This window comes from Oncorhynchus keta, chromosome 2 (assembly GCF_023373465.1).
Source record: "Oncorhynchus keta strain PuntledgeMale-10-30-2019 chromosome 2, Oket_V2, whole genome shotgun sequence".
NCBI lineage: Eukaryota > Metazoa > Chordata > Actinopteri > Salmoniformes > Salmonidae > Oncorhynchus > Oncorhynchus keta.
The window spans coordinates 66,349,827-66,421,915 of NC_068422.1; the positions used below are offsets into that span (position 1 = coordinate 66,349,827).

Here is a 72,089-nt window from a genome sequence, read left to right on the forward strand (position 1 = left end):
ATCAAATAAAAACAGTATGGGGATGAGGTAGGTAGATTGGGTGGGCTATTTACAGATGGACTATGTACAGCTGCAGCGATCGGTTAGCTGCTCAGATAGTTGATGTTTAAAGTTGGCGAGGGAAATAAAAGTCTCCAAATTCAGCGATCTTTGCAATTCGTTCCAGTCACTGGCAGCAGAGAACTGGAAGGAAAGGCGGCCAAATGAGGTGTTGGCTTTGGGGATGATCAGTGAGATATACCTGCTGGAGCACGTGCTACGGGTGGGTGTTGTTATTGTGACCAGTGAACTGAGATAAGGTGGAGCATTACCTAGCATAGATTTATAGATGACCTGGAGCCAGTGGGTCTGGCGACGTATATGTAGCGAGGGCCAGCCGACTAGAGCATACAGGTCGCAGTGGTGGGTGGTATAAGGTGATTTGGTAACAAAACTGATGGCACTGTGATAGACTGCATCCAGTTTGCTGAGTAGAGTGTTGGAAGCTATTTTGTAGATGACATCGCCGAAGTCGAGGATCGGTAGGATAGTCAGTTTTACTAGGGTAAGTTTAGCGGCGTGAGTGAAGGAGGTTTTGTTGTGAAATAGAAAGCCGATTTTGGATTGGAGATGTTTAATATGAGTCTGGAAGGAAAGTTTACAGTCTAGCCAGACACCTAGGTATTTATAGTTGTCCACATATTCTAGGTCGGAACCGTCCAGGGTGGTGATGCTAATCGGGCGGGCGGGTGCGGGCAGCGAATGGTTGAAAAGCATGTATTTGGTTTTACTAGCGTTTAAGTGCAGTTGGAGGCCACGGAAGGAGTGTTGTATGGCATTGAAGCTCATTTGGAGGTTAGTTTGCGCAGTGTCCAAGGAAGGGCCAGAAGTATACAGAATGGTGTCGTCTGCATAGTGGTGGATCAGGGAATCACCCGCAGCAAGAGCAACATCATTGATATATACAGAGAGAAGGTACGGTGGAGTTCGAAATGATCAGTGATCTGTTTATTAACTTGGCTTTCGAAGACTTTAGATAGGCAGGGCAGGATGAATGTAGGTCTATAACAGTTTGGGTCTAGGGTGACACCCCCTTGAAGAGGGGGATGACCGTGGCAGCTTCCCAATCTTTAAGGATCTCGGATGATACGAAAGAGAGGTTTAACAGGCTGGTAATAGGGTTTGCAACAATGGTGGCGGATAGTTTTAGAAAGAGAGGGTCCAGATTGTCTAGCCCAGCTGATTTGTAAGGGTCCAGGTTTTGCAGCTCTTTCAGAACATCTGCTGTCTGGATTTGGGTGAAGGAGAAGCCGGGGAGACTTGGGCGAGTAGCTGCGGGGAGGCGGAGCTGTTGGCCGGGGTTGGAAGTAGCCAGGAGGAAGGCATGGCCAGCCATTGAGAAATGCTTTTTGAAATTTTCGATCATCATGGATTTATCAGTGGTGACCGTGTTACCTAGCCTCAGAGCAGTGGGCAGCTGGGAGGAGGTGCTCTTGTTCTCCATGGACTTTACAGTGTCCCAAACTTTTTTGAGTTAGAGCTACAGGATGCGAATTTCTGCTTGAAAAAGCTAGCCTTTGCTTTCCTGACTGACTGTGTATATTGGTTCCTGACTTCCCTGAACAGTTGCATATCGTGGGGACTATTCGATGCTATTGCAGTCCGCCACAGGATGTTTTTGTGCTGGTCAAGGGCAGTTAGGTCTGGAGTGAACCAAGGACTATATCTGTTCTTAGTTCTGCATTTTCTGAACAGGGCATGCTTATCTAAGATGGTGAGGAAACTACTTTCAAAAAATGACCAGGCATCCTCGATCGACGGGATGAAGTCAATATCCTTCCAGGATATCCGGGCCAGGTCGATTAGAAAGGCCTGCTCGCAGAAGTGTTTTAAGGAGCGTTTGACAGTGATGAGGGTTGGTCGTTTGACCCCGGACCCATAGCGGATACAGGCAATGAGGCAGTGTTCGCTGAGATCCTGATTGAAAACAGCGGAGGTGTATTTGGAGGGCAAATCGGTCAGGATAATGTCTATGTCTATGCCCATGTTTACGGATTTAGTGTTGTACCTGGTGGGTTCCTTGATGATTTGTGTGAGATTGAGGGCATCTAGCTTAGATTGTAGGACTGTCGGGGTGTTAAGCATATCCCAGTTAAGGTCACATAACATAACAGAACGAACTCTGAAGCACAAATGGTGTCCAGGGCACAGCTGGGAGCGGAGGGGGTCGATAGCAGGCGGCAAGAGTGAGAGACTTATTTCTGGAGAGGTTCATATTTAAAATTAGAAGTTCAAACTGTTTGGGTATAGACCTGGAAAGTATGGCAGAACTTTGCAGGCTATCTCTGCAGTAGATTGCAACTCCTCCCCCTTTGACAGTTCTATCTTGACGGAAGATGTTGTAGCTGTGTATGGAAATCTCAGAATTGTTGGTGGCCTTCGCAAGCCAGGATTCAGACACGGCAAGGACATCTGGGTTGGCGGAGTGTGCTAAAGCAGTGAGTAAAACAAACTTAGGGAGGAGGCTTCTGATGTTGCCATGCATGAAACCAAGGTTTTTTAGATCACAGAAGTCAACAAATGAGGGTGCCTGGGGACACGCAGGGCCTGTGTTTACCTCCACATCACCTGAGGAACAGAGGAGGAGTAGGATGAGGGTACGGCTAAAGACTATCAAAACTGGTCGCCTAGAGCGTTGGGGACAAACAATAAAAGGAGCAGATTTCTGGGCATGGTAGAATAGATTCAGGGCATAATGTGCAGACAGGGGTATGGTGGTGTGCAGGTACAGTGGAGGTAAGCCCAGGCACTGAGGGATGATAAGAGAGGTTGTATCTCTGGATAAGCTGGTTATAATGGGTGAGGTCACTGCATGTGTGGGAGGTGGGACAAAGGAGGTATCAGAGGTATAATGAGTGGAACTAGGGGCTCCGCAGTAAAATAAAACAATGATAACCAACCTAAACAGCAGTATACAAGGCATATTGACATATGAGAGAGACATACAGCGAGGCATAAAGTAATCACAGGTGTTGATTTGGAGAGCTAACTAAGACAACAATGGGTGAGACAACAACAGCTAATCAGCTAAAACAACAACAGGTAAAATGGCAATGACTGGGCAGAGAGGTTCGGTTAACTACACACAGAGCCTGAGTTCGCGGCTGGGGACCCGAAAAATAATAATAATAAAAATAATAAAAAATAAACAGAATGGAGTACCGTGATTAATGGACAGTCCAGCGGGCATCAGCTATGTAGCCAAGTGATCATAGGGTCCAGGGGGCAGCAATAGATGGAAGAGGAAAGCCGCTGAGTAGTCGCTACCACGCTAGCACGAGTGCGACACAGCGTTTAAAGTTAGAAGCCCGGGGCTAGTAGAAGCTTCTGCTTCGACGTCCGACGGAGGCCGGTTGAAGCAACAGTGGATGGAGTATTCGTCGGCAGACCTGCCGTGGTGGTGCGGCGGGGCGGCGTGTCGACTAAGGATCCAAGCCAGATGGCGAAAGAGGTATTGTAGTTGTAGTAATTTAGTTTTCTATCCGGGAGATGCGCCTGGCTCACGGCTAACTGGTGCTAGCTTCGGGGCAGGGGCGTTAGCCACTCGGTAGCAGTGGTGATCCGGTGCCAAGGTCCAGAGCTTATGGGAAGGATCTGGTGGAGTAGTGGGTTCTCGCTGTGTTTGGGTGGAGTCCGGGTGAAAAACTGAGTAGGCCGGGAGGTGGGCCTCAGGGATAGTTTCGGTACTGGGTAACTCGGTGGGTGCTAGCGAGCTGTGAAGATCAGGAGTAATGGTCCAGGGATTACAGCAGGAATCCAGCGTTGTAGTGGAGAGACAGTCCGTTACTGGTAGGCTGGCGAGTATTATCCAAGCTAAAAAAAGGGCTGGTACCTGTGCAGAAGATAAAGGCCACAAGCAGTGGCTAACAATGACTAAATAGCTTGTAGCTAATTAGCTGGTTCTCTTCTGATGGCTAGGTGGTTCTTGCTATAATGTCTAAAAATTTAAAATAATAGCGGTTCCGTATCACATTGGGTGAGGCAGGTTACCGGAAGGTATAATTGAACTAAAATGGAGAAGAAGAGATGAAAATAAAATTGAAATATATACCAAAAAGACGAAAAAATACAAAAGTACACGAGAAGACGAACAAAACACGTCTGTACTGCTATGCCGTCTTGGAATCGGATGACATTTCTTCCTGAACAAACACCACTGGCTGTGGTCACCCAACATATTCAAATCATAAATCTTTACGCAATCGTGATAAAAAATTGCCTTTAAGGTCCAATGCAACATTTCTGGGTAACAATTAAGTACCTTACTGTGACTTTACTGTGATTGTTTTAATTTTAAATGGTAGAAAAATAGCTTCCTAGCAAAGAACAATTTCTCAGGCAAGAATTTTGCTAGGACTGTCTGGGCGTGGTTGAGTGGGGGGCAAATCAAAACTAGCTGTTAATGGCAGAGAAGTTTGGAACTCTCTTTCTTATTGGTCTATTAACTAACTAATTTAAAGCCAAAACTCCCTCCCACCAAAACACGCTGATATTTCAGACGGTCTTTTCAAACAGCTCTCATACTAAAAGGGCATTGATCATTATCACTATTTTCACAATTTCACATTATTATTCCAACCTTATAGTTTGGAAATATATATAAAATACAGGTAAATCTGATTTTGACTGCACCGGGTCTTTCAAGAATTACAGTAAAAGTAAAGTTGAAGTGAGTTTAACAGAGGGCAAATCCCTGTTTTTATAATCTTATCCTGCTGCATTAGTAATACAGGAAAAGTATCGGCCAGACTGTTACACAGGCAAACAGTCCCTCCCTCACAGTATGAATCTAGGCTGCTCCACTCTCCTGGTGAGACAAGCCTGTGAAATATCCTCAAACACTTTCACTCAGCCTCTCTCTGTGTGTGTGTGTGTGTGTGTCTGTGTGTGTGTATGTGGGTGGGTTGTATCTGTTCTCTTCTCCTTTCATTCTCTTCCATTGGGTTTTTCAAAGAAACTAAATCAACTCTTCTTTGTTTAGAGAACCTTCTAATAACCCTTTCTACTGAAGGTGATTGTTCCTTTTAGGAAGTCTTCAAAAGGGTGGATATTGCTTGCTGTGATATGTCCTATACTCCCTACTCGGGCTTTCCTGTTACCTCTTGTTGCTTTAAGTGTGTATCACTAACCCACATATTTGTAGTCTAGTTAGTAGTCTAGTTAGATTGGCCTGTACTGTGGGGTCAGGAATGCTCCGTAAAATAAGCCTTAGCCCTTCAGCTGCTGTTGGAAAAGCATCATTATAGAGAAACACGTCAACAAATGTTACTTTTCAGTTTTGGGGTCATTTGAGAAAGCTTTTGCTTTATATAAAAAAGGCTACACTTATTTTTGTTTCTTTACCAAAGGCACTGTCTGTCCATATCCATGTTCTTATATGGACATTATGGCATTGGATGCCCATAATGATGTTCAAATGTAAAGCCAACCCAATCAAGCTGATCTTACAACATGTCTCCGAACAGGAGATGTGTGCTCCATTTCAGGCGTACTAACATCAAGAGAGTGATGACCAGCAAGCCTGATGGGAGACACAAAGTAATTAGTTGTGCGATATCACATGATGAATGCACGACACAAATGAGACAGCCATGTCTCTTGCTTGGCCATGAACAGCTGTCTATATACAGTGTGGCAAAAAAGTATTTAGTCAGCCACCAATTGTGCAAGTTCTCCCACTTAAAAAGATGAGAGAGGCCTGTCATTTTCATCATAGGTACACTTCAACTATGACAGACAAAATCCAGAGAGAAAAAAAATCCAGAAAATCACATTGTAGGATTTTTTATTATTTGCAAATTATGGTGGAAAATAAGTATTTGGTCACCTACAAACAAGCAAGATTTCTGCCTCTCACAGACATGTAACTTCTTCTTTAAGAGGCTCCTCTGTCCTCCACTCGTGACCTGTATTAATAGCACCTGTTTGAACTTGTTATCAGTATAAAAGACACCTGTCCACAACCTCAAACAGTCACACTCCAAACTCCACTATGGCCAAGACCAAAGAGCTGTCAAAGGACACCAGAAACAAAATTGTAGACCTACACCAGCCTGGGAAGACTGAATCTGCAATAGGTAAGCAGCTTGGTTTGAAGAAATCAACTGTGGGAGCAATTTTTAGGAAATGGAAGACATACAAGACCACTGATAATCTCCCTCGATATGGGGCTCCACGCAAGATCTCACCCCGTGGGGTCAAAATGATCACAAGAACGGTGAGCAAAAATCCCAGAACCACAGTGGACCTAGTGAATGACCTGCAGAGAGCTGGGACCAAAGTAACAAAGCCTACCATCAGTAACACACTTCGCCTCCAGGGACTCAAATCCTGCAGTGCCAGACGTGTCCCCCTGCTTAAGCCAGTACATGTCCAGGCCCGTCTGATGTTTGCTAGAGAGCATTTGGATGATCCAGAAGAAGATTGGGAGAATGTCATATGGTCAGATGAAACCAAAATATAACTTTTTGGTAAAACCTCAACTCGTCGTGTTTGGAGGACAAAGAATGCTGAGTTGCATTCAAAGAACACCATACCTACTGTGAAGCATGGGGGTGGAAACATCATGCTTTGGGGCTGTTTTTCTGCAAAGTGACCAGGACGACTGATCCGTGTAAAGGAAAAAATGAATGGGGCCATGTATCGTGAGATTTTGAGTGAAAACCTCCTTCCATCAGCAAGGGCATTGAAGATGAAACGTAGCCCAGCAACAGCCCCAAAACATCACTGTTCTAGAGGAGATCTGCATGGAGAAATTGGTCAAAATACCAGCAACAGTGTGTGAAAACCTTGTGAAGACTTACAGAAAACATTTGACCTCTGTCATTGCCAACAAAGGGTATATAACAAAGTAGTGAGATATACTTTTGTTATTGACCAAATACTTATTTTCCACCAAAATTTGCAAATTAATTCATAAAAAATCCTACAATGTGATTTTCTGGATTTTTTTCTTCTCATTTTGTCCGTCATCGTTGAAGTGTACCTATGATGTAAATTACAGGCCTCTCTCATCTTTTTAAGTGGGAGAACTTGCACAATTGGTGGCTGACTAAATACTTTTTTGCCCCACTGTATTTGTATTCACTGTATATTTTTGTGAATCAGAAAAGGTCTGTTTTGCATTCCTGCACGGATGCTGCATGATAAATGTACAGGACAACACAGACAGACCTACAGTAAATGCCATAATGCAATAAACATACCTTCACCTGACATTTCAGAGTAGGAAACCATAAATAACTTTTCAATATTCAAATCTCAGGGCACTGTTTGTCCTATTACGTGAACGCTCCGGAGCAGTGTAATCCCAAACTGACCATGCAATTCTTATTTACACATAATAGGGACAATAAAATGAAGTGACATATCAAAATGGATATAGGTCCAAATCCTAACATGAGATACACACATGAAACTGGAAGTTGAAGTCATTTCCAGCATTGAAGTTTGCTCCAATGTTTATGTCTCGTGCTTGAACACTTTTTTTTTTAACACAGTGACAGAAACCACATGGGTAACTACAGCCTGTAAACAACCGTCACATGTCAGTACAAACACCTTATAGAGGTGTAAATGTACGTCTTTATTAGGTATGTCATTTTTGACAGGTGTTCAAGAACAGAAGAACTCAAGCAAATCAACATATACTCTATATATTTAATGATGCCTGCTATAATCCACAAGTCTAATAGTGTCATTCCATTGATTGAATAGAATCTCCTAATTATACTTTCCACCTGTCTTGGTAAACAATATCAAGAGCAACCAGAATACAAAGAAGTGTTGGTCAATGACAGCATTGATAGACTACTATGTACAATCTTAAAATGGTCATGTTAACGTGTAATATGGTATATAAACAGAATACAAGACTAGACCTGTTCTGCATTTGTTCATGTTTCTAAATCCTTTCTCTTAAGTGTTTTACTGTAGGTGTGTGTTGCAATGGAGTGTGTGGGAGGCCATAGTGGGCCATCATCACAGGGATGTCTGATAGAAACCGTACACTCAACTGGAAACAATAGCTCACTCTTTGAGAGGTAGGTATAGAGGCGGCATTTCGGCACTCTGTCTGTCTGTAATGCCAAGCTAAACCTACTAGTGTAATGCATCACAATGATATGTTTTTACAACAGTAGTTTCTTCTTTACAGTCACTCTCTGCCGCAACACACTCAATTTGAACAAATACAAAGTATGTTCTGGATTCGTATAAAAATCGATATATGAGTTCCTGGAATTTCACAAATACAGCAACAATTCAAACACAGTACTAAAGACCCTTTCATTAAAGAAGAGAAGAATCAAAATACAATCAATTAAAGCAAGTACAGTTCTCTATAGCTAAAACCATGCATCAGTGGGTTAATTGTCATGTACATTCTTCTTACAAAGCTACAGATAACCTATTTGGCATCTGACCAGTGTTGGTAGTTGAAAAAGAAAACTCCAATGTAAGTTTAATTCTGGAAAGCACCTCCTTGAAAATAAATGGCAGTTCTGCCAACTAAGCTTTATGTTTTCTTGTGAGACAAACACAAAAATGAAGGACGAGGACGAAAACGGACTTTGACGGTATTTAGAGGCGGTAACGCTCTGGGTTCTGACAGCCTCTTTATGTTGAGTGACTACTTGACGGAGACTAACGTGTGCAAACGAACAAGACCTGGCTTCTCCCCTCTCTCTCGTCTCTCGATAATATTACACTATGTAGATGTGCTCAGAGAATCACATTGTTTTAAAACTGGCACAAAGAGGCAGAGAGAAGAAGAACAACACTATAATGGTCCTAGTGAGTCACTGGCTGGAGCTGCCATGTCTTCCTCCCAGACAGCGTGGATGAATGCACCATTTATTGTTTTGTTGTTGGATTGCAGTTGAGCCCAGACTCGTCTGGGACCACTAATTTCAGCACCAGCTCCATTTCACACCTTATTTCAAACCAAACCGAGCCACTCCGCTCACAGCTGTGAGCAACGTACTCACAATGTCCAAGATGTTTACTATTTCATGGACAAAAGCCTCATTAAGGCTGTCAGAGTAGAAATACGAGCAGTGGGGTTGGTCTGGGACAGAAGGTTATGGATAATATAGAAGGAAAACAACAATGGAGAGGGTGAGAGACTGGAGTGTTGAGTTTGGTATGGGTTTTCAGTTTGTGTGCTTGTGTATATATCCCCATGTTCTCTTCAGTGCCACTGGAACCCGTGTTCACTCTGGGCCCAGGAAACCAAAAACAGCACAAACAAAACAACAGCAACAGCAACAACAAAACAAATTCCATTCACATTTCAATGGAACAGCACTGTCCTGGAGGACTCACCCTGGCTGGGCAGCCTTCCCACGTCCGATCAGGACCTTCAGGATGGACACAGAACAAACAACACAATGAGGCGGGTGTTGATAACACAGAGAGACAGAGAGGTTAGTGTACCTGTCCACACATTCTTATTAAAGGCCCTTTCTGTAGACCGAGGCAACGTTATTATAGTAAACTTAAATTGAAGCTAAAATGAAAACAAATCATGAAAAACGAATAATGAAAAACGGAAATAAAATAATGAATAAACCTGTTTGAAAAACTAAAACTATTATCTTTGACACCAAAACGAACTAAAAGAAAATAAAGCAATCATGAATCATGTTCAGTTTCATTTTTCCCCCTAAACGTTGGACAGAAATTGAATTTCAATGGGGTTGTCATGCTTTTGAAGTGTTTTAAAGCTACTGAACCGGGCAGGTAAATGCTGCCAGGAGATGGGTAAGTTTCAAATAGGCCTAATTTGTGCATTTACTGTCACTAGCTATCACTAGCTAACAGGGAAAAAAATTGGCTAAGTAGCCAACTTGATTCTTCTTTAGGAACGGACATGCCGAAATGTAAGATGGGGTGGTGCGTTTTTAGCCCAGTGGGCCTGTCTAACTTTTTTGTTGTTGTGCAAAATCATCATTATCTGGCTAATAATGGGGGCCTTAAAGAAATAAAATGGGCTGGTGAGGGGGCCTCAAGTGAAAAAATGGCTGGTGTATCAGGGCCGAATTTTGGTCCCAGTCGGCCCCTGTTCTTCTTATATGTACCACTAAGTTAAAAAGCATTGAATCTGCGTAAACATGGGTTAGAGCGAGTTTCCTTCCACCATATTGCTTTTGCACCAGTCTCAGTGCTTTTCCATTTAAATCCAAGTTACATTGAGCTGGAGTTTATAATTTAAACCTAACCTAACCTTTGACTTGATCAATCATCCCAAAAAAACACACAATCTTTTAAAATGTACAATACAAACGTCTCCTAGCCTCCCCACATGCTTTCTGTTCCTATCACAAAAAAGAAAACTGAAACAAAACAATAAAAAAACGAAATAGCATGTTTGTTGTTAGTTATTCACAGCTAAGACAATCACATAGGGTATATACTGTCATTATACGTTTCTATATCATTCCAATGTCAAAGAAAGGGTCAGTTGGTTTTCTGAATGCTTTAGCCCACTCACCATGTAATTATCTGTGTACTCCCTATATACTCCATAGAACTAGAGGTGATTTACTACCTCACTTGTACATTTTCATTGCTCAGATAAAGTATGCTCTAAAGCCGAGTCTCTTTCATAAAAAGAGATGGATTTTTCAGTAATTTGGAGTGTAATAATGCACTTCCTAATCATCCCATTGAAAGTCCCAATAGCCTTACTGCTCCTTTTGAGAGGCAGTATAAAACAGTCAGTAATCATTCATCTTGGTGACATTGATGAACATGATTCACAGAATCATTAGGTAATGAACTAAAAAACATTATATCAGGTAGTTTGGCATAATAATGAGAGCTTGTCTTTTGACTAGTGTCATAAAAGAGACGTTGCTGTACTCACTGAGATATCTTGCAGTTGGTTGTTGTGACGAAGCGTCCCGTGTAGTGGATATTACACCTCACCACATTGTTGGTGAAGTCAGACTCCAAGATAAGGTACTTGGGGTTGACCTGGAGCTGAGAGGCAGAGGAAGCAGAGGAGGATACCACTACAGCTAGGCAGGTAGGAATAAAACAATAACTTACACAGTACTTTTATCAGTGGAATTCTGGCAGAGACCGGACGGAGAATCTTGACTTGAGATTCTGTATGCGTAAATAAAACATTTGAAGTGCTGCTTAAATCATCTGTTGATGTCAATGGGGAATTGATGAGGAATTAAGATAGCTATATGTGTGCTGTAGGCTAATGTGCTTTCTGACACCTGGAGTTGCATGGCAAATGGTCCAGGAACAAAGGCCAATGTCCAAGGACTAGTCAGCTCTTTCCCTTCTGAGGGGCCAAGGTTGTATCTCTGTTATCTCTGTTACAGTATCCAGAGCACCTGATATTGATTGTGATAGAATAATACTATAGTATCCACGTATGGTTTCTGTCTGAGACTTGTTCACTGAGAATAACTCTGATGCTATCTATATGTATGTATGATCTCTGTGGTTACTGTTCACTGAGGATAACTCTGATACAATCTATATGTTTGTATGATCTCTGTGGTTACTTGTATCTGTATAACGGTGAAATCTGAATTACTATATGCAAAAATATCTCAGTCATCCCCCATACAAGCATTTATATGCTGTGACACCCTGTGGAGATTGGGCCTGGGAGTGTGCAGGTTACTGTAAACTTGGTATCATTTGATTGCTCAATGGTGGTTGGTTTCGGGTTGAAAGGTTACGGCTTCAGATGTTATAAATGGAATGAAATGCCTGATCTCTCTCTTATCCTGTATCCATTCTATGCCCAAAACATTGACAAAGACTCCAGTCACCCAAGTCATGGACTGTTCTCTCTGCTACCCCACGGCAATGCTTTGTAAATGAAGCTTTCTGGCTTGTAGGTGAACCCGTTCATTGTACAATGTTAATTAAATACCTGCCTTTGATATAGACAATTCTCAGACCAATTCTTGCTAGTCAACGTCAACACATTGCTTAAAGCTTGCTTGTATATTTGAATTATCTTTATGGAGTCAGAGAAACATTTGAATAGGCTAATTCTTTATTCTTCCTACGAGTCACATGTGAGGTATTTATAATATCATATATATTGTATATAGACATGTCAAATATTACTGTCCACGACATGCAACCCAATTTAAGATTCATCCCTCATTGAAACACATGAGGTCAACACAGACAGGCAGAGAGCGATGGGACTGAATTGCAGTCAAAACGAGTAGATCGGTATGAGCCACAGTCTAGGAACCGTAATGTTTTATAGCTTAAGACAACTTTCCACATTTTCCCAGTAACCTGGTCGGGCGCACCTTTTCCTATGGAATGTTGCCTTTGGAATGGCGCCTTCCTGGAAGATTACCAAGTACACATCAGAACTTTCCTCTGCTCTTAGTCTCACCTTTAGAATGTAGTTCCCAGGTTGGATGTCTGTTATATCGATCCACTGGCAATCAATATCAGCGTTGTACGTATCGTAGCAGCCCGGACTCAGACCCTGGAGGAACATAGAGGAGAGTTATTCACGTGGAACATCAACAGACTATGCTTATGGCTCAGCAGCAGAGAGACGTGCCTCTGCACCATCTCTGACTCATAGAAAGACTGAGTGGGGTGGAAGAACTGTTAAACAAGAGACTTTGTGGTTGCTCGCTGAACTCAGATGATGATACCTTGTTGCGGTACCTGCTGCAAGACCATGACACCGACTTCCGTCAGACAAATGAATGATGCCATGCCAAGTCTATTGGCAAATCTACCTTAGTGAGATATGTGTTGGTGTATCTACCTGAGTGTGAGATGTGCAGGCATAACGCTTCAGGTGACCAAAGTCACAGGTGGTGTCCTCCAGACAGAAGCTGGCCTTGTGTCCCTCAGCCACCTTTCTTCCTGTGGTGACCTCCAGCAGGTCATAGTGGCTGAACTCATCCATGCTGTGGTAGTGTCTGTGGGTAGATAGAAGGGCAAATAGGTGGTCGGTAGTGCAACAAGAGGGGAATGAATGTCCACTTTTACCATGTAAAAATGCTTTTGTGACAGGTAAAAAGCGTCTGTGTGTCGCGCAGCAGAGAGAGGAGGCATGGCACAGGGTGGTCAGCAGGGGAACAAAGAAGAGTCCAATTTTAACATTTATAAATTCAGTTAATGACAGGTACAACAACCAATACTAGAGATGTGCTCAATTTGCATAAAGGATAATTACACGATAATCAGTAAACCAACACAGAGCAAACTGTTTACTGCAGGCCACCATCCAAAGTCTTTAAATTAGATGTGCTTGTTTATTTGAACAGCCCATTGCCCTCACCTGTCAACACTTCAACTGGGTGCAGCTTGACTGAGCATATCACAACGTACCAAAGGAGACTAGAATGTAATTAATACCTACAACCATGCACTGATGAAGCAAGACATTAACAATCTATTGATGTCTGAGGTCTCGTTAATTACTTTCTATCAATCTGGAAAGTTTTAATCACTATCGCAAGATAAGTGAAGGCTTGAGCATGTATTCGTGTTGTGTGTGTGTGTGTGTGTGTGTGTGTGTGTGTGTGTGTGTGTGTGTGTGTGTGTGTGTGTGTGTGTGTGTGTGTGTGTGTGTGTGTGTGTGTGTGTGTGTGTGTGAATGCGTCTTTGTCAGCCTGTGCGTTTGTGTATGTGTGTGTGTGTGTTTACACAGCTTTAACAGTGTTGGAATGCTGGATCTTGCCACTGCTAGCCTAGTTACCCATGAGAACAAATCATGTCCTCAGAATGTGAAATGAGCTACACCGCTCCGTGTCTCAGTGTACTGCTGGTGCTGGTCCATCTGAAATCATTTACTCTAGTAGCCGTGCACCATCTTGTAGCTGGGATGTGGACCAATGCCAAGTGTCAGACAGTGACCTGAGAGGGCTGGCTGTTTACAGTTGCCCTCTGCAGACCAGCATGTTGTGAATATCCTTTTCATACGAACTGTTAACACTGTGTTACTCAGACAAATCCGACAGATACCGCTACACTGTAAGGTTGAGAATACAAGTGACATACATGGGGGATTCCTTTAAATATGCATTAGAAACAGTGTTGCACTGTGAATAAGAAGACATCCTCTGTCTTATTCAGTCTCCTGCTGTTTGGAATAAATGGCAGCATGGTAAATGTAAAACATATTGTATCTCGATTCCCAGATACAGTAATGGCCTCGTATTTCAGCCAAGTTAGATTTCCTATGAAGATGTCATCTGAACTGTGAACACAGTGTCGAATGGCTGAAATGCTGCAGTGCATTGTCAACCTATTCATCTCACTTTCACTTAAATGTATCCTAATCTTAATTATTGAAATGAATCACCCTTTCTTGCTATTTTTACCGAAAGTCACATTCCAGATTCCAGACACTAAGAATTATGTCAGTGTTTGTTTTGGTGAATGTAGTGCAGGTGTGGTAAGAGCTGGAGCTGGTTCAGTCAGTAGGACTCAGACTGTATAAATAATAACCCAGTCTCCTTACCTCATGCTCCCTGTTCTAACATAGCTACAACTTTTTACTGGCGTAGTCATTAAAAGATTGAATGGAGGCATGGAGGGAAAGGCAGACGGGTACTTTCCACCAATGGAGGAGGTGACAAATGGAAGAAGTCATTCGTTCCATAGCAGTTGGAGATGGTAAACAGCTCCTCTCAGGTGAGGAACAATGTGTTTCCGCAGGCTAAAAGCTACACCATGCGATTCTCTAAGGGGGAATCTGCACCGACTACACAGGGAATCTGTAAACACAGAGGAATTGAAAGGGCTGTACACTGGGTATCCTGCGAGGGCAGCTCTCTGCAAAACACCCACTGTATGTGGTGTGTGTGTGTGTGTGTGTGTGTGTGTGTGTGTGTGTGTGTGTGTGTGTGTGTGTGTGTGTGTGTGTGTGTGTGTGTGTGTGTGTGTGTGTGTGTGTGTGTGTGTGTGTGTGTGTGTGTGTGTGTTTTTGTGTGTATGTGTCTATGGGCAGGGGTTTGGAGGCGGGTGTTCAGTGCAATGGGGGTTTGAAATATGGGCATTATTTTTGTTCCCGCGAAAGACGTTTATTTAGATGGAAGCCTTGAGATTGTTATCTCTCTGTGAGAGTGGGACAGACAGGGAGACACTGAGTCTAGAGCTGTCTGGACTGGAGGGCCCTTTCCCTCGCCTTGTAATCCTGGATCTCCCCTTGTGACTATGTCAACTAGAGAGAATTAACTTTTGGAAGGACACAGAGAGAAGGCTGGAATAAGCCTGGCTTGTAATCCTAACATACAAAACATTCCAATTCCACTTTGCACTTTATAACCACAAGTCATTTTCCAGTTGTGTTAAAATGCAATACAAAGACGTCCAGGAGGCCAGGCAGGAGAAGAGGGGGAAATATTTAGTGGATGGTGTTTGCATTCCATACAGTCCAACCAGATTACAGGAAGCCCAGAAATGTATCACATAACGCCTGGGCAAACAGTAATGGGCCTTTGACCTTAGAGGTAATGCTTGTGTTCACCATAAAGAGAAGAAAAGAGGAGCATAATCGGAATATCTGCATGTATAGTGCATTTGGAAAGTATTCAGACCCCTTGAGTTTCTCCACATTTTGTCACGTTACAGCCTTATTCTAAAACGGATTTTAAATAAATAAATAAATCAACACACAATAACCCATAATGCCAAAGTGAAAACAGGTTTTTAGAAATGTTTGCAAATGTATAAAAAAAAAAAAATTTAAATTTACAATATTATTCCGACCCTTTGCTATGAGACTCGAAATTGAGCTCAGTTGCATCCTGTTTCCATTGATCATTCTTGAGATGCTTCTACAACTTGATTGGAGTCCACCTGTGGTAAATTCAATTGATTGGACATGATTTGGAAAGGCACAGACCTGTATATGTAAGGTTCCACAGTTGACATTGCATGTCAGAGCAAATACCAAGTCATGAGGTCAGATTGTGTTGAGGCACAGATCTGGGGAAAGGTAGAGTTCCTCTGTGGAGATGGGATAACCTTCCAGAAGGACAACCATGTCTGCAGCACTCCACTAATCAGGCCTTTATGGTAGAATGGCCAGACAGAAGCCACTCCTCAGTAAATGGCACATGACAGCCAGCTTGGAGTTTGCCAAAAGGCACCTAAAGACTCTCAGACCATGAGAAACAAGATTATCTGGTATGATGATACCAATATTCAACTCTTTGGCCTGAATGCCAAGTGTCATGGCTGGGAGGAAACCTGGCACCATCCCTATGGTGAAGCATGGTGGTGGCAGCATCATGCTGTGTGCGTGTTTTTCAGGGGCAGGGACGGTCAGGATCTGACTAGTCAGGATCGAGGTAAAGATGAACGGAGAAAAGTACAGCGAGATCCTTGATGAAAACCTGCTCCAGAGCACTCAGGATCTCAGACTGGGGCGAAGGTTCACCTTCCAACAGGACATCGGCCCTAGGCACACAGCCAAGACAAAACAGGAGTGGCTTTGGGAAAAGTCTCTGAATGCCCAGCCAGAGACCGGACTTGAACCCGATCGAACATGGCTGCGGAGACCTGAAAATAGCTGTGCAACAATGCTCCCCATCCAACCTGACAGAGCTTGAGAGGACCTGCAGAGAAGAATGGGAGAAACTCCCCAAAAACAGGTGTGCCATGCTTGTAGTGTCACAGCCAAGAAGACTCGAGGCTGTAATCGCTGCCAAAGGTGCTTCAACAAAGTACTGAGTAAAGGATCTAAATACTTATGTAAATGTGATAATTCTTATTTATTTATTTTTTAAATATAAATTAGTAAACTTTTTTTTTTTAACTGTTTTTGCTTTGTCATTATGGGTTATTGTGTGTAGATTGATGAAGAAAAAAATATATTTTAGGATGATGCCTTAACTTTCAAGGGGTCTGAATACTTTCTGAAGGCACTGTACATAATCCGGATTTTAACTGTGTACATCTATTGTACTGTTTGATCATAATTGATCACTCTATTGTGTAAATGGACAGAAATGTTATATTGAGATTGACATTTTTTATAGAGAAATCTGAATCTAAGGATGCACACTATATTAAAATTAAATTATTAGAGTTCATGCTATCTGTTTGTCTCCATAAAACACTGATTCTAAGGTTTTATCCTAAACTTTCTGTACCGTATAACATTTGCTCAATACACAAATTAAAATATAGATGGATTAAGGGGTCATATACTGACTACTCATTGTATTCCATTGGGGGGGAAAATGTAGGGACAGTGAAGTTGATTTGGCAAAGAGTTGTTCTTTTGTCAAACAAGCACACTTGTTACTGTGTTCTGTGCTGTTCCACTAACACAAATCCATGTCATCATATAATACCAGGCACCAGGCCTATGATGCCAGGGAACAGATTGACAGGAACATTTATGGATTCTATTCCATTTCCATTGGCCAGTCAAATCGAGCTGTTGCATTGGCTAACTCCCGCCCTGGAAACCAATGTATAAACGAACAGTGATGTCACCAGGCAACATTGCCAATCTGCTAATGGGCAGTCAACATTCCATAGAGCTGAGGACAGTAAGTACAGCCTGAAACTTGTTGCACAAACCCAAGGAACACAGACATACTGTGACCAATAAAACCGTTGTGGAACGCAAGGTCATAGAGGAAGGGCAGGGCAGAGGGTGTCCAAACATATCAGTGATGTCATGACATACTGTATGAAGTGAAGTCATGATTGCACCAAAAAGAGCAAATGTGAACGCACTGACCTCAGCTAACCAAACTAACACAAAACGAAAGAGCTAAACAGCCAACTTTAAATGTCACATTTAACAACAAATCCGATTAACCCTGTAGAGCAAGGATCTTACCGTTTTTACCATAGCAAGGTTGTGTACATTGGCGCCTGAGAGGATGGATGCTGTTTTATTGGCTCTTAACCAACCGTGCTATTTTGTTTGTTTTTTCACATTGTTTGTAACTTAATGTGTACATAATGTTGCTGCTACCGTCTCTTATGACCGAAAAGAGCTTCTGGACATCAGACATTACTCCCCTTGAATTGGACAAATCATTTTTCTTTAATGTGCCGGACGAGAGGGATTTACTCCAGACACCCGAACAGGCCCTCATCCCCGTCATTTGCAGGGGAAAGAGACTGGGGTTTCGCCAAAGGAGATCGGGGTGCCTTGTGAGGATCCAGTGACGAGTGGCTAATCTGCCTTTGCCATCAGTCCTATTGGCCAATGTACAATCGCTGGATAATAAAATGGACAAACTAAAAGCATGTATATCCTACCAACTGGACATTAAAAACTGTAATATCTTGTGTTTCACTGAGTCATGGCTTAACGATGACATGAATAACATACAGCTGGTGGGTTATACACCGTACCGGCTGGATAGAACAGCAGCCTCTGGTAAGACAAGGGGTGACGCTCTATGTATAGTTGAAAACAACAGCTGGTGCACGATATCTAAGGAAGTATCAAGGTTTTGCTTGCCTAAGGTAGAGTATCTCATGATAAGCTGTAGACCACACTATCTACCTAGAGAGTTTTCATCTACTGTGGGGCAAAAAAGTATTTAGTCAGCCACCAATTGTGCAAGTTCTCCCACTTAAAAAGATGAGAGAGGCCTGTAATTTTCATCATAGGTACACTTCAACTATGACAGACAAAATGAGAAAAAAAATCCAGAAAATCACATTGTAGGATTTTTAATGAATTTATTTGCAAATTATGGTGGAAAATAAGTATTTGGTCACCTACAAACAAGCAAGATTTCTGCCTCTCACAGACCTGTAACTTCTTCTTTAAGAGGCTCCTCTGTCCTCCACTCGTTACCTGTATTAATGGCACCTGTATGAACTTGTTATCAGTGTAAAATTCAGTCTGGGAAGACTGAATCTGCAATAGGTAAGCAGCTTGGTTTGAAGAAATCAACTGTGGGAGCAATTATTAGGAAATGGAAGACATACAAGACCACTGATAATCTCCCTCGATCTGGGGCTCCACGCAAGATCTCACCCCGTGGGGTCAAAATGATCACAAGAACGGTGAGCAAAAATTCCAGAACCACACGGGGGGACCTAGTGAATGACGTGCAGAGAGCTGGGACCAAAGTAACAAAGCCTACCATCAGTAACACACTTCGCCTCCAGGGACTCAAATCCTGCAGTGCCAGACGTGTCCCCCTGCTTAAGCCAGTACATGTCCAGGCCCGTCTGAAGTTTGCTAGAGAGCATTTGGATGATCCAGAAGAAGATTGGGAGAATGTCATATGGTCAGATCAAACCAAAATATAACTTTTTGGTAAAAACTCAACTCGTCGTGTTTGGAGGACCAAGAATGTTGAGTTGCATCCAAAGAACACCATACCTACTGTGAAGCATTGGGGTTGGAAACATCATGGTTTGGGGCTGTTTTTCTGCAAAGGGACCAGGACCACTGATCAGTGTGAAGGAAAGAATGAATGGGGCTATGTATTGTGAGATTTTGAGTGAAAACCTCCTTCCATCAGCAAGGGCATTGAAGATGAAACGTGGCTGGGTCTTTCAGCATGACAATGATCCCAAACACACGCCCGGGCAATGAAGGAGTGGCTTCATAAGAAGCATTTCAAGGTCCTGGAGTGGCCTAGCCAGTCTCCAGATCTCAAACCCATAGAAAATCTTTGGAGGGAGTTGAAAGTCCGTGTTGCCCAGCAACAGCCCCAAAACATCACTGCTCTAGAGGAGATCTGCATGGAGGAATGGGCCAAAATACCAGCAACAGTGTGTGAAAACCTTGTGAAGACTTACAGAAAACATTTGACCTCTGTCATTGCCAACAAAGGGTATATAACAAGTATTGAGATTAACTTTTGTTATTGACCAAAAACTTATTTTCCACCATAATTTGCAAATAAATTCATAAAAAATCCTACAATGTGATTTTCTGGATTTTTTTTCTCTCATTTTGTCTGTCATAGTTGAAGTGTACCTATGAAGAAAATTACAGGCCTCTCTCATCTTTTTAAGTGGGAGAACTTGCACAATTGGTGGCTGACTAAATACTTTTTTGCCCCACTGTATATTCTTCGTAGCTGTCTATTTACCACCACAAACCGATGCTGGCACCAAGACCGCACTCAATGAGCTGTAAACAGGAAAACGCTCATCCAGAAGCGGGGCTCCTAGTGGCCGGGGACTTCAATGTAGGGAAACTTAAATCCGTTTAACCTCATTTCTACCACCATTTTAAATCTGCAACCAGAGGGAAAAAAACTCTAGACCGCCTTTACTCCACACACAGAGACGGGTACAAAGCTCTTCTATTCTCCTGATTCCTGCTTACAAGCACTAAAGTAGGAAGCAGGACTGTTTTGCTAGCACAGACTGGAATATGTTCTATGATTCTACCAATGGCAATGAGGAGTACACCACATCAGTCACTGGCTTCATCAATAAGTGCATCGATGAAATCGTCCCCACATGGACTGTACGTACATACACCAACCAGAAACCATGGATTACAGGCAACATCCACACTGAGCTAAAGAGTAGTGTTGCCACTTTCAAGGAGCGGGATACCTGAACATCTAATCAAATGGCTACCCAGATTATTTGCATTGCCCCCTCTTTTATGCTGCTGCTACTCTCTGTTATTATCTATGCATAGTAATTTTAATAACTCTACCTATATGTATATATTACCTCAATTACCTCGACTAACCGGTGTATAGCCTGTATAACCTGTATATAGCCTCCCTACTGTTATTTTTCTGCTGCTCTTTAATTATTATTATTATGTTTTATTTTTTTGGTATTTATCTTAAAACTGCGTTGTTGGTTAAGTGCTTGTAAGTAAGCATTTCACTGTAAGGTGTACACTTGTTGTATTCGGCGCATGTGACAAATACAATTTGATTTGAGTATCATAAACCAATAGCATATACTGTATGGGTTTGGGGAAACACTGGTTACTTACTGATGGCAGCTGTGCCACTCCCAGGTGTGTCGAGGTCGGTTGGGCATGAAGTCAGCCGTCCCCTGGTTCTTAACCCTCTGTGGGAAGCGAAGCAGGACTCTGACGTCATAGTCTGTAGTCTCAGCGCTGTAAGCAGTACTGTGGGGAGACAAACACAAAGAATGGAATAGCAATGAGTGACGGAAAGTACAGATGGCTACAGAGAACACATCTCCCAAGGGTTGTCCCGGTGAGTTTTTGATACCTAAGGCTCACAATGTGTTCCTGCAACAAGACAGAATTGAGCGTGTCTGGAAAAGCTAGAGGGAAAAAATATGTTAAATAAATAATGACAGATTACTGTGATTAATCTCCATAGCCTACTGCACACATTTTCAGTTTTGTAGCAAGGAAAGCTTTGAAGTGGACAGGCATACACTGTGTAGAGACGTCCAGTATGAACACATTTTAGAATTGTTGTAATAATAACCTGCATTCCAAAGTATCAGTAAAAATCTTTGCAATACATCTTATGGCTGTTGTTGACATTGGAGTGTATAGCACATTATACAAGGCCATCTGTCCATGACTGCTGATAACACAGACAGGATATGAGAGGGCTTCGAGGAATGGCTGTGCTTGAGACAGGAAGGAGGGCAAACAGGAGAGCCAGTGGAACAACAAAGTTCATCGCCTTCATTTAAATGCTCTGAGGTCTGGGCAATTGTACCGTACCCATCTAACCCTGGGGCCAAAGTCAGAGGACCATTGTGTGTGCTGCGACTGCAGACCAAACCACTCAGAGAACCGTTTACTGACAGGCCACGTTACATAGGCAAGCCTTAGGCTGCGTTTACACAGGCAGCGCAAATCTGATCTTTTGCCCAATTATAGGCAAAAGACATTATCTGATTGGTCAAAAGACGTCAAAATTGTATAAATGCAGCCTTAGTGACAGGCCTAGGTGATCAGATGTCAGGTTATTGATGTTGCACTGTGAACTGGATTCCAAACTTTATATACTGCAGTTTAGATAAGGAGTAACTTTACTAAGCAGGTAGATAAAACAGTCCGGATCTGAGACATAATATGCTAATATTCACCCATAGCCACATGGAATCTTACAATGTGTTCTAACTGGAGGAGACTGATTGTCCATCAGAATGTGACAACTGCCTTACAAAAATTGGTGATAAGAGTGACTACTAACAGAGTGACTACTAACAAAGTTATTGTATGTTCTCCTCATCCAAAGCAAACACAGACACTTATTAAAACACTTAAAAGGTTTCAAATGGTCTCTTACCTTGCCAAGCATTTCTCCTCGGCAGCACAGCGGAGAGAGTACATGTGAGCCCTCTGGATATACGTGGAGGCCTGCACATAGTTGGGATCAGGAACCAGGTCTGGCAAACCTAGAACAAGACACTTGGCTCAACACATAGTATCCTTCGACAGCAATTGATTCAATCATGTTAGTATCAATACCTTGATGCCAATATCAACTTTTACTGGTCTGCTTCCTCCCTTGACAGAATATAGAGTATCGCTGTGGTGCACCGACCAGTGAGGTCATTCCTCAAATGAAACAGCACAGCTTTACACCTCCTCATCCATCAGCTATATTTCATTCCCCTGCGTTGTGTTATTGTAAGGACTTTGATACAGATGCAGTAGAAGTTCATGCTTTTAATGATGTGCAGCTTATAAAGCCTTCCTAAACACTACATACATGTGTTACAAATCATTTATAACCATATTTCATGCTTTATAAACACTTCATAAATGTGGCATAACTGCGTGACATAACCACCAATGTCAAATGTGACATAACCCGCTATGTCAAATATGACAAACTTGTGCTTTATAAAGGGTGGTATAAGCACCGCTTAATAAAGGCCTTATAAATCATATTAAATTGAGGCTTCACAAAGCATTTATAAACCTGTCATACATTCTTGGTAGAGCATCTCAACGCCTGGATATTGAATTTGATTCTCAGGACCACCCATACGTAAACATTTATTCACCAATGACTGTAAGTCGCTTTGGATAAAGGCGTCTGCTAAATGTTATATATTAATTCACTAAAACATTTCTAGGATGGCCCAACCTCTTTCCCTCTTGGGTGCATAGTCAATATTGGACCTGAACTCAACTTTCCCCAAAATGCTGTGCTGCAGAAGGATGTGTGCAGTCATGAACAGCAGAACACTTTGGTGGGGCCTTTAAAAAATATTTGTTTTTGTTTTTGTTTTTCCAGGTTTCGGATTGTTAATTGTTCATGTTTAGACATGTATATCGTTAATGGTTATTGACACTTTTCTACTATTACGTTGGGTACTTTTATTTAAAACATTTCTGAAATTCCCTGACATGGAAGTACTTTTTTAGTGTTGCTGACGAGACACTGATCATATTATGAGTTCAAATGCCTCTGGGCAGCGAAAGGATATTTTCTCCAAATGATTCTGGGGGACTACACACATGCGGCTATTCTGTGTTGAGCGGTTAACAAAGAAACAGGTCCTCCTATCTGCTTCATTTAGAGTTATTTATGCAACTTTAGTTGTGATACACACGTTGGTCTATATGTTAAAATTGATTTTGTATTTGACCCCCTTTTTCTCCTCTCACCGCTGCAACGCCCCAACAGGCTCGGGTGGCAAAGGTTGAGTCATGCGTCCTCCAAAACATGACCCGCCAAACTGCGCTTCCTAACACCCGCCAGCTTAACCCGGAAGCCAGACGCACCAATGTGTCGGTGGAAACAACTGACGACCAGGGTCAGCCTGCAGGCACCCAGCTCGACACAAGAAGTTGCTAGAGGAAATTGAACCAAGTAAAGCCCCCCCGGCCAAATTATCCCCTAACCCGGACGACGCTGGGCCTATTGTGCGCCGCCCTATGAACCTCCCATTATGGCCGGTTGTGATACAGCCCGGGATCGAACCTGGGTCTGTAATGCGATGCAGTGCCTTAGACCGCTGTGCCACTCGGGAGGTCTATATGTTTAGATTTGGAATACATTCTAAGACTGAAAGATGCGACTCTGATGATGAATGGCATGAGCTCTAGTTTGTTTCTTGCGCAGGCTGCACACACTTCATCAGTCTCTCATTCATAATTTGACCAACACTTGATAATGCCTCAAATTTCCTGGCGGCATCCCCCTTGTGTGGCTGTAATGCCCCCTAAAAACATCCAGGTCTTTTGTGGCCAGTGGCCGTTGTACCCTTGGGCTGAATATAATAATTATCATTTCCTTCCCAGGCTGCACCTCTCACTTCCATGATTCTCTCAGATATCTCAATTCTTATTAACCAATGACTGTCACATGATCTGGTCCTTCTCACAGGCATCTCAGCGCCTGTAGGCTACAAGTGAAGACAGACACATCGGGGACGCAACTGCGCGAGTCCTTCTTATCGAATTCCATATTGAAGATATTGGAATAACTGTCCACATTTACTTTTCATCAGCCAATAAGATGAGTAGGCCTAACGAACAGCAGAAGCACTAGCCTATGACAATCTACTATCCCCCATGGTACAAAAGTTGACCTATTCTATTACATTTTTATAGTGAAAGTTATCTTCCCCAAACTTCAAACTCACGCGCCGCCTATGTATGCTAGTTAGGCTCTACACCGGTTATAAAGCAAATTAATGTGCTTCATTTTAAGTTATTTGGCCACTTTAGTTGTGATTCACACCTTGTGATACAAAACATATAGGGCTATGGGCTAGGCTACATGACGTGTGCAAATTAAGATTTTAGAGGGTAAATCATCTTTAATATGCAGATAGATTGTGGCTTCCATCAATGTAATTGTCTGCATCATTTCCAGTCCCCCATACATATATTTTTTGTATATATATATATATATATATATATATATATACAGTACCAGTCAAAAGTTTGGACACACCTACTCATTCAAGGGTTTCTATTTATTTGTACTATTTTCTACATGGTAGAATAATAGTAATGAATATTTATTTATATTTTAGTAATAGTAATAGTTAAGACATCAAAACTATGAAATAACACATATGGGATTAGGTAGTAACCAAAGAAGTGTTAAACACAGGGAATGAGATTAGGTGTAATGTGACTAACATGACATCACTTTATAGTGTGTGCCATCCTTCAGCACAACATGTCACCCTGTATAAAGCATGATTACATCATATTCGACATAGTGGGTTATGTCACAGTTGACAATGGTGATCATTTTATGTAGCGCTTATGAAAGGCTTTATGAAGCCTTTAGAAGCTGAACGTCATTTAAAGAGGGACCGAAGATTTAGTGTAGAGTTATGTCCACCAGTTACATATGGTGGCACATTCAGATAGGTGGGCCCTGTGGTCTGCAGTCAGGAATCACTAATTACAGTACATTCCAGATGATCATCTCAGCAGGATTAGTACTCCCTCCCTATAGGTCATTATAGATTCTGATCTTAGTGTACACAAAAAAGCTAATCATGCCAAGAAAAATAAAATGGAGTATACATGAATGAGTCATTCATTCTTTAAAAAATACTTCCCTCACAACCTGAATGTGAATGTGAAAACATGGTTGGTACACATAGGGAGAAAATGATGCTAAAACGCTGGGGCCTCTTTATATGATGTGATGTTTCATGACACTAATCCTAATTTGCACCTGTCATTCCATGTTAACCTTTGGCGTGAAAAATACATTCAGACTATTCATATCTGGAGGGGATAATGATAAGCATTACAGAATCAACTTCCTCAACTAGACTTGCAATTCTGTTCTGCTACAGTAGCCAACGTTAATAATAATAATAATAATATATGCCATTTAGCGGACGCTTTTATCCAAAGCGACTTATGTGTGCATACATTCTACGTATGGCAAATGTTCATATTTCATATTTGCTGTAGGCTCCTAGTAATCAAAAATTGAAAGTTATTTCACATTAATGCAAGAAAATGACCGAGATGGAGGGAGAGAGAAAGAGAGAGAGAGAGAAAGAGAGACAGAGCAGCATGCTAAGGTAAAACAACAATGATCTCACACCCCGCTGTTCCTAAACTGGGCCAGTGATCGACTCTGTCAGAGAAAACATAAGACTAAATAAAAAAGCAGGCCTGAGTTGTCAGAGCCAATGTGTGTCCCATTTCCAGTAAAGGGCATGTCAGAAAGGGTCACTGGGATACCTTATCACCACCCCCTTCCCTCCCCCTTTACCTCAACCTCAAAGGCCAGACATCCACTTAAATGTGAACCAGTTGGAGCAACATAAAGTCAATCTCAAGTTTTGACCTCTGGTACCATTCAAAAACTACCATCAGCTTCATTTTGGTCCCGGCCAAATTGACAAAACAGTAAAACAACTGAAGCCATACGGGGACATGATATTTAGCGTTGCGCTTTTGTATTCTCGCTCTGTCATCACGGTTGTTTACAGCAGGCCTTGGATACAGTTTGTTTATAGGAATTCTACAGAGAAAGCTTCCTATCTCCTCTGCCTGTTTAACATCCAGGTGAGCCTTCCCCAGTTTAGACACAGGTTCAAGTGAGGGATCTGTCTTTCCCAGCACTGTGTACACATCCTATTTGTCATCTCTCTGAAGCAGACTTACAGGCCACGGGAAGCTTCCTGGGGCAGACCATGTAAACACTGTAAGGCCTGTGTGAAATGCAGAGTTTTTACATCCAGCAGCGGACTCTTCTCCCTCTTCTTTCGGCAAAGCCTTTGTTCTTTAGCCCCCTAATCTCCGGAAACTGGAAATTGGGCATTTTTCAGAGGGATATAGTGTGTCTGAACCAAAGGCTGATCAGCCCTCAAAAGCATTTGACAAGGCTGTACATACTCTATCATATTTTAAGTGGGGCACTAGAGAAAAGATGTTGGATTTTGCCAGTTCTTTAATAATTTCTTTCCCTGAAAGTGTACAATACACAACATATAAACACATCCCTTTTACGAAGTCAATGGCATGTCATTTATTTTTTGAGAACAGCTCTTTCATTAGAGTGGGTGCATGTGAGAATACGTGAGAGCTTAAGAGTGCTGAGAGAATAGAGTGCAATATAATAGTGCTGTGATGGTTGCAGTCACAGCTCTCCGTGAACAAGACAAGTCCGAGCCTATTGCAACACACCAACACAGGCTCTTTCCACATCCCTCATTTATTCTTGTTCCCATTAAGGCCATTTGGCAATAAACAAGACAAGTTACTACTTATCTCTATTGACAAGTCAATACATTAACACTTCCCACTGGGCAAAAACTGGTTGAATCAACGTTGTTTCACGTTAGTTGACAACTCAACCTCAATATAAATCAAAACTAGACATTGAACTGATGTCTGTGCCCGGTGGACTTTGGATAGTTCATGTGTAGATGCTCTACAGACTATCACTAACATTTCAACTGACTATCTATTAACCCTAACCCTAATCCTAAACGTAACCCTTATCCTAAACCTAAACCTAACCCTTACCCTAACTCTAGCCCTAACCCTTATTCTAAACCTAGCCCTAACTGTAACCTAAGCAAGCGGTTTCTTATCAACAGATAGTTTGTTGACAGAATGACCACGTGTAGAGCATCTACAGATGGACTAGCCAGGCTATCCAAATAAAATGTGACCCTGAATAATGTCTAATCGGTCTTTGATTTGAGTCCTATTCATTTGAGTGGGAACAAAGCGAACCGGTCTCCACATTTGAAGGTATGTCAGTTAAATTGGAATCCCTTGCAGCCTTCGCTTCTATTGACTGTCGGCCCACAGGAGGAACTTATATCACATTTATTAAATGGCGTGTGAGAAAGCTGAGGCATCTGCACACATGTTGGCTGTGTCTTGGACAGAGAAGAATGCTTCCACATTCCAGTGTCTTAATGCGTTAGACTGAGTTATGGAACTGAAGCACATGGCACATTAAAGAGCCTCATGCACAGTCTGGCCAGGCAGAGGAATAGAGATATGTGTAAGTCAGTCTTCCATGCTCCCAACCAGAGGAGAGTACCCCATCTGATGTCCCAGCTCCTCAGGCCATGGAGGCTCCAAGCAGCCAGGACAGAGAAAACTCCCACACACGTGTTGGCAATTGCGTCACTTTTCGCCACACGGCTTCAGTTACTGTAAATAAATGTTTTCCACATTGATAACTTTGGGCTCCAATAATAAAGTCGGTGTCCACCCCTTACCCTCACCATACTCCCTAACCCAGCCCTGTGATTGGCTCTCAGAACAGAGTATATCAATTACCCTTGGTTTTCAAGAAATTGTGTGTTTTGAATTACAAAACGAATATTGGGCATTTTGGCTGGGCCACTGCATGTTTAAGAGCAGCTCGTTGATGCTCCCTCCCTCCCTCTTCACCCCAGCTCATACTAAATATTTGTTTGATTTCCTGAGGCAATGGACCATGTGAAACAGGGACTTTCCACTAATCCCCCCCCCCCCCTCTTCTGTCTCTCTCTCTCTCTCTCTGGGAGTGGTACAGGCAGCACCCCCCTCCTCCTCTCTCTCTCTCTGGTAGTGGTACAGGCAGCACCCCCCCTCCTCCTCTCTCTCTCTGGTAGTGGTAGGCAGCAGCAGCAGGCAGCACCCCTCCTCCTCTCTCTCTCTCTCTGGTAGTGGTACAGGCAGCAGCCCCTCCTCCACTCTCTCTCTCTGGTAGTTGTACAGGCAGCACCCCCCTCCTCCTCTCTCTCTCTCTGGTAGTGGTACAGGCAGCACCCCCCTCCTCCTCTCTCTCTCTCTCTGGTAGTGGTACAGGCAGCACCCCCTCCTCCCCTCTCTCTCTCTCTGGTAGTGGTACAGGCAGCACCCCCTCCTCCTCTCTCTCTCTCTGGTAGTGGTACAGGCAGCAGCCCCCTCCTCCACTCTCTCTCTCTCTGGTAGTTGTACAGGCAGCACCCCCTCCTCCCCTCTCTCTCTCTGGTAGTGGTACAGGCAGCACCCCTCCTCCCCTCTCTCTCTCTCTGGTAGTGGTACAGGCAGCACCCCCTCCTCCTCTCTCTCTCTCTCTCTGGTAGTGATACAGGCAGCACCCCCTCCTCCTCTCTCTCTCTCTCTGGTAGTGGTACAGGCAGCACCCCCCTCCTCCCCTCTCTCTCTCTCTGGTAGTGGTACAGGCAGCACCCCCCTCTCTCCCATCTTGCTCACCCAGGCCCCAGTCACCCTCCTCCAGCCAGCCCCAACACCGAGGTAACCTCTATTCCCAGGTTCTACACCCAGACCTCCCCAAGAGCCAAGCCATTTTCAGCAGACTATTTACTCCCCAAGCTATGACACAGTGAGCCCTGTGTGTGCGCTCACCACATTGGCAGGCCTTTCTCAACACCTGGTTTCAATAACCCCTCTGAGTGAGGGGGAAAAGATGAACCGTCCTTCAGTAGAGTTTGCTTTTACATTTACATTTAAGTCATTTAGCAGACGCTCTTATCTTTTGTTTGGCAAATTATAATTGAAAGACTTGAGCCAGTAAATAGCAATGAAATTCTGGTTATTTAAAAAGAGATTTCCATGTACTGTGTTTTGGGCCTGAGAGATGTGAAATGAAAGACCTCTAGAAAACAGTGTACTTCTCCAGCTGCAGAGGCACATAGCTGGGGAGACAGGTGGTAAGGGTTCTGCTCCCCCTGGGCTCACACTGTCCACCGCTGTCAGGAAGCAGCAGAGGAGCAGAGTAGAGGAGCCACATTCCCTTCTTGTTTTCTTTCCTTCAACTGAGGAAAAGCTTGGATGTGACCCCACAAGTGCATCATCCACTTCACATGTGCGCTACCATTAGGATCTGGTGGTTCCTTCGTGGTTTGCATGACTGTCTTGTACCGCTCACATCAAACCGACTATAAAGTTGACTAAATAGAAGATGACAAATCTCTCTTGTTTCTTTAGGACCACATACAGATAATCTTTCATACTCTCAAAACAAAATACTGTACATTCTGATGATTTAAAACATCTGGTTGGACAGTGGACAAAGAGCTGGCTTTGTTATAAGACATAAGACGTTGAACTAAATGACTTTGTGCATGTTAATTGCGCGTACCTCTCTGTTCCGGCCGGTAGACACTCCCGACGTTGACGCTGGGGTTCTCCACGGCCGTGTTGGGGCTTCTACCTGGCACCACAGGCGGAAGGAAAGGAGGCTGTGGCTGCACCTGGGGCCTACCGAACGGGGGGAACTGCTCGTACTGGGGACTTCGTACTGGAGGCTGAGCGCCAGCCACTGTCCTGTCCGGGGCAGCGGGCACTGTGTCGGCAGCAGCAGCAGGATCTTCTCCTCCATTGTAGAGGCTGTGTGTGTATCTGCGGTCCAGGCCATCTGAGAAGGGTGGCTGGGCAGCCCGTGCTGGCACAGCAGGCATGGCAGGCATGGCAGGGTTGGGCCCGTAGCCATAGGACTGGTAGTAACGGTAGCCATCCTCACCATAGTCCTGAGGGGAGCGTGGAACCACAGGGGCCAGACCAGCACCCGTTCCATACCCGACTCCAGTGTATCCTCCACCGACACCAGCATATCCTCCACCACCAGCACCGTATCCTCCACCACCAGCTCCATAGCCTCCACCTGTGGCCCTCTGGAAGGGTGGCTCCGCGTAGCCCCGACCTGCTCCCTCCACCACACTAGGATCATAGGGCAGGGGGTAGGGCTGCTGAGGGAAGGGGTATTGCGGGTAGGGTTGGACAGGGACGTTGTAGGAAGATGAGAAGGATGATGAGGACGATGAAGAGGACCCAGTGGATGGCCTAAAGCGGGGGTTGGTGGAGCCTGTCCCCACGGAGCCCTGGCGCCAGTTGTCGGGCACCTGTCCGAAGCCAAATGGATGTCTGGCCTGTCCTCTCACGGTCTCCGAGCCTCCCCTGGAGGGGGCCTGCCTGCGTACATTCCCACCTTGTGGTCTGCGGGGGGTTCGGGGGCGAGAGTCAGCCACCACCACTCTGTGACTTCTCTCCTGGTCCTGTGCTCTGGCAGGGACGTACTCGGCTCCACTGTTGAGGAGACTGAACCTCCGGCCGTTGTTCTCCCACTGGATCATTTGTCTCCAGGGGGTGGCAGCGACATCCTGCCCCACAGCCTGGTCCTGGGCCTGGGCCCATCCGGAGCCCAGTAGCACACACACCAAGCTCATCACAACAAGAGGCAGCATCATCATGACACTAAACACACCCCAACTCACCACCACACAGAGAAAACAACCAACAGCCGCTCAAACACGACCAACCACCTGTAGCCTATGTCAACACAGCATGAATCCTTTCCTGGGGGTATGGAGCAGCGCGTGGTGGGGGTGTGGAGAGGATAGCAGGAGGATATGCCAGTGGTTCTGTCCATTCGCTGCTCCTTACAACTGGCTAGAGAGGCTGAGGATCAGTCTGTGTCCAGGAGCAGTCATATCCGGGAGGGGGGAGTGGGCTCCAGAGGCCCCGCTGGTGATGCTAGTGTCTGTTAGTGCTGTGAGAGAATGCCCTGTCTTCCTGGCTGTCTAGCTGTGCTGTGACTGTCAGTTGACTGAGCATTGCTCTCACTCAGCCTTCTGGAGAGGAGTGCCTGCCTGTGTGCCTTGACCGAAGCCTTCTGGAGAGGAGTGCCTGCCTGTGTGCCTCGACCGAAGCCTTCTGGAGAGGAGTCCCTGCCTGTGTGCCTCGACCGAAGCCTTCTGGAGAGGAGTGCCTGCCTGTGTGCCTCGACCGAAGCCTTCTATTTGCTTCTCTGATTGCTTACAATGGGCTGTGAAAAAAAGCACTCTCAACTGCTTTAAAAAAAAAAGGAGAGGTCCCACATGGCCCTAGTGCTAGAGTGGTTTCCTGGACTGACTGCAGGAGCCAGGACTCGCTCTGTAAGGCTTCCAGAGTCAACATCACCATCTGCAAAGGCACTCAGATTTATATCGCGGCTCACTTTCCGTTGCCCAAATTCTTTTATCATCCTGAACAAGCAGAGATGCGTTGAGCATGGCCTGGATTCACCCACACAGGTGTCTAGCAAACCCTTTAACTTCATAACTACCTACAGATGGGAAATAACATGTAACAAAAAGAACTTTAGAAAGGAATTGGTAACAGAGTCACTCAGATCAGTTCAGTTACAATGAGCAACAGGTTCCTTTAAACTGGAGAATTGATGAAGAGGAGAGAGAGTGAGGGACAGCTTTCAGAGAAACACAGAGGGATCAGATCGTCTTTGATTCAGTCAGATCGGCCATTGAAAACAGTCACTATTATTGCCTTCTGTACACTTATGTCCTGATACGAGGGGGTTTTCCATCTGGTTACAGAGAAAGTCTTGTTGTTTTTTAAATCTCAACAATCCTCCCACTATGTGGTTGTACTGTAGAAATGTGAAATGTGAAGTTTCCCCCACCCCAAGGCATATTATGCAATGAAGTTGAGGTCAATTAAGCAACAGCCTTTCTTACTCTCCCCACCCAGCATCTCCCCTGTGGCCAGTACAATGAACAATACACCCATACAGAGCTCCCAGACCAAACCGTGTGCACGGGCCTCTTTTAAATGACAGATGAAGTTGCTCTTATATCTGTGTAGTAACGCTGTAATCACACTAGTACACAACTGTTCTCAAAGACAAGTAAACACATTCCAAATTAACAGCAGATCTGGTTCCTGTTTGCCTTGACAGAAAGAGAGGGAGAGAGAGACAATATCATATTTTTCCTTGTTATCAAAATCAGCGGTTTCCAAGGTGTTTGAATTGGCATGGGCCTTTGTCGGGAGCTGGCAGAATGTGCTACAGACCAACGAAAGGACAACATTCCACCGCCACAGACAGGATCAGAGGTTTAAATTAAATCAGCTGAGCTCTGCCAACTCCGCTCGGCTCCTTTTGAAACATGACTCAGTAAAACAAGCTGATTTTGTTTTTCTTCACCTTTTCTGAAAGTCAGACCAATGTCCTGCAAAGAGCTATCCTGGTTCCAGATCAGTTTGTGTTGTCTTTCCAACTCCTATTGTCAACGCTAATGAGGAAACTTAGGAGGAGCTCCTACAGGGAGTGGGCCAAAAGGCTCCTGTAGAGGGCATCAATATGTATGTGATACTGTGACGTTGTATATAGCAGAGCAGAGAACTAAATCCTTCCCAGGTGCCATTTGGCTACGGCTCTACACAACCTTCGTGGTTCAATGCTGTATGGAGCAACCAGCACAAACTCAAAAGAGATGAGAGGGGATATCATTTGAGTATTGAAATGCTTTACTGCATCTTACACACGTCAAGCGGATATTCTTGTTACGGCCTTAGTTTAGGTGGTTCTGTCATTGATGAATTAGGATCATCCAGCTGGTCAAGACCGGAAAATGAGATAGCAAGATAACAAGATTGCAAGCAGTCTAGAGGAGAAAACAGGGAGGCAATTTCAGCATCTCTCTCGATTCGGAGAATTGGTTGGAATCACTCACATGCTTTCCCTTCTCGTAAAGCGGATAACCTGCTGAACAGAACAGAACAGGTCGCACAGCCGTTCTGTTGTTCTTCCCACTCCTGCCTGCAGCACAGTTGATCACTAATAGCCTGGTATGATCAGATCATTATTTTCTTGTGCAGCTATCACAGGTTGTTAAAATGTCAACTACCTTACATTCACTAAGGGGAAATTATTACAGGTTGGAGGCAATTACCCTCGATTTACCATGTTAGTTAACAGCAGGGGCACTGCTTTGCTGCTGTTGAGACAAGTGCTCATTTATGACAAAGTTCAGTGGCAGAAAACGTCTGGTTTTATTCTCGCTGTTAAAACTGTAGTACCGATTCTCTGCTGCTTTCTTCTACTGTGTAGAATGCTACTGCCCTGGTCATTTCATTATCACTCGTCTCACTACTAAAGTTAACATGAAGTATAGCCAAGTTAAGGTTTAGTTCAATGTACTTAATGGTTGGTAATGTTTGCATGTTCAGAGTTGATATAATAGCGGTGGTCTCAGTCTTAGTGTTTAGGATTACCAGTATTCTATATAAAGCAACGTAGTTCAACTATGTAGTCATATGGCTGACATGCATCTCCTTCTGAGTGATACAGTAAGTCCCCTCTACCACTCACATTCCTACTCTCCACTCACCCCGTGAAGTTCATATAGCGTGGAAGTTCACTGTCCTGACCATTCCACGATCCAGCATTTTCCTTCCACCCGGGGGGAATCTATAGAGCCGCACAGGTTATTTGAGGATAGATCCATACATAAGATGTCCATCTCTCCATCTCCCATGGCTCTCCCCATCACCACACAACTCCCTTCATGGGACTGCCTTAGTGGGGATTTCACGTCCATCAAGCTGACATAAAATGATGAATTTCATTATGGAAGAACAGTGCAAGATTCCTGTAGTGGCAGACAATTGATGACTCTGTGACATGTCCTAATTATGCTCCAAAGCTTTTGTTTTTAAAGACAAGTATTTCCCCCGAGGACACTGGGCTGTTTTTATCCCTTTATAGCCACGTTCATACAGAATTTCTCATCATTACAGTTTTTAGGCTTAAATTAAGTTTAGAGTTGTTTTTTTTAAAGTTATAGAACAATCCCCGGAGATTCTCTTTGCAGAAGAAAACATGTTGGTTTCAATAGCAAACCCACAGGACTGATTCTGAGTGCCCTAAAATTCCATCTTTAATACATTCCAATGAGATTTGGTTTGAACAGTGACAGTGGAGCGGTGGCTTGTTTTCCTGTGACTGTTGCTGTGTGCTTCTCATGTCTCGTAGAAACACTGTGCACTTTGTGATCTAAAGGGACTGTGTGGCTGTGTGCTGGGGAAACCCTGAGGGAGAAGGTGCCCCACTGAGAGAGAACAACCCTGAGAGCTCCACATAACAGGACACAAGTATATGCTCTTGTTCTGGGATCTCACGTCTATATTCACTTTTTCAGGGTATGATCTAGGTGAAACGTACTCTTGCATGTTGTTGGTTCTATGGTTGTATGTAATTACCCTAGACTAAAGATATTACCATAGTCACATTGTTTTAAATGGTACGTCTCAATTCAGCTACAGTATTTGCTCAGCGTGTGCTCTTTCACCCAAGTCCCTACAGTACATCTGTGTCAGATAGACTCCCATGCCTTGAATACTGTCAGTACTCCACAGATGTCTGTTGGGAATCACGTTCAGTGGCGTTCTCGTTCCCTCCATCCGCTCCTCCCTCTCTCTTTTCCTGTCACTCCTGGAATTTGAATTCAGAACGTTAATCTTCGGAAGAATTGTCACTGTGAAATGAGAAGTAAGAAGTCCCGTCTTATTGGCTTAATTCCGGTAATGAGAAGCGGTAGGTGGTACTTCTTATTTTACTGCTCCTTTGACGACTCCTGATGAGCATAATGCTGTTTGATCTTAGCCTGCTCATAAGAAAGTAGTCTCCTAGTATTTGGTTACTTCCGCTCACGAGCCCGAGTTTCACTTCAGCAGGTCCACTGCAGTACTATATACAACAGCTGAGGGAGTCTGGCTATTGCTAGATCGTTTGGTCATACAGTACTGGACGAAAGGCTGTATGTAGTCTTTGAAGTGAATCCAACCTGTTTTCAATGGCATTTTATTGGCATCCAGTGGGAAGGTGTGATGGACGACCAGGCAAACGCTCTCCATCAACAAATCATTATATTCGGTTATACTGAGGCATACCACAATCAGCCTGGTAAAGTAACACAGATTAACACCATGATACACAAATGAAGATTGCTTCTCTGTCAAGTCAAAGCACGTGTTGGTCTGCTTGTACTTCTTTAAACTATCGTTGTTCTTCTTGTAACATCTGATTTGCTGTTTTCCATACAAACCAGACTAAATCCAGTAATCAAATTAATCAAGCCACTTTTTGGCTGCTGGAACAAATCTCTTAGCTGAACTAATGAGTGCCTTATAGGCCCAGTTCGTTCAATATGGACAATCTGACTATCAGTTTGGACTGACTTGGGCTCCAGGTGTACAATAATCACTACATGGTTCAGTCCACCTGCACCTTTGGCCCCTGGTGCTTGTTGTTTTGTGTCTGTCTGTCACACACCACATGGCACACAACCTGTAACCGGGATGGGAACCTCTCATTGGCATGTCAGGCCTCCAGATATTCTCACAAACGTCAGTGGGGGGTGCCCTACAAATGCACCATCACAGGAATCAATGAAGGGTAGAGATGCTCGAGGGAGAGGTTGTAGGCTAGACACAGGAAAGATGGGCATCGATGAGCGAGGGAAGAGAGTGGCTATTTTACTACCCGTGATAGAGAGTTAGGGTGATTCTGGAGACCACAATGCGTATGTACTAGCGCTGATGTGCTGTATGTAGGAGTGATATGATTGATGTGGAACATAGTCAGAGGTTTCTCAGGGGAATAGAGCTGTCAGGGTGGCAGGACTCATTTGGTACTGATGAGCATGTTACTATGACGTAAAGGCACCTGAGGGACACAAGTTGATGAGAGAAACATGTAGGCACACGCAGGAACACAAGCATGCAAACGGACACACGCATGCAAACGGACACACACACACACACACGCACGCACACGCACACGCAAACGCACACACACACACACACACACATGTGCAAACACAAAAAACACCGGCATGTCCATATTCCCACCCACACTCCTAAGGCCACCATGTTATTGAAAGGATCCCTGACCTTCTGGTTTCCACCAATGTCCCATCGGTCGTGACCTCAATACGCTTCCCCATCTGCTCCCCAAATGTTACAGTGGAACATTTCACTGGACAGACAAATGAAGGAATAGACTGGTGGTCATCTCCTCACCTCTCCTCTCTCCTCACTGTTTTCCTGTCCCTCTCACTGAGATATTGTGACCTGCAGCCCTCTGCCTCCAATGTCATTTTCTGTGCCTAGAGCTCATTTCAAGGGAAGAACACCAAATCAAAATCAAAGATAATAATACAAACAGCCCCGCGGGTCTCTCTAATGACTAAGGTGAGCCCCAGACTCTGGCTCTGACTGCATCGCAATACTAATGAGCAGTCTCATGGATGGGGAAATGTCGAGGAGAGTGACTGGCATGGTAAGTGGTTCCTCATCTCACTGTGGGTTTCACTTGCACAACACCAGCACAGTTAGCTAACATGCCCTGTTATGATGACTGGCCATGAAATCTAAATCCCAAAGAAAAAGAGGGAGAAACAAAGAAAAGGGAGGGGAGAGAGAGAGAAAATAGAATAGGAGAATTCCATTGTCATGTGTTTCCCAAAGCAAGTGGAGCCTGTACATTTGATGAAGCGGCCCATTCAATTAGCTCCCGACATCCACAGCTGTTCCCTTGGGTGTCGTTCTCACAGATGTTCAGTGTGCTGTTGTCTGCAAAACTCAGAGACTCTCTTCTCTCCCCCTCTCCCTCTAGCCTCCTCTCCTCTCCTCTCCTCTCCTCTCCTCTCCTCTCCTCTCCTCCTCTCCTCTCCTCTCCTCTCCTCTCCTCTCCTCTCCCTCCTCTCCTCTCCTCTCCTCTCTCTCCTCTCCCTCCTCTCCTCTCCTCTCCCTCTCCCTTTAGCCTCTCCTCTTCCTCTCCCCCTCCTCTTCCTCTCCTCTCCCTCTAGTCTCTTTTCCTCTTCTCTCCCTCTTCCTCTAGCCTCCTCTCCTCTCCCTCTTCCTCTAGCCTCCTCTCCTCTCCCTCTTCCTCTAGCCTCCTCTCCTCTCCCTCTTCCTCTCCCTCTCCCTCTAGCCTTATCCCCTCTCCCTCTCCTTCTCCCTCTAGCCTCCTCTCCTCTCCCTATTCCTCTCCCTCTAGCCTCCTCTCCCTCTTCCATCTTCCTCTCCCTCTCCCTCTAGCCTCATCTCCTCTCCCTCTTCTTCTCCTTCTAGCCTCCTCTCCTCTCTGTCTTCCTCTCACTCTCCCTCTAGCCTCCTCTCCTATATACTCTCCAGACAATAACACAACAAGGTCCTGGTTGACTGAATGGTTATAAAGAGCTAGCAGACACTTACTGGTCTGAATCTGAAATCTCAGACCGCTGCAGCTTGATATCGCTCAAGGAAACAGGCACCCTGCCTCATAAATGGCTCACTTACTCACAAAGATAGTTTGTTTTTGTCTATTTTAATAATGTCCAGATAGGGAGTGACAGACGCACAGATGAACAGACAGTCAGACAGAGGCCTTCCTTACGTAGACACAGACACACAGACAGAGACACACAATTCAGTCCCATTCAAAATCCTATTTTCCCTAACCCCTAACCCTAACCGTACCTTAACCTTAACCCTTAAACCTAACCTTAACCCTAACCTTAAATCATGCACACACACACACACACACACACACACACACACACACACACACACACACACACACACACACACACACACACACACACACACACACACACACACACACACACACACACACACACACACACACACACACACACACACACACACACACACACACACACACACACACACACACACACACACACACACACACACACACACACACACACACACACACACACACACACACTGACCAGCCCTTTTTGACAGACTTAGTGATTGATCTGATACAGCCCTGCGTGTCACTTCATTATGTGGATTCTCATTGATAAGAGAACAGCTATGCAACTATTTTCTTTCTCTTTATCTCTTCTGTGGGGTGGTGTTGCTTCAGAGACATCTATGGACCCTGGCTAAATATCATTATTAATTTGGTTCCCAGGCTTTAGGTCATGATTAGTCTACACATAGTACAGTACAGCCCATGAATTCCTGCCAAAGGCCACAAATATGGCTTGCTCTTTACCGAAGATTGTGAAACCACATACCAATTTACAAAACTCCAGTCATACAAGCAGCAGAGTTGTCTGCCTTCCTTGCCTCTGGATAATTCAAACATTTGATTCATTTTGGACAGGTGTTGAATGTGGAGCTTCGTGCTGAAATTCCCACTTTAAACTCAGACTTCTACAAGGTCAGGGGTCAGGAGCGTGAACACAGGAACTTAGACACCTCACCCCGTTCTCTCAACTCCTCAGCCTCTCACCTAATCCCAATCACAAGTCACTGCTTGGAGAGAGAAGCCCATTGACCTGAGTAACATACAAACACACAGCCCCCCCGCCTGACCTAAGAGCCATTTTATTTCTCTATCTGGTTAGGTCATGGTGTGATGTGGGGTGGGCATTCTATGTTTTGTTTTCTATGTTTCTTTATTTCTCGGTTTTGGCCGGGTATGGTTCTCAATCAGGGACAGCTGTCTATCGTTGTCTCTGATTGGGAATCATACTTAGGTAGCCCCTTTTCCCTCCTTTCAGTGTGGTTAGTTGACTTGTGTTAGTGGCACCTTTCCCTCGTAAGCTTCAAGGTTGTTCATTTGTTTCTTGTTTTGTTGGCGTCATTCCAAAATAAATGAAAATGTACGCTCACTACGCTGCACTTTGGTCCACTTCCAACGACACCCGTGACACATACAGCATATGTATATATTTTAATCCACAGCAATGGTTCAGTCATACTGTGTTCCCAAACTGTGCTGCAATAGACTATAATGGCAGTAGACTATGATGAATAGAGATGCACAATATTCTTCACTCCCGTGACTAGACTCCATGCATGTCTTATGTTACCTATAAAACACAATTAAGTCTCAGTTGACAAGCATGATAAGATACATAACTGTCCTGGTTCTCCCCAGACTAAAGAGCAGAGTATTTCTCATTGATGTAGCTATGCTGTTCTGAGAGGCGGATGCCAAAGTATTTCAAATCAGAGGTAGGGAGAGAGGAAGGGGGAGAGGGAGAGGGAGAGAGGAAGAGGGAGAGGGAGAGAGGAAGGGGAGAGGGAGAGGGAGAGAGGAAGGGGAGAGGGAGAGGGAGAGAGGAAGGGGGAGAGGGATAGGGAGAGCCGTGCAAACCCACACGCAGGGCCAAGCCAAATAACGGCTAGAGTATTTGTTCTCGACTGCCTGATTTAGAGCTCTGGCATTTGGGATTTAGATGGGCAGGTTAAAACACCGTCCAGGCATTTCCTGACAGCACACGGTGTGAGGATAAACCTTGGCTGCTTTCACTTCATCAGATATAGATACAGACACCAGACAGAGGGACATGCTCTTTCTAGGTCCAGACAGTGTCACATACACAGACCACCAGAGAGTCTCTACACCTCCCTACTACATCCTAGATCTACAGTATACTGTTCCCACCACACAGCAGGATATTAACCCTGTATGCACAGCTATTCCTATCCCTGAAGGCACACATACAACCGGCTAACATATCCATGGGCACAGGCCAGCGGAACAGTACATTGACATGTTGCTGTCGAAGACATCACTCCAGAAGTCCTTTAAATACACCGTTACAAAGACAATTATTTGTGTGTGTGCATCTACCCCAGACAGTTCCAGTTGAGATTCAAGACTTTTGACTGATCTTCAGTCTATTACCATTGTTCACAACAACAGACCAATTTGAATATAGAGGAGCAGGAAGTTTTCCAGAGGCAGAACAGTAATGTCTGTAAACAAGCCTGACTCAACAGTACTATTCACTGACTCAATGACTGGCGGCTCTTTGGAAGCCCTTTCATGTTTCTGCCCAATCTCATCCCCACTGTCTGCGGAGCGGTTTAGAGACAGGCTATTGGGCAAGGTTCAGAACAAATGCATTGGACCAAATGCATCATCAATATAAAGGGTCCTCTAATGACCAAGTTTGTAATGAGCACAAATGGTATTTTGTTTCTTCTCATTATCAGGACAATAGACTCACACTAATGGCATTAACCATCTCACAACAAGTCAAATAGGTTCAAAGAAGAAACCTACAAATTACTGCCACCTAGTGGCTGCCATGTTGGGTAAACGTGTAATATTGACACTAGTTGAAAGCTATATTTGCAGATGCTCGGATGCACTCAGACATGCGTTAATATACACTGAGTGTACACAACAATAGGAACACCTTGATAATATTGACTTGCTCCCCCTTTTTCCCTCAGAAGCTCCTCAATTAGTTGGGGCATGGACTACTAGGTGTAGAAAGCGTTCCACAGGGATGCTGGCCCATGTTGACTCCAATGCTTAGTTGGTGGACCATTCTTGATGCACACAGGAAACTGCTTAGCATGAAAAACCCAGCAGAGTTGCAGTTCTTGACACACTCAAACCGGTGTGTTTGGCACCTACTACCATACCCTGTTCAAAGGGACTTAAATCTTTTGTCTTGGCCACTTCTATTGTGCTTCTGAATGGCGCAGACGCACAATATATGTCTCAATTGTCTCAAGGCGTAAAAATGATTCTTTCACCTGTCTCCACCCCCTTGAAGTGGATTAATCAAACAGGTGACATCAATAAGGGATCAAAGTTTTCACCTAGATTCACCTGGTCAGTCTATGTCATGGAAAGAGCAGGAGTTCCTTATGTTTTGTACACTTAGTGTATATACCCATCAGCCACCCAGCCACCAAAGCACACATATGTCGACTCATTTTTATCTATGTCTTGTCCTGCAGCGAAGAATATCATGCGTACCAGACATAAACCCCAGGCTAACCTGAAACCAACCCACTCCAAATGCCCTTCTCTGGACCATTCGAAAGCCTACAGGCAGCTTATATGTTAGAAGCATATGGAAGTGGTGAGTTTCCATTTTCCTCAATACAATAAATATAGTGTAGGTGGACTATTTAGTGGGGGGAAGAGTATGACCGAGTAGCTCTGTTTCTGCGTTGCATGCTCCCTGCATATTAATGTCCTCTGCAATGAATCAGCCAGACCTCCAGTAAGGTGACACTCCCGTCCTCTGTCTTCGTCTCTCATAGGACACCTTCACAGCGCACACACACACAAGACCTACAGACTACACTCGACCGCTCTTCTGCAGGCGCGATGCAGTGCATGACTACATCGCACTGCTGTAAGTGGTTGGAGGACACGACAGTGGATGAATAATAGCATCATGACTCACTATAGGGTCACATAATGTAATAGCCGATGCTGTTACTTAGCGAACGGCTGAATATATGAATATGAGTGAACCTAAGTGGTCCAAATAATACTACCATATTAATGGGACGTTGATGAACAAGTGATTCATATTCCTTATACTAGGTCGCTGTATCCTGTCATAACAACCCTGGGCTCCACCCACAAACTTACAGTAATAACTAAGGGACATTAGGCTGACAACTTTAAGAATGAGAAGGCCCAAAACTTTATGGTGACAGTCATTGGGAACGTCAGCAGGAGTGGATTTGGAGAGGGTAAAGGCTAGCAGAGAACTTGTGATTCTGCATGCATCTTCAATGTGCCCTTTGAGACAAAACAATATTCTGGGACAAAAATAAATCAATAAAAGGAAGGACATATTATTCTTCTCATTGTGCACTTCTCAGGTCTTTATCAAGCTGCAATATTGTTCACTCTCAGCCCTTTCAGCCCGAGCTGCTGGAGAGATAAGAGGAGTGCCCTTTCTTCACACGCACACACACACACACGCACACACGCACGCACGCACGCACGCACGCACGCACGCACGCACACACACACACACACACACACACACACACACACACACACACACACACACACACACACACACACACACACACACACACACACACACACACACACACACACACACACACACACACACACACACACACACACACACACACACACACACACACACACACACACACACACACACACACACACACACACACACACACACACACACACCTGTTTATAGTATGATATCATCCTATTAAAAGATACAGGACACTAAAACAGCATTACAGATAGAGTTACACAGTGTTCCTTCGTTGTGAATTGAAGAAATGAAATAAGCCTCCAAGGATAATCAATGGGCAGCACTCGGTAACCACCAACCATGAACAATTCTAAAAGAGCACCTACTTCTAAGTCTGCCCAGTCGAGAGGACAAAATGCCAGACGGTTATTATCCTTCTGAAATGCAATGTCCATCAAGCCAATAACATACAGTACTCAACGCACTGGACAGAATATCAATCGTTCTAGGAAAAGGCCCCCAGTGAAATCTATGTACGTGGGCAGAGCATAGGTTCACCATGTATGCATTGACTACTTGACTATTGCAACACCCATCCAGTCACTCAGAGGGCTCTTTTTCCTTCCTCTACTCTCAACAACAGAACACTTAACCTTCTACTGAGCCCCTCTTAGCCCTAACATGACACCATGTACTTTATTTTGGCCTCATAAGAACCGTAGAGGTTGCAAAAGTGGTGAGGAGCAAAACAGGAAGATCCTCTCTCCTCTCTCTTAGTCGTAACAGGAAATAAAGCAGTCACGGCCAAAGACAGCTCTGAAGCGATTTGATAAAAGAAACACCAGGCAATTACACTGCAGATGCCCACATGAGAATAAGAGGGCATAACCTTGTGCAGTGACATGGTCATCATTAAGCCCCCAGAGAGGGAAAACAGGCACCGCTGCTCTGTGATCACAGTGTCTGTCTGGCTCTCTGAAGCAGAGCAGGGTAGGGCTCACTGCTGCCTGGCTGACTCTCCTCCCTCTCTGCTCCCTCTCTGCTCCCTCTGTCCCCAAAACTACATGATGATGGCCAAAGACACTATGACATGGAAAAGCTCTTACAGAGGGTTAATGAGGTAGACGTCTAATGCCAGAAGTTAAGTCTTTGCAAAGTATTACAGACTAGGACCCACTGTCCCAGGCTTTATAATCACTTTACAATGCATGATTTTGCTGATGATCATGGATGATAGCTACAGTGCCATGCAAAAATATTCATCCCCCTTGGCGATTTTCCTATTTTGTTTCATATAATGGACATACCACAAAATAGCCCAAATTGGTGAAGTGAAATTAAAAAAGTAACTTGTTTAAAAAAATAAAAACTGAAAAGTGGTGCGAGCGTATTTATTCACCCCCTTTGCCATGAAGCCTCTAAATACGATCTGGTGCAACCAATCACCTTCAATAAGTCCACCTGTGTGCAATATAAGTGTCACATGATCTGTCACATGATCTCAGTATATATACACCTGTTCTGACAGGCCCCAGAGTCTGCAACACCACAAAGCAAGGGGCACCACCAAGCAAGCGGCACCATGAAGACCAAGGAGCTCTCCAAACAGGTCAGGGACAAAGTTGTGGAGAAGTACAGATCAGAGTTGGGTTATAAAAGAATATCCGAAAGTTTGAACATCCCACGGAGCACCATTAACACCATGATAAAAAAAATGGAAAGAATATGGCACCACAACAAACCTGCCAAGAGAGGGCCGTCCACCAAAACTCATGGACCAGGCAAGGTGAGGAAACAAAGAGACCAAAGATAACCATGAAGGAGCTGCAAAGCTCCACAGTGGAGATTGGAGTATCTGTCCATAGGACCACTTTAAGTCGTACACTCCACAGAGCTGGTCTTTACGCAAGGGTGGCCAGAAAAAATGATTGCTTAAAAATAAGTAAACATATTTGGTGTTCACCAAAAGGCATGTGGGAGACTCCCCAAACATATGGAAGAAGGTACTCTGGTCAGACGAGACTAAAATTGAGATTTTTGGCCATCAAGGAAAAAGCTATTTCTGGCACAAACCCAACACCTCTCACCACCCCGAGAATACCATACCCACACTGAAGCATGGTGGTGGCAGCATCATGCTGTGGGGATGTTTTTTATCGGCAGGGACTGAAAAACTGGTCAGAATTGAAGGAATGATGGATGGCGCTAAATACAGACAAATTATTGAGGGAAACCTGTTTCAGTCTTCCAGAGATTTGAGACTGGGACGGAGGTTCACATTCCAACAGGACAATGACCCTAAGCATACTGCTAAAGCAACACTCGAGTGGTTTAAGGGGACACATTTAAATGTCTTGGAATGGCCGAGTCAAAGCCCAGACCTCAATCCAATTGAGAATCTGTGGTATGACCTAAAGATTGCTGTACACCAACGGAACCCATCCAACTTAAAGGAGCTGGAGCAGTTTCTCCTCAAAGAATGGGCAAAAATCCCAGTGGCTAGATGTGCCAAGCTTATAGAGACATACCCAAAGAGACTTGCAGCTGTAATTGCTGCAAAACGTGGCTCTACAAAGTATTGACTTTGGGGATTGAATAGTTATGCACACAATCATTTTCTGTTTTTTTTGTCTTATTTATAGTTTGTTTCACAATAAAAAATATTTAGCATCTTCAAAGTGGTAGGCATGTTGTGTAAATCAAATGATAGAAACCACCCCCAAAAAATCCATTTTAATTCCAGGTTGTAAGGCAACAAAATAGGAAAAATGCCAAGGGGGGTGAAAACTTTCGCAAGCCTCTATAATGCATAAGTATTTTTATGTTAGGAACCATTCACTGAGTGATGAGGGCGAGGCCTATGTTGGATTGGACAGTTTTATACCCGTTTTTAGTGAAAGAAAAAGCCAAGTTTGCGCGGGTGTTCAACCTAAAAAGGACTAATCTTTTCTTGCCAGCCTCATGGATACCATCATGGATACTTTATATGAGTCTCCCTAACAGCAGCACAGTCTGTCCTCTCCTCTGCTCTGCCTGCCTGCTACAACAGCATCAAAAACAATGACAAAGTTCATTTCAAAGGCATGACTCAACTCTAAGTCTTTGTCTCCAACTCTCCATGTTAAATTTAGCCCTGTATTGTGTCCTGTATTTTCTCCACCCTTTATTCTAGCTGGTATGAGTCAAGCAACACTATTAGAGACCTTTCCGCCTGGGTAATACTGACCAGACCAAACATACAGGATAGTTCTTTTTTTTCCCCATGCCTGTTTTTCATTCATGCGCCAATATTGCTATTGATTTCATATTTGGTGCAGAAGGTGCCTGTTTTCCCTTGTTGTGCCCGATCATGCTGCAAGTTTGACTTTGTTTCAACAAGTTAATCATCTTTGTGTTTGTCCCCAAAGCAGCAGAGGCTGAGCCAAGGGAAGTGCAGGTATTTCTGGGAGAGGGGAGCAGAGAGTATAGTCACCCATGCATAAGGTCCTCATTTGTTCTGAATGTACAGTCATGCTTCACTACTTCTGGACTGGAAATACTGATACAGCAGATTCCGATTCAGAGTGTTTAATAGTCACATGTACAGGAGTTGCAGGTGGGATTGCAGGGTACAGTTCAAATCCTAGGCTCCGGGCTGCAGGACTAAGTGAAATCAAATAATGAAAATGGTCATAAAAAACAACAGCCACAGAAATAGAAATAGCACTATATACATCATCACTGGAGCAGTGATCAATTAATGTCTATTGAGGTGGAGGCAGAGTAAAGACTGTTGAGGGGGTGTGAATAAATGGCCATAGAGGGAGCAGCATGAGTGATGAGTCACCAGCAAAGCACCCCCACACCATCACACCTCCTCCTCCATGTTTTACAGTTGTCACGTTTGCTCCCGCCCTGCATCACGCCCCCCCTATCATCCATTACGCACACCTGCCTTCCCTCGTCCCGCGCGACTCACTCATCACCTGTTATTACCTCCTCTATATTTGTCAGTTCCCCATCTCTGTTCCCCGCGTCTGCATTGATTGCCTTTTGTTTGTGTTACCTGTTTGCTGACGCTGTTCCTGTCTCATTCCATGTCCGTTATTTATTAAATGTGTTACTTCCCGTACCTGCTTTGTCTCTCCAGCGTCATTCCATGTGACAACGGTGGAGCATGGAGATGTCATCAAGACAAATGGTAGCTACTTTGAAAAATGTAAAATATAACATATATTTTTTATTTGTTTAAACATTTTTGGGTTACTACATGATTCCATATGTGTCATTTCATAATTTTGATGTCTTCACTATTATTTTACAATGTAAAAAAATGTAAAAAATAAAGAAAAACCCTTGAATGAATCAAACTTTTTACTGGTACTGTATATAACATTCTATTGGTTGCAAGAATTTGTATAATAATTTAAATAGAAAAATTCTAGGTTTTGAATCCGGCGTCATTTTGGAGAGGTTGTTTACATGGCACCACGTTGTCAGAGTGCATACCTCCTTGAAGGCTGTCTCGTCGTTGTTAGTAATCAGGCCTACTACTATTTTGTTGTCAGCGAACTTGATGATGGAGTTGGAACTGTGTGAGTCCACGCAGTCGTGGGTATACTTGGAATACAGGAGAGGAGAGGACTAAGGACGTACCCTTGTGGGGCCTCAGTGTTGAGGAGGTAATGTCGCCTACCTTCACCACCTGGGGGCGGCCCGTCAAGAAGTCCAGGACTCAGTTGTATAGGGGGGAGTTCAGACCCAGGGCCGTGAGCTTTGTAATGAGCTTATAGGGCACTATGGTATTGAAGGACGAGCTGTATTCGAGGAACTCTTTGATTGGACACCAGGTTAGCTGACTCCTGACTCCAGTTAGCTTTTGGAGAAATCATTAGCCTGGAGGTTCACATACCTTTTCCAACCTACACTGTGATTGATTAAATGATGCATTCAATATAGACAAGAAAAATACAATCATTTGTGTGGTATTAGTTTAAGATGACACATTTATGCATAAATCCAGGTAATTCCAAAGGGTTCACATACTTGTTCTTGCCACTGTATGCATTCCTTTTGTCCAGGTGGGTAAGGGCAGTGTGCAGTCAATGGCGATTGTGTCGTCCGTGGGCGGTAAGGGGAATTGGAGAGGATCGAGTGTGTCGGGGAAGGAGGAGGTGATATGGTCTTTGACTAACCTCTCGAAGCACTTCATGATGGCGGAGGTGAGTGCTAACAGCCAGTAGTCATTCACTTCAGTTACTTTCCCTTTCTTGGGCACAGGGATTATAGTGGACATCTTGAAGCAGCGGCCTGAGCTAGGGAGGTATTGACAATGTCAGAAAACACAACAGGCAGCTGGTCTGCACATGCTCTGAGGGCAAGGTTAGGAATGCCGGTTGGGCCGGCAACCTTGAGAGGGATAACACGTTTCAATGACTTACATATGTCCTCAGTGGAGACTGTGCGTAGCCCACTCTCCTCGGCAGCTCAGGGTCATTGTGCTCAAATTGTGAGAAAAACGTGTTTAACTCCTCCGGTTGGTGACCACGATGTGGCTGGCTTTCTTTTTGTAATCTGTGATCAATAGGAGCCCCTGCCACATATGCCTTGTGTCCGAGCAGTTGAATTGCTCCTCCACTTTGTCCTTATACTTGTGTTTCGCTATCTTGATTGATCTGCGTATGTCGAATTTGTACTGTTTAACCAAACTATTTTCACCTGTCACTTTGCCCTTTTTATAAGCAGCATCTCTCTCTTTCAGTTTTCCTACAAGGCTGCTATCAATTTTAATGAACTCGGAACATATTCCAGTCCACGTGATTAAAACAGTCCAGTAGGCTGTCTATACTTTATATGCGTCATATTTAAGACGACGACTGCCAATCATAAAATGGTAGGGCCGCCTCTGGCATGCTATGCTGTGTCACACCTGCTCCCCATCATTGCTGATTCATACAAATGTCAATAAGTAGGTATGATGACTGTACTATGAATTGGATCTTAATCATTGTTGGGGCATTCGTAACATTTGTAAATGTATAATGCATTTATCGATGCAGTCATGAATAAATACTGGTCCAATAATGCAGACCTCAGGTAATGCCTGTGTCTTGGAGAGTCCATATCTGTCTGTTTTGAGGAATGGCCTCTGTTTGGAGAGTAATAATGTTTGGATGCGGGTTGGAGATGATCATGTTTGGACTCGGGGACCGGAGTCAAGCGGGGAGGGGGATGTGAAGCGTGCGACGCAGGGCAATTGCTCCTGACCCTTGTCCACTGGCGACAAGCAGGAGGCTTGAGGGACTCTGGGGGTCAATGCTGATTAATTGGGAACCTGTTGCATGGTGCTGCGAGGGCCTGGTTCCATGTAGGGTCTCCAGTCACTCTGGTGTGGGAGAGAGTTATGGGGCTGCATCAGAGAAGAGGGGCTCAATTAGATTTCAGCAGGGATCTTCAGCATCGCTAATAAACTGACATGTTGCAGCATTACTTTACATTTACCCAGTACAATTGAGAAAACTTTAGAACCCCCTCAAGTGAATTTCATTTTACAAGAGGATTGGAGTGTATGTATAGATAATGAATCAAATGAAGACTTAGCCAGTGTGGTGTCTGAGTGCCTTGCAGAATGTGGAGAAGGAACCTCCATTGGTTCATGTTTTCCTGTAGTAGTAGTAGTTTTTTGTTGTGCTTGTGTATTTAAGTGCGAGCGATTAAGCATGAAGAGCTGTGTGAATGGACGATCATTATAGCCGTTTAGAAATGAGCACCGTGTAGAATCCCAAGCAGAATAATAGATGATGTCTTTGTTTATGGAACCTTTGTTTTAAGGGCAGTGTACAGAGTGTATGGTTTGTGAGTGTACTCAAATAATGGGACACTTAACTCACTAGGGGCGCAAAACATTTCAATGGATCCAATTAAAGCAAGGCAACTCATTTTTCAATGCACTCATGCCTATCAAATGAATCACACTTTTTCAGCAGCGGATTCTGAATTGCGGAGAGGGGGAAAGGAAAACATACTGTCAGCGGTTTCTTTTCAATCCTTTTCACGTGGGTTTGTTCTTCTCGTGTGAGGCGTACTCAGGTGCTAATATTCTGCAGCTACTGGAGGAGAGAGAGCTAGGCAGGCAGCAGGCGAGACAGAGCCCCCAATGTCGCTAGCTGCTCCATAGTGTACAATATGAGAGTCAGCAGGATAAGAGATTGGCACCCTGCACACACACACACACACACACACACACACACACACACACACACACACACACACACACACACACACACACACACACACACACACACACACACACACACACACACACACACACACACACACACACACACACACACACACACACACACACACACACAAGACATCCTGTCAAGAAAGAGGTCAGCTGAAAGTGGAAGCCAGACAAATTACACATCCACACTGAGAAAGGGGTTGGAGAGAGGGAAGGTGCATTGTGGGTCCCTCCCAGGGCCTGGATTTGTCTCAGATGAGTAATGGTGTTGGGCCCGTTGCTGGTTGATCATACATGCAATCAGTGTGAACCAGATGCTTTCAGAAGACTCAAATCCAGTCTGTGAGAGGACAGTTGGTTTCCCAGACCAGCCGGGGCTTCCCAGGGCGGTCATTAGGGATGGTTAAAACGTAATCTCATCTTCACCAGTAGATGGCGTGGACGTCCTAACTCTGCTGCTGTCTTACTGGAGTTTTTTTCCCCTGCTTCCTTCATTTGACTAGTTTTATAATGATGTCGCTGAATTACATAAGAGTGCAGCATCCCTCTCACTCTCTCTCACCAGGCTGGCTCTCCATAAGAAATGATGCGTTAGATCTTCTCTGCTGAAAGTCCCTCATTCTTTTCTTTGTTAATGTGCAGAGCTCCATCATAGAGCCACCAAAATGTTTTTTTCTTCTTTCTGTACAGTGATAGAGAAATCCAGCTTTGATCGCTGACCTAATTAATGAACCAATTGATGAATGCAAATACCAGATTAGCTATGCAAATGTCACAGCGGAAAACAAATACTCTGCCCTCATTTGGAACTTCTGAAGGCTCAAAATAAATTATAAATGCATGAGACAAGATCTTGTTCATGATACATTTAAGAAAAAGTAAAGCTGTGGATCTGCGGCTGAGCTGAGTGAGGAGCTTTTGGGAGACACTGTGGTGGAGAAGGGGAAAGGGAAGGGACTTAACACCGGCAAGGCCCTGATGTGAGGAGAAAATAATGAAAAAGAAAGCAGAGAGGCTTAAAAAAAGTCATCGTTCTAAAACGACCAGATTTTCCCACAAGCCTGTGCCGTGTACTAAGGATCAGTGGTCCTTCATATGCTACTCATGTCCGTCTCTGCACTGGAGGGTCCAGGGATTAAGTTTCTGGCCTTGGAAATGAAGCCAAACTGGTCTGAGGTTCACTGTGCAATATATATATACACTACCAGTCAAAAGTTTTAGAACACCTACTCATTCAAGGTTTTTTTTTTTTTTTTTTACTAATTTCTACATTGTAGAAGAATAGTGAAGATATCAAACTTATGAAAGATCACATATGAAATGTAGTACCAAAAAAGTGTTAAACAAATCTAAATATATTTTATACTACTAAAGGACACCAATAATAAGAAGAGACTTGCTTTGGCCAAGAAACACAAGCAATGGACATTAGACCTGTAGGAATGTATCCTTTGGTCTGGAGTCCAAATTGGAGATTCTTGGATCCAACCGCCGTGTCTCTGTGAGAAGCGAACGGATGATTTCCGCATGTGTATTTCCCACCGTAAAGTGTTGAGGTAGGAGGTGTTATGGTGTTGGGGTGCTTTACTGGTGACACTGTCTGTGATTTATTTATTTAACCAGCATGGCAACCACAGAATTCTGCAGCAATACACCATCCCATCTGGTTTGGGCTTTGTGGGACAATCACTTGTTTTTCAACAGGATAATGACCCAACACACCTCCAGGCTGTGTAAGGGCTATTTTACCAAGAAGGATAGTGATGGAGTGCTGCATCAGATGACCTGGCCTCCACAATCACCCAACCTCAGCTAAATTGAGATGGTTTGGGATGAGACGGACCGCAGAGTGAAGGAAAAGCATCCAACAAGTGCTCAGTATACACTACCGGTCAAAAGTTTTAGAACACCTACTCATTCAAGGGTTTTTATTTATTTTGACTATGTTCTACATTGTAGAATAATAGTGAAAACATCAAAACTATGAAATAACACATATGGAATCATGTAGTAACCAAAAAAGTGTTAAACAAATCAAACTATTTTATATTTGAGATTCTTCAAAGTTTCCACCCTTTGCCTCGATGACAACTTTGCACACTCTTGGCATTCTCAACCAGCTTCATGAGGTAGTCACCCGGAATGCATTTTAATCAGCAGGTGTGCCATGCTAAAAGTTAATTTGTGGAATTTCTTTCCTTCTTAATGGATTTGAGTCAATCAGTTGTGTTAGGGGATGTACAGAATATAGCCCTATTTAAGACCAAGACCAAGTCCATATTATGGCAAGAACAGCTCAAATAAGCAAAGAGAAACAACAGTCCATCATTACTTTTAGACATGAATGTCAGTCAATACGGAACATGTCAAGAAAACATATTAAATTTTCAAAAGGAAATATCACATTTACATAAGTATTCAGACCCTTTTCTCAGTACTTTTTTGAAACACCATTGGCAGCGATTACAGCCTCAAGTATTTTTTGGGTATGAAGCGACAAGCTTGGCACACCTGTATTTGGGGATTTTTCTCCCATTGTTCTCTCAAGCTCTGTCAGGTTGGATGGGGAGCGTCGCTGCACAGCTATTTTCAGGTCTCTCCAGAGATGTTGGGTTCAAGTCTGGGCTCTGGCTGGGACACTCAAGAACATTCAGAGTCCTGAAGCCACTCCTGTGTTGTCTTGGATGTGTGCTTAGGGTTGTTGTCCTGTTTGAAGGTGAACCTTCACCCCAGTGAGAGGCTCTGAGCGCTCTGGAGCAGGTTTTCATCTAACATCTCACTGTACTTTGCTCAGTTGATCTTTCCCTCGATCCTGACTAGTCTCCAAGTCCCTGCCACTGAAAAACATCCCCACAGCATGATGCTGCCACCACCATGCTTCACGGTAGGGATGGTGCCAGCTTACTTCCAGACGTGACGCTTGGAATTCAGGCCAAAGAGCTCAATGTTGTTTTTATCAGACCAGAGAATCAGAGTCCATTAGGTGCCTTTTTTTTGGCAAACTCCAAGCGGGCTGTCATGTGCCTTTTACTGAGTGCCTTTCAGTCTGGCCACTCTACCATAAAGGTCCGATGGTGGAGTTGTCCTTCTGGAAGGTTCTCCCATCTTCATAGAGGAACTCTGGAACTTTGTCAGAGTGACCATCAGGTTCTTGGTCACCTACCTGACCAAGGGCCATTCTCCCCCGATTGCTCAGTTTGGCCTGACAGCCAGCTCTAGGAAGAGTATTGGTGGTTCTAAACTTCTTCCATTCAAAAATATAATGTGCTTTTGGGAACCTTCAATGCTGCAGAAATATTTTAGTACCCTTCCCCAGAACAGTGCCTCGACACAATCCTGTCTCGGACCTCCACGGACATTATATAGACAGGTCTGTGCCTTTCCAAATCCTGTCCTATCAATTGAGTTTACCACAGGTGGACTCCAGTCAAGTTGTAGAAGCATCTCACGGATGATCAAAGCAACTGGATGCACCTGAGCTCAATTTCGAGTTTCATAGCAAAGGGTCGGAATACTATTGTAAATAAGGTATTTCTGTTTTAAAAAATATATTAAAACCTGTTTTAGCTTTGTCATTATGGAATATTGTGAGTAGAGTGATGTGTAAAAAATATATTTTTTTAATCCATTTTAGAACAAGGCTGTAATGTAACAAAATGTGGAAGAAGTCAAGGGGTCCGAATACTTTCTGAATGCACAGAGGGCAGGGGAGAGGAGAGGGAGCTGCCAGCCATTGCTCTCTAATTGAATTCACACTCTTCTTTGACGAGTGGACAGACTGCTCTCTGACTGCCCTACTTTTCTTTTTGCCTTTGCATCGCTATTGTTATACAGTTTAATACCTAAATAAAGGACAACATTCTAAAAACACAGGGACTCCTACCTCTCTCCCTATATGCATGTGATGCATTCAGAAAGCCCATTTAGTCTCCAATGCATGAGGCTGCAGCTGATAATGCCATTATCTGGACAGATTTGCATAGGTAAGTGGCAGCACTCTGGTGGAGCCGAGCTTTGCTGCAGCAGGAGGCTGACCGAATGCCAAGACGTTAAGACAGAAACACTTTCCCTCAGCCTGCTAAAAGGTTAAAACAGCTTGCTACCCCACCCTCTCCTCTCCGCTCCTCTCCATGGGCCTCAGCGGCAGATGCCAAAGCTCTGCTGTACGACTAACCAGAGTACACTAGTCAGATAGCCTCTACTGGCTGGGTTACCAGACTAGTACACAGTCATAAAGCCTCTACTGGCTGGGTTACTAGAGTACACTAGTCATAAAGCCTCTACTGGCTGGATTACCAGAGTACGCTATTCATAAAGCCTCTGCTGGCTGAGTTACTAGAGTACACTAGTCATAAAGCCTCTACTGGCTGTGTTACCAGAGTACACTAGTCATAAAGCCTCTACTGGCTGTGTTACTAGAGTACACTAGTCATAAAGCCTCTACTGGCTGGGTTACTAGAGTACACTAGTCATAAAGCCTCTACTGGCTTTCTGACTAGAGTACACTAGTCAGAAAGCTTCTACTGGCTGTGTTACGAGAGTAGACTAGTCATATAGCCTATACCGGCTGGGTTACTAGAGTACACTAGTCATAAAGCCTCTACTGGCTTTCTTACTAGAGTACACTAGTCAGAAAGCTTCTACTGGCTGTGTTACTAGAGTAGACTAGTCATAAAGCCTCTACTGGCTGGGTTACCAGAGTACACTAGTCATAAAGCCTCTACTGGCTGGGTTACTAGAGTACACTAGTCAGAAAGCCTCTACTGGCTGGGTTACCAGAGTACACTAGTCATAAAGCCTCTACTGGCTGGGTTACTAGAGTACACTAGTCAGAAAGCCTCTACTGGTTGGGTTACTAGAGTACACTAGTCATAAAGCCTCTACTGGCTCGGTTACTATAGTACACTAATCATAAAGCCTCTACTGGCTGGGTTACTAGAGTACACTAGTCAGAAAGCTTCTACTGGCTGTGTTACTAGAGTAGACTAGTCATAAAGCCTCTACTGGCTGGGTTACTAGAGTACACTAGTCAGAAAGCCTCTACTGGCTGGGTTACCAGAGTACACTAGTCATAAAGCCTCTACTGGCTGGGTTACTAGAGTACACTAGTCAGAAAGCCTCTACTGGTTGGGTTACTAGAGTACACTAGTCATAAAGCCTCTACTGGCTCGGTTACTATAGTACACTAATCATAAAGCCTCTACTGGCTGGGTTACTAGAGTACACTAGTCATAAAGCCTCTACTGGCTGGGTTACTAGAGTACACTAGTCATAAAGCCTCTACTGGCTTTCTTACTAGAGTACACTAGTCAGAAAGCTTCTACTGGCTGTGTTACTAGAGTACACTAGTCATAAAGCCTCTACTGGCTGGGTTACTAGAGTACACTAGTCATAAAGCCTCTACTGGCTTTCTTACTAGAGTACACTAGTCAGAAAGCTTCTACTGGCTGTGTTACTAGAGTAGACTAGTCATAAAGCCTCTACTGGCTGGATTACCAGAGTACGCTATTCATAAAGCCTCTACTGGCTGGGTTACTAGAGTACGCTATTCATAAAGCCTCTACTGGCTGGGTTACTAGAGTACACTAGTCAGAAAGCCTCTACTGGCTGGGTTACTAGAGTACACTAGTCATAAAGCCTCTACTGGCTGGATTACCAGAGTACGCTATTCATAAAGCCTCTACTGGCTGGGTTACTAGAGTACACTAGTCATAAAGCCTCTACTGGCTGGATTACCAGAGTACGCTATTCATAAAGCCTCTACTGGCTGGGTTACTAGAGTACGCTATTCATAAAGCCTCTACTGGCTGGGTTACTAGAGTACACTAGTCAGAAAGCATCTACTGGCTGGGTTACTAGAGTACACTAGTCAGAAAGCCTCTACTGGCTGGGTTACCAGAGTACACTAGTCAGAAAGCCTCGACCGGCTGGGTTCCCAGAGTACACTAGTCAGAAAGCCTCTACTGGTTGGGTTACTAGAGTACACTAGTCATAAAGCCTCTACTGGCTCGGTTACTATAGTACACTAATCATAAAGCCTCTACTGGCTGGGTTACTAGAGTACACTAGTCATAAAGCCTCTACTGGCTGGGTTACTAGAGTACACTAGTCATAAAGCCTCTACTGGCTGGGTTACTAGAGTACACTAGTCATAAAGCCTCTACTGGCTTTCTTACTAGAGTACACTAGTCATAAAGCCTCTACTGGCTGGGTTACTAGAGTACACTAGTCATAAAGCCTCTACTGGCTTTCTTACTAGAGTACACTAGTCATAAAGCCTCTACTGGCTGGGTTACTAGAGTACACTAGTCAGAAAGCCTCTACTGGCTGGGTTACCAGAGTACACTAGTCAGAAAGCCTCGACCGGCTGGGTTCCCAGAGTACACTAGTCAGAAAGCCTCTACTGGTTGGGTTACTAGAGTACACTAGTCATAAAGCCTCTACTGGCTGTGTTACTATAGTACACTAGTCATAAAGCCTCTACTGGCTGGGTTACTAGAGTACACTAGTCATAAAGCCTCTACTGGCTTTCTTACTAGAGTACACTAGTCAGAAAGCTTCTACTGGCTGTGTTACTAGAGTAGACTAGTCATAAAGCCTCTACTGGCTGGATTACCAGAGTACGCTATTCATAAAGCCTCTACTGGCTTGGTTACTAGAGTACACTAGTCAGAAAGCCTCTACTGGCTGGGTTACTAGAGTACACTAGTCAGAAAGCCTCTACTGGCTGGGTTACTAGAGTACACTAGTCAGAGAGCCTCTACTGGCTGGGTTACCAGAGTACACTAGTCATAAAGCATCTACTGGCTGGGTTACCAGAGTACACTAATCAGAAAGTCTCTACTGGTTGGGTTACTAGAGTACACTAGTCATAAAGCCTCTACTGGCTCGGTTACTATAGTACACTAATCATAAAGCCTCTACTGGCTGGGTTACTAGAGTACACTAGTCAGAAAGCCTCTACTGGCTGGGTAACTAGAGTACACTAGTCAGAAATCCTCTACTGGCTGGGTTACTAGAGTACACTAGTCATAAAGCCTCTACTGGCTGGGTTACTAGAGTACACTAGTCAGAAAGCCTCTACTGGCTGGGTTACTAGAGTACACTAGTCATAAAGCCTCTACTGGCTGGGTTACCAGAGTACACTAGTCATAAAGCCTCTACTGGCTGGGTTACTAGAGTACACTAGTCAGAAAGCCTCTACTGGCTGGGTTACTAGAGTACACTAGTCATAAAGCCTCTACTGGCTGGGTTACCAGAGTACACTAGTCATAAAGCCTCTACTGGCTGGGTTACCAGAGTACACTAGTCATAAAGCCTCTACTGGCTGGGTTACCAGAGTACACTAGTCATAAAGCCTCTACTGGCTGGGTTACTAGAGTACACTAGTCAGAAAGCCTCTACTGGTTGGGTTACTAGAGTACACTAGTCATAAAGCCTCTACTGGCTCGGTTACTATAGTACACTAATCATAAAGCCTCTACTGGCTGGGTTACTAGAGTACACTAGTCATAAAGCCTCTACTGGCTGGGTTACTAGAGTACACTAGTCATAAAGCCTCTACTGGCTTTCTTACTAAAGTACACTAGTCAGAAAGCTTCTACTGGCTGTGTTACTAGAGTACACTAGTCATAAAGCCTCTACTGGCTGGGTTACTAGAGTACACTAGTCATAAAGCCTCTACTGGCTTTCTTACTAGAGTACACTAGTCATAAAGCCTCTACTGGCTGGGTTACTAGAGTACACTAGTCATAAAGCCTCTACTGGCTTTCTTACTAGAGTACACTAGTCATAAAGCCTCTACTGGCTGGGTTACTAGAGTACACTAGTCAGAAAGCTTCTACTGGCTGTGTTACTAGAGTACACTAGTCATAAAGCCTCTACTGGCTGGGTTACTAGAGTATACTAGTCATAAAGCCTCTACTGGCTGTGTTACCAGAGTACACAAGTCAGAAAGCCTCTACTGGCTGGGTTACCAGAGTACACTAGTAATAAAGCCTCTACTGGCTGGGTTACTAGAGTACACTAGTCATAAAGCCTCTACTGGCTGTGCTACCAGAGTACACTAGTCATAAAGCCTCTACTGGCTGGGTTACTAGAGTACACTAGTCAGAAAGCCTCTACTGGCTGGGTTACTAGAGTACACTAGTCAGAAAGCCTCTACTAGCTGTGTTACCAGAGTACACTAGTCATAAAGCCTCTACTGGCTGGGTTACTAGAGTACACTAGTCATAAAGCCTCTACTGGCTGTGCTACCAGAGTACACTAGTCATAAAGCCTCTACTGGCTGGGTTACTAGAGTACACTAGTCAGAAAGCCTCTACTGGCTGGGTTACTAGAGTACACTAGTCAGAAAGCCTCTACTAGCTGTGTTACCAGAGTACACTAGTCAGAAAGCCTCTACTGGCTCGGTTACTAGAGTACACTAGTCATAAAGCCTCTACTGGCTGGATTACCAGAGTACGCTATTCATAAAGCCTCTACTGGCTTGGTTACTAGAGTACACTAGTCAGAAAGCCTCTACTGGCTGGGTTACTAGAGTACACTAGTCAGAAAGCCTCTACTGGTTGGGTAACTAGAGTACACTAGTCAGAAATCCTCTACTGGCTGTGTAACTAGAGTACACTAGTCATAAAGCCTCCACTGGCTGGGTTACTAGAGTACACTAGTCAGAAAGCCTCTACTGGCTGGGTTACCAGAGTACACTAATCAGAAAGTCTCTGCTGGCTGGGTTACTAGAGTACACTAGTCATAAAGCCTCTACTGGCTGTGTTACCAGAGTACACTAGTCAGAAAGCCTCTACTAGCTGTGTTACCAGAGTACACTAGTCAGAAAGCCTCTACTGGCTCGGTTAAAAGAGTACACTAGTCATAAAGCCTCTACTGGCTGGGTTACCAGAGTACACTAGTCATAAAGCCTCTACTGGCTGGGTTACTAGAGTACACCGGTCAGAAAGCCTCTACTGGCTGGGTTACTAGAGTACACTAGTCATAAAGCCTCTACTGGCTGTGTTACCAGAGTACACAAGTCAGAAAGCCTCTACTGGTTGGGTTACCAGAGTACACTAGTCATTAAGCCTCTACTGGCTGGGTTACTAGAGTACACTAGTCAGAAAGCCTCTACTGGCTGGGTTACTAGAGTACACTAGTCAGAAAGCCTCTACTAGCTGTGTTACCAGAGTACACTAGTCAGAAAGCCTCTACTGGCTCGGTTACTAGAGTACACTAGTCATAAAGCCTCTACTGGCTGGGTTACCAGAGTACACTAGTCATAAAGCCTCTACTGGCTGGGTTACCAGAGTACACTAGTCATAAAGCCTCTACTGGCTGGGTTACTAGAGTACACTAGTCAGAAAGCCTCTACTGGTTGGGTTACTAGAGTACACTAGTCATAAAGCCTCTACTGGCTCGGTTACTATAGTACACTAATCATAAAGCCTCTACTGGCTGGGTTACTAGGTACACTAGTCATAAAGCCTCTACTGGCTGGGTTACTAGAGTACACTAGTCATAAAGCCTCTACTGGCTTTCTTACTAGAGTACACTAGTCAGAAAGCTTCTACTGGCTGTGTTACTAGAGTACACTAGTCATAAAGCCTCTACTGGCTGGGTTACTAGAGTACACTAGTCATAAAGCCTCTACTGGCTTTCTTACTAGAGTACACTAGTCATAAAGCCTCTACTGGCTGGGTTACTAGAGTACACTAGTCATAAAGCCTCTACTGGCTTTCTTACTAGAGTACACTAGTCATAAAGCCTCTACTGGCTGGGTTACTAGAGTACACTAGTCAGAAAGCTTCTACTGGCTGTGTTACTAGAGTACACTAGTCATAAAGCCTCTACTAGCTGGGTTACTAGAGTATACTAGTCATAAAGCCTCTACTGGCTGTGTTACCAGAGTACACAAGTCAGAAAGCCTCTACTGGCTGGGTTACCAGAGTACACTAGTCATAAAGCCTCTACTGGCTGGGTTACTAGAGTACACTAGTCATAAAGCCTCTACTGGCTGTGCTACCAGAGTACACTAGTCATAAAGCCTCTACTGGCTGGGTTACTAGAGTACACTAGTCAGAAAGCCTCTACTGGCTGGGTTACTAGAGTACACTAGTCAGAAAGCCTCGACCGGCTGGGTTACCAGAGTACACTAGTCAGAAAGCCTCTACTGGTTGGGTTACTAGAGTACACTAGTCATAAAGCCTCTACTGGCTCGGTTACTATAGTACACTAATCATAAAGCCTCTACTGGCTGGGTTACTAGAGTACACTAGTCATAAAGCCTCTACTGGCTGGGTTACTAGAGTACACTAGTCATAAAGCCTCTACTGGCTTTCTTACTAGAGTACACTAGTCAGAAAGCTTCTACTGGCTGTGTTACTAGAGTACACTAGTCATAAAACCTCTACTGGCTGGGTTAATAGAGTACACTAGTCATAAAGCCTCTACTGGCTTTCTTACTAGAGTACACTAGTCATAAAGCCTCTACTGGCTGGGTTACTAGAGTACACTAGTCATAAAGCCTCTACTGGCTTTCTTACTAGAGTACACTAGTCATAAAGCCTCTACTGGCTGGGTTACTAGAGTACACTAGTCAGAAAGCTTCTACTGGCTGTGTTACTAGAGTACACTAGTCATAAAGCCTCTACTAGCTGGGTTACTAGAGTATACTAGTCATAAAGCCTCTACTGGCTGTGTTACCAGAGTACACAAGTCAGAAAGCCTCTACTGGCTGGGTTACCAGAGTACACTAGTCATAAAGCCTCTACTGGCTGGGTTACTAGAGTACACTAGTCATAAAGCCTCTACTGGCTGTGCTACCAGAGTACACTAGTCATAAAGCCTCTACTGGCTGGGTTACTAGAGTACACTAGTCAGAAAGCCTCTACTGGCTGGGTTACTAGAGTACACTAGTCAGAAAGCCTCTACTAGCTGTGTTACCAGAGTACACTAGTCAGAAAGCCTCTACTGGCTCGGTTACTAGAGTACACTAGTCATAAAGCCTCTACTGGTTGGGTTACCAGAGTACACTAGTCATTAAGCCTCTACTGGCTGGGTTACTAGATTACACTAGTCAGAAAGCCTCTACTGGCTGGGTTACTAGAGTACACTAGTCAGAAAGCCTCTACTAGCTGTGTTACCAGAGTACACTAGTCAGAAAGCCTCTACTGGCTGGGTTACTAGAGTACACTAGTCATAAAGCCTCTACTGGCTGGGTTACTAGAGTACACTAGTCATAAAGCCTCTACTGGCTTTCTTACTAGAGTACACTAGTCAGAAAGCTTCTACTGGCTGTGTTACTAGAGTACACTAGTCATAAAGCCTCTACTGGCTGGATTACTAGAGTACACTAGTCATAAAGCCTCTACTGGCTTTCTTACTAGAGTACACTAGTCATAAAGCCTCTACTGGCTGGGTTACTAGAGTACACTAGTCATAAAGTTTTACTGGCTTTCTTACTAGAGTACACTAGTCATAAAGCCTCTACTGGCTGGGTTACTAGAGTACACTAGTCAGAAAGCTTCTACTGGCTGTGTTACTAGAGTACACTAGTCATAAAGCCTCTACTGGCTGGGTTACTAGAGTATACTAGTCATAAAGCCTCTACTAGCTGGGTTACTAGAGTATACTAGTCATAAAGCCTCTACTGGCTGTGTTACCAGAGTACACAAGTCAGAAAGCCTCTACTGGCTGGGTTACCAGAGTACACTAGTCATAAAGCCTCTACTGGCTGTGCTACCAGAGTACACTAGTCATAAAGCCTCTACTGGCTGGGTTACTAGAGTACACTAGTCATAAAGCCTCTACTGGCTTTCTCACTAGAGTACACTAGTCATAAAGCCTCTACTGGCTGGGTTACTAGAGTACACTAGTCATAAAGCCTCTACTGGCTTTCTTACTAGAGTACACTAGTCATAAAGCCTCTACTGGCTGGGTTACTAGAGTACACTAGTCATAAAGCCTCTACTGGCTTTCTTACTAGAGTACACTAGTCATAAAGCCTCTACTGGTTGGGTTACCAGAGTACACTAGTCATAAAGCCTCTACTAGTTGGGTTACTTGAGTACACTACTCAGAAAGCCTCTACTGGCTGGGTTACTAGAGTAAACTAGTCAGAAAGCCTCTACTGGTTGGGTTACCAGAGTACACTAGTCATAAAGCCTCTACTGGTTGGGTTACTAGAGTACACTAGTCAGAAAGCCTCTACTGGTTGGGTTACCAGAGTACACTAGTCAGAAAGCCTCTACTGGCTGGGTTTCCAGAGTACACTAGTCAGAAAGCCTCTACTGGTTGGGTTACCAGAGTACACTAGTCATAAAGCCTCTACTGGCTTTCTTACTAGAGTACACTAGTCAGAAAGCTTCTACTGGCTGTGTTACTAGAGTAGACTAGTCATAAAGCCTCTACTGGCTGGATTACCAGAGTACGCTATTCATAAAGCCTCTACTGGCTTGGTTACTAGAGTACACTAGTCAGAAAGCCTCTACTGGCTGGGTTACCAGAGTACACTAGTCAGAAAGCCTCTACTGGCTGTGTTACTAGAGTACACTAGTCAGAGAGCCTCTACTGGCTGGATTACCAGAGTACGCTATTCATAAAGCCTCTACTGGCTGGGTTACCAGAGTACACTAATCAGAAAGTCTCTACTGGTTGGGTTACTAGAGTACACTAGTCATAAAGCCTCTACTGGCTCGGTTACTATAGTACACTAATCATAAAGCCTCTACTGGCTGGGTTACTAGAGTACACTAGTCAGAAAGCCTCTACTGGTTGGGTAACTAGAGTACACTAGTCAGAAATCCTCTACTGGCTGTGTTACTAGAGTACACTAGTCATAAAGCCTCTACTGGCTGGGTTACTAGAGTACACTAGTCAGAAAGCCTCTACTGGCTGGGTTACCAGAGTACACTAGTCATAAAGCCTCGACTGGCTGGGATACCAGAGTACACTAGTCATAAAGCCTCTACTGGCTGGGTTACTAGAGTACACTAGTCAGAAAGCCTCTACTGGCTGGGTTACTAGAGTACACTAGTCAGAAAGCCTCTACTAGCTGTGTTACCAGAGTACACTAGTCAGAAAGCCTCTACTGGCTCGGTTACTAGAGTACACTAGTCATAAAGCCTCTACTGGCTGGGTTACCAGAGTACACTAGTCATAAAGCCTCTACTGGCTGGGTTACCAGAGTACACTAGTCATAAAGCCTCTACTGGCTGGGTTACCAGAGTACACTAGTCATAAAGCCTCTACTGGCTGGGTTACTAGAGTACACTAGTCAGAAAGCCTCTACTGGTTGGGTTACTAGAGTACACTAGTCATAAAGCCTCTACTGGCTCGGTTACTATAGTACACTAATCATAAAGCCTCTACTGGCTGGGTTACTAGAGTACACTAGTCATAAAGCCTCTACTGGCTGGGTTACTAGAGTACACTAGTCATAAAGCCTCTACTGGCTTTCTTACTAAAGTACACTAGTCAGAAAGCTTCTACTGGCTGTGTTACTAGAGTACACTAGTCATAAAGCCTCTACTGGCTGGGTTACTAGAGTACACTAGTCATAAAGCCTCTACTGGCTTTCTTACTAGAGTACACTAGTCATAAAGCCTCTACTGGCTGGGTTACTAGAGTACACTAGTCATAAAGCCTCTACTGGCTTTCTTACTAGAGTACACTAGTCATAAAGCCTCTACTGGCTGGGTTACTAGAGTACACTAGTCAGAAAGCTTCTACTGGCTGTGTTACTAGAGTACACTAGTCATAAAGCCTCTACTGGCTGGGTTACTAGAGTATACTAGTCATAAAGCCTCTACTGGCTGTGTTACCAGAGTACACAAGTCAGAAAGCCTCTACTGGCTGGGTTACCAGAGTACACTAGTAATAAAGCCTCTACTGGCTGGGTTACTAGAGTACACTAGTCATAAAGCCTCTACTGGCTGTGCTACCAGAGTACACTAGTCATAAAGCCTCTACTGGCTGGGTTACTAGAGTACACTAGTCAGAAAGCCTCTACTGGCTGGGTTACTAGAGTACACTAGTCAGAAAGCCTCTACTAGCTGTGTTACCAGAGTACACTAGTCATAAAGCCTCTACTGGCTGGGTTACTAGAGTACACTAGTCATAAAGCCTCTACTGGCTGTGCTACCAGAGTACACTAGTCATAAAGCCTCTACTGGCTGGGTTACTAGAGTACACTAGTCAGAAAGCCTCTACTGGCTGGGTTACTAGAGTACACTAGTCAGAAAGCCTCTACTAGCTGTGTTACCAGAGTACACTAGTCAGAAAGCCTCTACTGGCTCGGTTACTAGAGTACACTAGTCATAAAGCCTCTACTGGCTGGGTTACCAGAGTACACTAGTCATAAAGCCTCTACTGGCTGGGTTACTAGAGTACACCAGTCAGAAAGCCTCTACTGGCTGGGTTACTAGAGTACACTAGTCAGAAAGCCTCTACTGGTTGGGTAACTAGAGTACACTAGTCAGAAATCCTCTACTGGCTGGGTTACTAGAGTACACTAGTCAGAAAGCCTCTACTGGCTGGGTTACCAGAGTACACTAGTCAGAAAGCCTCTACTGGCTGTGTTACTAGAGTACACTAGTCAGAGAGCCTCTACTGGCTGGGTTACCAGAGTACACTAGTCATAAAGCATCTACTGGCTGGGTTACCAGAGTACACTAATCAGAAAGTCTCTACTGGTTGGGTTACTAGAGTACACTAGTCAGAAAGCCTCTACTGGCTGGGTTACTAGAGTACACTAGTCATAAAGCCTCTACTGGCTGGGTTACTAGAGTACACTAGTCATAAAGCCTCAACTGGCTGGGTTCCCAGAGTACACTAGTCAGAAAGCCTCTACTGGCTGGGTTACTAGAGTACACTAGTCATAAAGCCTCTACTGGCTGGGTTACCAGAGTACACTAGTCATAAAGCCTCTACTGGCTGGGTTACTAGAGTACACTAGTCAGAAAGCCTCTACTGGCTGGGTTACTAGAGTACACTAGTCAGAAAGCCTCTACTAGCTGTGTTACCAGAGTACACTAGTCAGAAAGCCTCTACTGGCTCGGTTACTAGAGTACACTAGTCATAAAGCCTCTACTGGCTGGGTTACCAGAGTACACTAGTCATAAAGCCTCTACTGGCTGGGTTACCAGAGTACACTAGTCATAAAGCCTCTACTGGCTGGGTTACCAGAGTACACTAGTCATAAAGCCTCTACTGGCTGGGTTACTAGAGTACACTAGTCAGAAAGCCTCTACTGGTTGGGTTACTAGAGTACACTAGTCATAAAGCCTCTACTGGCTCGGTTACTATAGTACACTAATCATAAAGCCTCTACTGGCTGGGTTACTAGAGTACACTAGTCATAAAGCCTCTACTGGCTGGGTTACTAGAGTACACTAGTCATAAAGCCTCTACTGGCTTTCTTACTAAAGTACACTAGTCAGAAAGCTTCTACTGGCTGTGTTACTAGAGTACACTAGTCATAAAGCCTCTACTGGCTGGGTTACTAGAGTACACTAGTCATAAAGCCTCTACTGGCTTTCTTACTAGAGTACACTAGTCATAAAGCCTCTACTGGCTGGGTTACTAGAGTACACTAGTCATAAAGCCTCTACTGGCTTTCTTACTAGAGTACACTAGTCATAAAGCCTCTACTGGCTGGGTTACTAGAGTACACTAGTCAGAAAGCTTCTACTGGCTGTGTTACTAGAGTACACTAGTCATAAAGCCTCTACTGGCTGGGTTACTAGAGTATACTAGTCATAAAGCCTCTACTGGCTGTGTTACCAGAGTACACAAGTCAGAAAGCCTCTACTGGCTGGGTTACCAGAGTACACTAGTAATAAAGCCTCTACTGGCTGGGTTACTAGAGTACACTAGTCATAAAGCCTCTACTGGCTGTGCTACCAGAGTACACTAGTCATAAAGCCTCTACTGGCTGGGTTACTAGAGTACACTAGTCAGAAAGCCTCTACTGGCTGGGTTACTAGAGTACACTAGTCAGAAAGCCTCTACTAGCTGTGTTACCAGAGTACACTAGTCATAAAGCCTCTACTGGCTGGGTTACTAGAGTACACTAGTCATAAAGCCTCTACTGGCTGTGCTACCAGAGTACACTAGTCATAAAGCCTCTACTGGCTGGGTTACTAGAGTACACTAGTCAGAAAGCCTCTACTGGCTCGGTTACTAGAGTACACTAGTCATAAAGCCTCTACTGGCTGGGTTACCAGAGTACACTAGTCATAAAGCCTCTACTGGCTGGGTTACTAGAGTACACTAGTCAGAAAGCCTCTACTGGCTGGGTTACTAGAGTACACTAGTCAGAAAGCCTCTACTGGTTGGGTAACTAGAGTACACTAGTCAGAAATCCTCTACTGGCTGTGTAACTAGAGTACACTAGTCATAAAGCCTCCACTGGCTGGGTTACTAGAGTACACTAGTCAGAAAGCCTCTACTGGCTGGGTTACCAGAGTACACTAGTCATAAAGCCTCGACTGGCTGGGTTACTAGAGTACACTAGTCAGAAAGCCTCTACTGGCTGGGTTACTAGAGTACACTAGTCAGAAAGCCTCTACTAGCTGTGTTACCAGAGTACACTAGTCAGAAAGCCTCTACTGGCTCGGTTAAAAGAGTACACTAGTCATAAAGCCTCTACTGGCTGGGTTACCAGAGTACACTAGTCATAAAGCCTCTACTGGCTGGGTTACTAGAGTACACCAGTCAGAAAGCCTCTACTGGCTGGGTTACTAGAGTACACTAGTCATAAAGCCTCTACTAGCTGTGTTACCAGAGTACACAAGTCAGAAAGCCTCTACTGGTTGGGTTACCAGAGTACACTAGTCATTAAGCCTCTACTGGCTGGGTTACTAGAGTACACTAGTCAGAAAGCCTCTACTGGCTGGGTTACTAGAGTACACTAGTCAGAAAGCCTCTACTGGCTCGGTTACTAGAGTACACTAGTCATAAAGCCTCTACTGGCTGGGTTACCAGAGTACACTAGTCATAAATCCTCTACTGGCTGGGTTACCAGAGTACACTAGTCATAAAGCCTCTACTGGCTGGGTTACTAGAGTACACTAGTCAGAAAGCCTCTACTGGTTGGGTTACTAGAGTACACTAGTCATAAAGCCTCTACTGGCTCGGTTACTATAGTACACTAATCATAAAGCCTCTACTGGCTGGGTTACCAGACTAGTACACAGTCATAAAGCCTCTACTGGCTGGGTTACTAGAGTACACTAGTCATAAAGCCTCTACTGGCTTTCTTACTAGAGTACACTAGTCAGAAAGCTTCTACTGGCTGTGTTACTAGAGTAGACTAGTCATAAAGCCTCTACTGGCTGGGTTACCAGAGTACACTAGTCAGAAAGTCTCTGCTGGCTGAGTAGTGTACACTAGTACACTAGTCATAAAGCCTCAACTGGCTGTGTTACCAGAGTACACTAGTCATAAAGCCTCTACTGGCTTTCTGACTAGAGTACACTAGTCATAAAGCCTCTACTGGCTGGGTTACTAGAGTACACTAGTCAGAAAGCTTCTACTGGCTGTGTTACTAGAGTACACTAGTCATAAAGCCTCTACTAGCTGGGTTACTAGAGTATACTAGTCATAAAGCCTCTACTGGCTGTGTTACCAGAGTACACAAGTCAGAAAGCCTCTACTGGCTGGGTTACCAGAGTACACTAGTCATAAAGCCTCTACTGGCTGGGTTACTAGAGTACACTAGTCATAAAGCCTCTACTGGCTGTGCTACCAGAGTACACTAGTCATAAAGCCTCTACTGGCTGGGTTACTAGAGTACACTAGTCAGAAAGCCTCTACTGGCTGGGTTACTAGAGTACACTAGTCAGAAAGCCTCTACTAGCTGTGTTACCAGAGTACACTAGTCAGAAAGCCTCTACTGGCTCGGTTACTAGAGTACACTAGTCATAAAGCCTCTACTGGTTGGGTTACCAGAGTACACTAGTCATTAAGCCTCTACTGGCTGGGTTACTAGAGTACACTAGTCAGAAAGCCTCTACTGGCTGGGTTACCAGAGTACACTAATCAGAAAGTCTCTACTGGCTGTGTTACTAGAGTACACTAGTCAGAAAGCCTCTACTGGCTGTGTTACTAGAGTACACTAGTCATAAAGCCTCTACTGGCTGGGTTACTAGAGTACACTAGTCATAAAGCCTCTACTGGCTTTCTTACTAGAGTACACTAGTCAGAAAGCTTCTACTGGCTGTGTTACTAGAGTACACTAGTCATAAAGCCTCTACTGGCTGGGTTACTAGAGTACACTAGTCATAAAGCCTCTACTGGCTGGGTTCCCAGAGTACACTAGTCAGAAAGCCTCTACTGGCTGGGTTACTAGAGTACACTAGTCATAAAGCCTCTACTGGCTTTCTTACTAGAGTATACTAGTCAGAAAGCTTCTACTGGCTGTGTTACTAGAGTACACTAGTCAGAAAGCCTCTACTGGCTGGGTTACCAGAGTACACTAGTCATAAAGCCTCTACGGGCTTTCTTACTAGAGTACACTAGTCAGAAAGCCTCTACTGGCTGTGTTACCAGAGTACACAAGTCAGAAAGCCTCTACTGGCTGGGTTACCAGAGTACACTAGTCATAAAGCCTCTACTGGCTGGGTTACTAGAGTACACTAGTCATAAAGCCTCTACTGGCTGTGCTACCAGAGTACACTAGTCATAAAGCCTCTACTGGCTGGGTTACTAGAGTACACTAGTCATAAAGCCTCTACTGGCTTTCTTACTAGAGTACACTAGTCATAAAGCCTCTACTGGCTGGGTTACTAGAGTACACTAGTCATAAAGCCTCTACTGGCTTTCTTACTAGAGTACACTAGTCATAAAGCCTCTACTGTCTGGGTTACTAGAGTACACTAGTCAGAAAGCTTCTACTGGCTGTGTTTCTAGAGTACACTAGTCAGAAAGCCTCTACTGGCTGGGTTACCAGAGTACACTAGTCATAAAGCCTCTACTGGTTGGGTTACCAGAGTACACTAGTCAGAAAGCCTCTACTGGCTGGGTTACCAGAGTACACTAGTCATAAAGCCTCTACTGGTTGGGTTACCAGTGTACACTAGTCATAAAGCCTCTACTGGCTGGGTTCCTTGAGTACACTAGTCATAAAGCCTCTACTGGCTGGGTTACTAGAGTACACTACTCAGAAAGCCTCTACTGGTTGGGTTACCAGAGTACACTAGTCAGAAAGCCTCTACTGGCTGGGTTACCAGAGTACACTAGTCATAAAGCCTCTACTGGCTGGGTTACTAGAGTACACTAGTCATAAAGCCTCTACTGGCTGGGTTACCAGAGTACACTAGTCAGAAAGCCTCTACTGGCTGGGTCACCAGAGTACACTAGTCATAAAGCCTCTACTGGCTTTCTTACTAAAGTACACTAGTCATAAAGCCTCTACTGGCTGGGTTACTAGAGTACACTAGTCAGAAAGCTTCTACTGGCTGTGTTACTAGAGTACACTAGTCATAAAGCCTCTACTGGTTGGGTTACCAGAGTACACTAGTCATAAAGCCTCTACTAGTTGGGTTACTTGAGTACACTACTCAGAAAGCCTCTACTGGCTGGGTTACTAGAGTACACTAGTCAGAAAGCCTCTACTGGTTGGGTTACCAGAGTACACTAGTCAGAAAGCCTCTACTGGCTGGGTTACCAGAGTACACTAGTCATAAAGCCTCTACTGGTTGGGTTACTAGAGTACACTAGTCAGAAAGCCTCTACTGGTTGGGTTACCAGAGTACACTAGTCAGAAAGCCTCTACTGGCTGGGTTACCAGAGTACACTAGTCATAAAGCCTCTACTGGTTGGGTTACTAGAGTACACTAGTCAGAAAGCCTCTACTGGTTGGGTTACCAGAGTACACTAGTCAGAAAGCCTCTACTGGCTGGGTTACCAGAGTACACTAGTCATAAAGCCTCTACTGGTTGGGTTACCAGTGTACACTAGTCATAAAGCCTCTACTGGCTGGGTTACTTGAGTACACTAGTCAGAAAGCCTCTACTGGTTGGGTTACCAGAGTACACTAGTCATAAAGCCTCTACTGGCTGGGTTACTAGAGTACACTACTCAGAAAGCCTCTACTGGTTGGGTTACCAGAGTACACTACTCAGAAAGCCTCTACTGGTTGGGTTACCAGAGTACACTACTCAGAAAGCCTCTACTGGTTGGGTTACCAGAGTACACTAGTCAGAAAGCCTCTACTGGTTGGGTTACCAGAGTACACTAGTCAGAAAGCCTCCACTGGCTGACATGGTCCTTTCATGGCTGATTTGTAATTTTACATCACTTCAAATACATTAACAGAAACAGTTCTTGCCATCATGTAAGAAGAAAACAATGCTTTTTAAGAAGGAGGAAAAGCTCTTAGAGTAAAGTGTCTATGCCTGCTGAACCAAAGCAGCCTCAGTAAGGAGTGGAGAAAATCCTGTTGACCTTGAGACAAATGAGACTTTTAAGCTATTGACAAACACTTCCATAGTAACCAACTTTGTGGTAGCGAGCAGGCTCTTAAATTTCAACTCCAACATTGAGTGAAACAAAGGTGGCACTTAGGAATTCAGGAGCTATTCAACCTGGCAAGACTCCAAACTGTGATAGGGCGAGAGACCCAATGTACCAGTTAAGACTAGGCTTAACATTACTACTAAACTACTACAGAAGTAGAGGCTGCTGTACAAAGCCTCTGTACTCTCCTCCACCCAGACATGATCTGGCGTGGCGCCTAGAGGAAAATATCACAGACCTCTAGCCCATCAAGTCTGAACAGACCCAATGTGGACTCATCTGCAGGGTGAATGGAAGGATTACAAACTCAACAGAGCTCAATGTGAATCTGAGCCATTCACCACCTGAAAGAGACACTCATCCTCAACTCCTGGTAGGGTCATTGTCAGTGCCAGCATCTTATCTCCGCCACTACACATGCAGCTTCCTGTGCACGTCTTTCATGAAGTCATTAGATCCTGCAGAATATATTATAATATGAAAGTAGATGAGAAGGGAAAGATCACCTGGGGTGGCAGGTAGCCTAGTGGTTAGAGCGTTGGTAACGCCAGTAACCAAAAGGTTCCTAGATTGAATCCCTGCCCCTGAACAAGGCAGTTAACCCACTGTTCCTAGGCTGCCATTGTAAATAAGAATTTGTTCTTAACCGACTTGCCTCGTTAAATAAAACTCATGATGGCTTCACTGGAAAGGAAGCTTTAGGGATGCTTATTCCCCAGTAGTTCAATCATTCTTGGGCATTACTTGTTCCCAATCCATACAAGTTTGTGGGACAGGATGTTGTTTAACCTTTAGACACAACCAACATGTCATCATAGACACCTGCAATCGTAGAAGTGGGAATGCAGCTAGCTGGTACGTATCTCTCCATACAAATAATGTCACGCATATTCTGCAGTGTCTAAAGGCCTACCGTCAAAATAACATTTTCAGTCAACCATTCTAAAGTCAATAGGGGCTTATGAGTTTAACTAACTCCATCAGCAGTGGGCTTGAGTTAATTAAACCCTGGAAACAATGTCACGGAACAAAGAGGACATCATTGCTACCTCACTCTGTCTGACTGTGTGAAGGAAATGCCATTACTTCAATGTTCCCTTCATCAATTGAGAAAACATTTTCACACAGAGGGGAATGCTCACAGCCTTGGGTTATGTTAATTCAGCATTTCATCATCACTGTTTATTAGCTACTACTAATGAAGTACTTTGTGTTTGTTGGTTGGCTAAAACTATTTCATCAACAGTAATAAAAGACCAAACTCTGCATTGTTACTGTGAGGGAACACGTGTCCTATGTGTTTGACTAACATTCCAAGCATTCCTATCATTCCTAGCCAAAACACTTCAGTCATGTTTCAATTCACATGATCAAGTTAATTTTTCAACTTCAAGTGAACCTGTAGAATGTAGTCTGCTTGCTCCACCCTGGTATTAAGCTTTTAAATGTTTATAGCCCATTATCAACCAGCAATTAGAGCCAGTTCAGCAATGTGGAAAATGGAATTTCCTCCATCTATCGTCCCAGGTTTTCCAATGAAGTGGCTTGCACTTGAACGCACTGAGAGACAACGGAACCTGTGCGCCGCTTAATTAAAAGAACCCAGCATCTGTTTCTCCAAACAATTAAATATGAGAGCTATTAACTTGTGGTATTTAAACAGAGTTTTGGCACTATAGATTCTGTAACAGATGATTTAACAAACATCTGTTGCCTTTTTTGTAACGAACAAGAGTTTCCATCAGTCTGCCAAGCCTTTTTGTTTCGCTGCCATTTCTCTCGCTTCAGATGCTCGCATCACATAAGTCTGGCTTGGCAGCCACAGACTGCTGGAATAGCAGGTTCACAGGTCAGGTTTGGGTGACCTCAGACTTCTCCTCAATCTATAATGCTTAAACACAACTTCAGAGTAAATCTTTAAGAATTTCTTCTAGAA

The 72,089-nt window shown here is 44.2% G+C and overlaps 1 protein-coding gene across 1 annotated transcript; it reads right to left on the reverse strand.

Moving 5' to 3' along the window:
* Nucleotides 1-7,609: 7,609 nt before the first annotated feature.
* On the reverse strand, nt 7,610-31,340 carry LOC118358978 (lysyl oxidase homolog 1-like). Its single transcript, XM_035737067.2, has 7 exons — nt 29,979-31,340; nt 22,239-22,347; nt 20,954-21,091; nt 12,812-12,968; nt 12,425-12,520; nt 10,907-11,022; nt 7,610-9,398 (listed from the first exon to the last, which is right to left on the reverse strand). Exons 1-7 carry the CDS (start codon nt 31,084-31,086, stop codon nt 9,392-9,394), a joined length of 1,731 nt encoding a protein of 576 aa, XP_035592960.1. The 5' UTR covers nt 31,087-31,340; the 3' UTR covers nt 7,610-9,391.
* Nucleotides 31,341-72,089: the final 40,749 nt, after the last annotated feature.

Coding starts and splice junctions, on each gene's coding strand:
- LOC118358978 (XM_035737067.2), bottom strand. CDS start 31,086: ATGATGATGCTGCCTCTTGTTGTGATGAGCTTGGTGTGTGTGCTACTG. Junction 22,348..29,978: donor CTACCGGCCGGAACAGAGAG/GTACGCGCAATT, acceptor GTCTTGTTCTAG/GTTTGCCAGACCTGGTTCCT. Junction 12,521..12,811: donor CCTGCACATCTCACACTCAG/GTAGATACACCA, acceptor ATGTTCCTCCAG/GGTCTGAGTCCGGGCTGCTA.